At 39.4% G+C, this 72,089-nt stretch overlaps 3 long non-coding RNA genes across 3 annotated transcripts; 2 read left to right on the top strand and 1 right to left on the bottom strand.

Moving 5' to 3' along the window:
* Nucleotides 1-3,425: 3,425 nt before the first annotated feature.
* Nucleotides 3,426-3,881, top strand: LOC123258294. Its single transcript, XR_006508015.1, has 2 exons — nucleotides 3,426-3,741; nucleotides 3,805-3,881. It is a non-coding gene; the product is annotated as an uncharacterized LOC123258294 (long non-coding RNA).
* A 21,439-nt stretch (nucleotides 3,882-25,320) lies between these two features.
* On the bottom strand, nucleotides 25,321-25,474 carry LOC116655642. Its single transcript, XR_004310700.1, has 2 exons — nucleotides 25,415-25,474; nucleotides 25,321-25,355 (listed from the first exon to the last, which is right to left on the bottom strand). It is a non-coding gene; the product is annotated as an uncharacterized LOC116655642 (long non-coding RNA).
* A 240-nt stretch (nucleotides 25,475-25,714) lies between these two features.
* On the top strand, nucleotides 25,715-25,873 carry LOC116655637. The gene is made up of 2 exons (XR_004310696.1): nucleotides 25,715-25,779; nucleotides 25,839-25,873. It is a non-coding gene; the product is annotated as an uncharacterized LOC116655637 (long non-coding RNA).
* The last annotated feature ends 46,216 nt before the right edge of the window (nucleotides 25,874-72,089 follow it).

Raw genomic sequence — 72,089 nt, 5'->3', positions numbered from 1 at the left:
ATTCTGATAAATTCCCATTACCTAGAGTTGAGACATTTTAGATCAACTAGGTCGAGCAAAATACTTTTCTTGAGTCTTGACTCAATGTCTTGACTTAATGTCAGGATTCCATCAAATTGAACTTGAAAAAGGCTCAAGAGATATAACGTCCTTTTCAACGAGCAACGGCTCATATCGTTTCACGTGATTACCCTTTGGATTAAAAATAGCCCCTAATTCGTTTCAGAGAATGTTGACTATTGCGTTCTCTGGTCTAGAACCTTCTCAAGCATTCCTTTATATGGATGACTTAATAGTAATTGGCTGTTCCGAAAAGCTTAAGAACTTAACAGATGTTTTTGAGAAATGTAGGAAATACAACCTAAAGATACATCCAGAAAAATGTTCATTTTTTATGCATGAAGTGACTTTTCTAGGTCATAAATGCACTGGTAAAGGAATACATCCAGATGACAAGAAATACGATTTCATTATGAACTACCCAGTTCCGCACGACGCGGACAGTGCTAGACGTTTCGTAGCATTTTGTAACTATTATAGACGTTTTATAAAAAATTTCGCCGACTATTCACGGCACATAACAAGATTATGTAAAAAGAATGTTCCTTTTAAATGGACGGATGAGTGTGAAAATGCATTTCAATACTTAAAAACAAAACTTATGGAACCTACCTTGCTACAATATCCAGATTTCACTAAAGAATTCTGTATAATAAGAGATGCAAGTAAGCAAGCATGTGGAGCGGTTTTAACTATAAACCATAATGGTCTCCAACTTCCCATTGCATACGCATCAAGAGCATTTACAAAAGGTGAAAGTAACTATTGAAATTTGCGTATTCAAATATGAAAAAGTAACATAGACAGTTATGCTATATATTCACTTGAATGTAAGGATGTAGCAAGTGTATACACACTATTAATGTGTTCCTTGTTTCTCGCCTATTTGTTGATATCTTGTCCTCTTGACATTTTACTTCACTTCATTTCTGGCATTGAGAGCGTGTGGTTTATAAAATCTTTATTGTGTGTTTTATTTATTCATTGAGGATTTCTGGTTAATACTTAATTGTATTACTTATTTATTAACAAAACCAATAGGTTATGGGCCCAGACACAACTACAGTGAATAAGTAAAGCATACCTATATACATTTAATCAATTCGCGAGTTTTTTTTTCTGGAAACGCTTTGACAAATTAGCCGCAAATCACCACGTAGCGGCAGGACGGTGTTATAAGATAGTGCTACTGTTGAGAAACGTTATTGCTGTAAGAAGTTGCTGGAAATTGTGGCTGTGAAAATTGCTTTTGTGTGATAGAATCTTACAATGGATAAAGGGAAAAGAAATATCAAATGGTTTGACGGTGAGAAATATTCAATATGGAAGTTTAGAATGAGAGCGTTGCTGGAAGAGCATGATCTTCTGAAGGTTATAGATGAAACGCATGAAAAAGTGACTGATGAGATAAAAAAGGCAGAACAAAATGCAAAAGGTTTAATAATTGAATACCTAAGTGATGCATATCTATCTTTCACTAACAGTGAGAGCACTGCTAAGCAGATTTTTGCAAATTTAGATGCAATTTACGAGAGAAGAAGCTTGGCATCACAACTATCTCTGCGAAAAAAACTTTTAGCCATGGAGTTAAAAGGTGACACTTCACTCCTGAATCATTTTAATTCATTTGATGACCTCATTACCGAACCTTTCGCATCAGGAGCAAAATTAGATGATATGGATAAAATTTCCCATTTACTTCTAACTCTTCCACCCAGTTATGATGGTGTTATAACGGCAATAGAGACTCTATCAGAAGATAACTTGACATTGGCTTTTGTAAAAACACGACTTCTTGACCAAGAAATAAAGCTTCGGAATATTAGTAAGGATACGAGTACTAAAGTCTTGCAAGCAGTAGGTAACAAGGAGTTCAAAGATGCAAAATTTAACAATAATCCAATGCAAAAGTTTAAGAAAAAATTGTTCAAGCCAAGTTTCAAACCGAAACCAAAATGTTTTCATTGTGGTAAGCCAGGACATTTAAAGAAGGATTGTTTCTTTTTGAAAAGACAGCCAAATCAGAATTCTAACGTAAACAAAAGAAAGGAAGGGCAGGCTCAGATGGCAACAGCAGCAGCAACCCAACCAGAGCGTAGTTTTGCCTTCATGTTGAGAAATGCAACTTCCAATTCAAATACAAACGAGGCAGAGTTTATACTAGACTCAGGAGCATCAGACCACCTAATAAATGACACAGCATTGTTCTCCAAATATGACCATTTGCAATCAAATGTGCCCATCGAGATTGCCAAACGCGGAGAGTTTATCTACGCTACAGCCAAAGGAGTTGTCAATATTACCAGCTGCGGAAACCAAATCACCTTGCAAAACGTTTTGTATTGCAAGGATATTCCACACAACCTACTATCGGTAAAGAAAATGCAGGTATGACCATTGAATTTAATCCTGGAGGTGTACAAGTATCCAAGGATGGTAAATTGGTTTTTAATGGAATCCGTGAGTTCAATGTACCTATTATAAAATTTCAATTAAACAGTAAAGTAAGTAAGTAAAGCGTAGGAAAATTTTTAGAAATAAAGCGAAATAGTCTTTTTGAAGATACTAATATTTTAAGCAATATTGATTTAAATCATGAATTATGCGAGGCTTGTATAAATGGCAAGCAATCTAGATTAAAGTTTCAAAAATTTAAAAATAAGGAAAATATTACACGACCTTTGTTTGTTGTCCATTCCGATGTTTGTGGCCCAATAACACCCACTACCATTGATAATAAGAACTACTATGTAGTTTTTATTGATCAGTATACACATTACTGTGTAACTTATTTAATAACTTATAAGTCGGATGTGTTTTTCTGTTTCAAGGACTTGGTAGCGAAGAGCGAGGCTCACTTCAATTTAAAAATTGTGAATTTGTATATCGATAATGGAAGGGAATATCTTTCTGGTGAAATGCGTGATTTCTGTGTTGAAAAAGGCATCAGCTATCATTTAACGGTTCCTCATACTCCAGAGTTGAATGGTGTATCAGAACGGATGATACGAACTATCACCGAAAAGGCTCGATCTATGATCAATGGTGCTCAACTTAATAAACATTTTTGGGGTGAGGCTGTTTTAACATCAACCTATTTAATTAACAGATCCCCAAGTAGAGCATTGCAAAAGATAAATAAAACACCATTTGAGATGTGGCATAACAAAAAGCCAATGTTAAAGTATCTGAAGATTTTTGGTTCGACGGTATATGCATTGAATAAAGTAAAAAAAAGAAAGTTTGACGAAAGGTCAATTAAAGCTATACTTGTTGGATATGAACCAAATGGTTATAAATTATGGAATGAGGAATCGAGGAAATTTATGATAGCAAGAGATGTTGTGAGGGAATTATGGAATGAGGAATCGAGGAAATTTATGATAGCAAGAGATGTTGTGGTGGATGAAATAAACATGCTAAAATCGAGAGTTTTACATGGAAAAGTTTCGGATGTTCAAAGTAATACTGTTGAACAAAATAATGAATCTTTAACTAAAGAGAATGAAGAGTTGGTTTTTCCTTTGGTGGAAAATAATGAATCTGTTGATTCTGAGTTAAATGAGCAACTCAATGAAAATTCCACATATCTTGAGAATGCCGATCCAGTCGTTGAAACTGGTGATAAATTAAAAGAAAATAAAAAGGAAGAAGAAATCAGACGCAGTGAAATAATTAAAGGTAAACCCAATTTATCATATCGATTTTTAGAAAGATGTCTTATGAATACTCAAACATGCTTAGATGATGTTCCTAATACCTTTGAAGAGATTAAGTTTCGTGAGGACAGATCTTTCTGGGAAAATGCTATACAGGATGAACTTAGATCTCATTTTCAAAATAATACTTGGACCTTAGTGCATAAGCCAGATAATAAAAACATAGTTGATTGCAAATGGGTATTTAGTATTAAAAAAGATGAGTTTGGGAACTTAGAAAAGTACAAAGCTAGACATGTAGCGCGGGGTTTCACTCAAGAATATAGGACTGATTACGATGAGACATTTGCACCAGTTGCACGAATTTCCAGTTTTAGATTTTTGTTGGCACTTTCAAATCAACATGATTTAATGGTTCATCATATGGATGTAAAAACCGCTTTTTTAAATGGAACTCTAAAGGATGAAATCTACATGAATGTTCCAAAAGGCCTGAATCATTCTTATGAGAAGAAAGTGTGTAAGCTTAATAAAGCTATATATGGCCTTAAGCAAGCTGCTAGATGTTGGTTCGAAGTCTTTGAAAGTGTATTGAAGGATGTTGGATTTCAAAACTTAAGAGTTGATAGGTGTATTTATATTTTGGATAAGGGAGATATTTCGAAAAATATATACACAGCTGGCCAAAATAATAAGTACACAGATATGGTGTTCATTTGTTTCGATATAACTCGATTTTTATGCAATGCACACCCGCCAATTTTTTTTATATTGAAGGGTTCCAGTGTAATACAATTTCTAAAACAATAATGACAGAGGGGAGCCCTGGGTATTCAATACTAAGCTCAATTTTCTGCTGGGAGCCCGATTTTGGTCTGGCCAAAATAATAAGTACATCTGAGAATATGATAAATTTTAAAGGATTAAAGCTAAAAGTCTTCGGGAAATCTCTAAACGCCTTGGGCGGTCAGTATGTTTTGTCCAGAACGCCCTTAAATTCAAGGCTCAAACCGAAACTAGAGGTCGGAAGAAGAAATCCTCTCAAACGACGGGTACCCGGATCATAAAACTTGCAAAAAAGTATCCCTTCATGTCTTCAAAGTCTATTGCTGCTGATATAGACCAAGAAATATCGTCTAGATCAGTTCGTCGTAGACTAACTAATGCTGGCTTACAAGGACGCATAGCCAGAAAAATTCCTCTCCTTCGAGGGAATAATTTAAAGATGAGGAAACAGTTAGCCCAAAATCATTTGGCATGATCTGGATTAGAGGGTTCCAAAAAGTGGAATAATGTCCTATGGAGCGACGAAACAAAAATAAATCTATTTGGTAACGACTCCAGAAAGAATGTACGACTTGTTTCGTCGACCCAAAGGCATAGAATTCGACGCCCGGTACTCGAAATAGACCGTTAAACACGGAAGCGGAAACATTATGATTTGGGACTGTTTTTCTTGGCATGGAGTCGTCCCGATTTACGGATTACCGATACTATGACCCAATTTGGATATAAAACTATATTGTCTGACATAATGCTGAGGAAGACCTGCCCTTGAGATGGGTCTTTCTACAGGACAACGACCCAAAACAAACATCAAAGCTGGTCAAGGCTTGGTTCACCGAAAACAAGGTGGACATTATGAAGTAGCCAAGTCAAACTGCAGACTTAAACCCAATAGAAAACCTATGGGGAGAGCTTAATCGTCGGATTGACACAAACACATTTCAAAATACAGAAGAATTGCAGCAAAGACAAGGTACGAGAGTCCTTTGGAGACGTGCCGTAAATTAAATGACCAGCATGCCGAAACGGATAACAAAAGTTATACAAAATAAGGGGGGATATACTGGGTATTAGCATAAGATTACTATAAAAAGAAAAAAATTGGGAAAATGTTATTTATTTTTAAGTTAGAGCCTTTGAAGAATTGCTGTACTTATTTTTTTGACCAACCCTTTTTTATGTTTTTTAGGTTCAATCGACAATAAATTCTACAGATTTCGTGAAATATTCTTATGTTAAGTATTTTTATAAGCAGTAGTGTATATCCTGTTATATGTAGATGATATAGTAATTGCAACAAGTAAATCAGATACAATGTCAAAATTTAAATCTTATCTTCATGATAAGTTTCAAATGACCGACTTACGGGAAATTAGACACTTTATTGGCATAAAAATTGACAGATCTGATGGAGAGATTTGTTTTAGCCAATCAGCATATATTAAAAGAGTATTGAGAAAATTTAATATGGAAGATTGTAATTCAGTTAGTACTCCCCTCCCAAGTAAGTTGGACTATACGGCTCTGCAATCGGAAGAACTATGTGATGCACCATGTAGAAATTTGGTTGGTTGTTTGATGTACATAATGTTATGTACACGGCCTGACTTAAGTACTTCAATAAGTATTCTATGCAGGTATACAAACAACAACAATAAGGAACTATGGCAATGCCTTAAGAGAGTTCTTAGATATCTGAAGGGAACTAATCTCAAGCTAAGATTCAAGAAAGAAACTAATTTTAATAGTATTCTTACAGGATATGTAGATTCCGATTGGGCTGGAAATGAAACTGACAGAAGAAGTACCACTGGGTATTTATTTAAAATGTTTGAATGTTGTTTGATTTCATGGAGTACCATGAAGCAAAAGTCAGTTGCTGCTTCATCTACTGAAGCTGAATACATGGCCTTGTTTGAAGGTGTAAGAGAAGCTCTTTGGCTTAAATCACTAATAAATGAGATTAGTCTAAAATTAAATGGTCCTATAGAGATTTTTTAAGACAACCAGGGTTGTATAAGTATTGCAAATAATCCTACTTGCCATAAGAGAACAAAGCAAATAATTAATTAATTAATTAATAAAGCAATTAATTTCAAACTTATGGAACTTATTTTGTTATCTAAAACTTATGTTACTTATGTTAATATTTTTTTTTGGTCTAGTTGGGTTTTTACTGGGTTTCCCCAACTCTTGCAGCAAATGCTGGACCTAATTTATCCCCAGAATTAAATGAAAATATGAAGTTTTGAAAGAAATGAAGATACTAATTAAAATTAAAGCACAAACTCATGTCAAGAATCGTAGTGATAATCAATGTAACTTTTGAGGCGGCGTATTGAAATTTGCGTATTCAAATATGCAAAAGTAACATAGACAGTTATGCTATATATTCACTTGAATGTAAGGATGTAGCAAGTGTATACACACTATTAATGTGTTCCTTGTTTCTCGCCTATTTGTTCATATCTTGTCCTCTTGACATTTTACTTCACTTCATTTCTGGCATTGAGAGCGTGTGGTTTATAAAATCTTTATTGTGTGTTTTATTTATTCATTGAGGATTTCTGGTTAATACTTAATTGTATTACTTATTTATTAACAAAACCAATAGTAACAAATGTACTACTGAGCAGGAATTAGCTGCAATTCATTGTTACATTTCAGACCATATATATATGGAAAACATTTCTTAATAAAAAGAGACCACAGACCTTTAATATACCTCTTCTCAATGATCAATCCCAGTTCTAAACTGACACGTATGAGGCTCGAACTAGAAGAATACGATTTTACAGTCGAATATTTAAAGGGAAAAGATAATTATGTAGCTGATGCTTTATCAAGGATAACCATCAAAGATCTACAAAATATAACTAGAAATTTATTGAAAGTCACTACCAGATATCAAAGTAGACAAAAATTCCGCGCGGAAAATCAAAAACAGAATTTCCTATGCAATCTTTAAATAAAGCTTCTAAGCCCAACCTATACGACGTCTTAAACAATGATGAAGTACGTAAAGTAGTGACCTTGCAGATAAAAAATTCGTTATGTTTATTTAAACAAGGCAGAAAAATTACTGCAAGATATGATGTTAGCGATTTATATACTAATGGAGTTATTGACTTAGATCAATTTTTCCAAAGGCTTGAAATGCAAGCCGGTATACATAAAATCAGCCAACTCAAAGTGGCACCGTGGGAAAATATCTTTGAACATACTTCAATAGATAATTTTAAATTAATGGGCAATAAAATCTTGAAAACATTAATAGTAGCGCTACTCAACCCGGTGACCCAAATAACGAATTTAAAAGAAAAAGAAGCAATTTTGTCTACATTTCATGATGATCCAATTCAAGGAGGTCATACTGGCATATCAAAAACTTTGGCCAAAGTAAAAAGACACTATTACTGGAAAGGCATGTCTAAAGATATAACTGAGTACGTAAGAAAATGTCAAAAATGCCAGAAAGCCAAAATAACTAAACACGTAAAGACTCCTTTAATAATTACAGACACACCAATAAACGCTTTCGACAGAGTAATAGTGGACACCATTGGTCCATTGCCAAAATCAGAAAATGGCAATGAGTATGCAGTCACTTTAATATGTGATTTAACTAAGTATTTAGTTGCAATACCTGTTCCAAATAAAAATGCTAATACTGTCGCTAAAGCTATATTTGAATCTTTTATCCTGAAGTACGGTCCAATGAAGACGTTCATTACGGACATGGGAACAGAATATAAGAATTCAATTATAGACGATTTATGCAAATATTTAAAGATTGAAAATATTATACCACAGCACACCACCACCAGACAGTTGGAACAATAGAAAGAAGTCGTAGAACTTTCAATGAGTACATACGATCTTACATATCGGTTGATAAAACTGATTGGGACGTATGGCTTCAATATTTTGTCTTTTGTTTCAACACGACCCCCTCTATGGCACACACTTATTGTCCATATGAGCTAGTATTCGGTAAAACAAGTAATTTACCGAAACATTTTAATAGCATAGATAGTATAGAAGCACTATATAATATAGATGACTATGCTAAGGAAAGTAGGTATAGATTAGAAGTAGCCTATAAAAGAGCTAGAGTTATGTTAGAAGAAAACAAGAATAGAAATAAAATACTATATGATCACAAAGTAAGGGATATAGATATATCAGTAGGTGATCAAGTTTTATTAAAAAACGAGACAGGTCACAATCCTAAATATACAGGTCCGTATATAGTAACGGAAATAGGAGATAGAGACAACATTATAATAACAAATAATAAACATAGGAAACATTATGAACATAGTTCATAAGGATAGATTAAAAATCTTTATTTCATAAATTGTACTTAGTATGGCCATACAAAGACACACATATATAAATAAATAAATAAATAAACATATTTTTTTAATAATTTCATTTTCTTTATGTCTGATAAGATAAAAAAAAAGAATGTATTAATTAGAAATTTTTATTATAAAAATAACTTCATTATATTACGTTATTTTTCAATAGGAGGGAGATGTAGTATGCACATATATTGAATACCCACTGTACCGAAAATACTTAAAGGGTATACACTGTAACACTTTGTTGCAGTGTTTACATATTTCAAAATCCCGGTCATAACACCTAAGTGGCCGAAATATGATCCGATTGTTATGGCTTAGCCCACCCACGGGAAATGCTAGTGTCGTCATAATTGCAACGAACGCCCTCGCGCCTACACTTGAGAGCGCATAGCAATATACATAAGTATATAGATACGTAGCCGTCTCTCTGCCGCTGCCTGCGAGCAGCGCAGCTATGAGACTTAGCCTTAGTTAGACTTAAAGAATATTGTAAATATCAGAGACCTTTCGGTCGTTGGAGCGGCACCATTGCTGCTCCAATAAAATAAACTCCAAACATATTTCAATACAAAATAAAACCAAAAATATTTCAATGCAAAATAAAACCAAACGTATTTCAGGATATATAATCGAAAAAATTTATGTTTCAAATCTAATAGGACACCCAGAATGCAAACCCGATTGCTTAAATGACATTAGTTTACATTTCGACCCATTAAGCTTTGTCAATCACCAATTTTAAAAGACAAATCAGACTGAAATCTAGATTGGGCTCTGGTGAATTTATATTTAAGGAAAAGCTTAATGCCATCAGCGTACATAAGCACCAATGAGCTAGTTAAGGCAAGTGGAAAGTCGTAAATAATTTTTACCAAAGTTTACCAAGAAAAATTAAGCAAACAGGTGCGAAAAAATTGTATACGAATAATCTTCTTTTGTGTAGTGTAGGTTCAGTTTTTTTAAACAGCGTATACATACGTCAACTGCTAATTGGAATAGGGTTCATACATTTTTTTTAGGCCTTCTATGAAATTTTATTTTCATAAAAATCGGCCAACTGGCCTATTGCTGCCATATAGCCGGCAAGAAATTTATTTAAATATGAAATATTCATGAGAATCGGCCAACTGTACCCTATATTTGCGATACCAAACGAAATCTGATATATGCATATCTTACAATAAATAGTGTCAACGAACTCTGTTTCCATTCATAGTTAGTTTTCCTTTCTTGTTTACCATACAAAAATTGTCTATGGTTCACAGGAAATGGACCCGAAAAACAAAACAATCCACCCCCGGCTAATCAGAATCAACCGAATCAAACCGTGGTGGAAACCAACAACATATTCAACAGCAGCAGCGTGAAAACAGAAACCGTGGCCAAAGTTCAGGTGGCCCTGGTGGCCCCAATGACACCATGGAAGAACTGGGCGAAGGTGGCAGTGGTGCCCGTGGCGAAGAAGACTTCTTAATAACTCAAAGATTGAGAAGCATTGCTGGACCTACCTTAGACCATTTCCTACTCGCAAAATAAGTTGTTGTTAGTATAAGTTAGTGTAAGAAAACAATAATTCATTCGAATAATGACACTGAACTGGATAAGACACATCCTTTTCAATTGTACAGCAGAAGCTGTGCCGAGAAAATTTATCATGGGATAAAAGCCTTCCTTAATCCCTTCTCTCCGAGTGGTTGCAATTCTGTTCCAGTTTTGACCAAACTCAGCGAATTAAGTTTCCTCGTTTAGTCATTCCCTGCCAAGAAAGGTTGGAGGTCCACGGATTCTGCGACGCTAGCGTGGATGCGTATGGAGCTTGCGTATATGTATTTCAGGGTCAAAGAGTCGAGTGCCACCCATTAAAACTCAGACAAAACCGAAGCTGGAACTATCTGGAGCTGAGTTATTCGGATGACTGATGGCTGAAGTTGTTGATCTTGGAACATATAAAGGAGATTATTGTTGCTGGTGTGACTCCTCGGTTGCCCTATCCTGGATTCATGATGAACCTGCTCGATTTAACGTGTTTGTTTCTAATCGCGTCTCTTCCTTACAGAAGCTCACCAAGACAATGAAATGGCGTTATGTTCCTACTGCTTTTAACCCAGCCGATCTATTATCAAGAGGTTCTCTTCCCACTGAGCTATTAAACTCCCTCCTTAACACTTTAACTGAAGTCAAGTGTTTCTGTATTTATTGCAACAAAGTGCTAAAATATTAGGTTCATATTTATTGAACAGTGATCATTGACTATAACCAACTGCATACACTACAAACATTCTTCGGCTCTGGAAATTCTTTGATGGCCTTTACCTTCTTTGGGTCGGTGGTTGTGCCACTTTTTGTGACAATAAACCCTAGAATGACTACACTTTTCTTGAAGGAGATAGACTTTTGTAGCGATAGTTTTATGTTAGCGTCGGAGCGGTTTAGATCCCAGTCTACATGCATCACAGGAGCGTACTCGTCTTCGGGGAAAATTCGAATTTCGTCAATATAGACGTAGCAGAATTGCCAACTGCTCCCGCAGGAAGTCGTCAATAAATTTTGTAAAATGAATCCAGACAATCCAAATTTATCCAAACATTTGTCAAACTTTGGGAGAAATTTACGTAAACGTTTAACATTCTCTTTTCATTCACTAAATTTGAGATAAAGCGGAATGAAGCAGGAAGCGAGATTTACAAGGACTAACGAGCGCCTCAGGCGCTGTATAAAGAGGGCTGGAGCGAATCAGGTCTTCCAGGGAATCTGGAAGTGTTGAGTGAAAGACCCCGCGGGTGAGTCTGACATTCAAGCGGGAAAGTTTCCTTGAAGGAATTAAGGAGTATAGGATGAAGGGCCCCCCGTGGATATGTCCGAAAGTCTCAGCGCGGAATTTAGAGCTAGTGCGCAAGGATCTGTGATCCGTAGCCCAAGGACCCCCTGCGGCTGTACGCGAGTCATAACGCAAGGATGAATCTTCATTGAGCAAGTGGGCAGAGTGAATCGGTTCGTTACTCACTATCACTATTGTTAGTTAGTAAAATATAAGCAACGTCCGTTCTACGATTTTTATTTTAATTAATTAAGGTTTCCTTCAAAAACGCGTAACTTTACAACCAATGCACCCACTTTCACATGCTATACTTCGATAGAAGTGTTTTTCAAATATCTTATTCACTTTCTTTAAGATCAAGATTCTAAATCGAAAGAAAAAAAATATACTGAAACGAAATTTTGGCTCCAACGAATCTACTCATATTTCAGGTGGGATACATAACGAAACTTTTAATACATCGTTCATATCTAAGAAAAGTCGCTTACTAAAGATATAGTCCGATAAGTAGAGCTACCGATGGTACTGGTTAGGAAGCAAAGGTGCATATTTCATAGCATTGTTATTTTAATTTGGCTTGCCTATGCTGGAAGCAGCATTCGAATATGATTTTGATCTACCCATATGACAGAGCCCATATGACAGAAGGAACGAGAGCAATGGGACTGGGCATCCTGCTGTAGAGCTACCAGCTTTTTTCTAGCGGCCGAATAAAAACAATTTTAAGTTCCGGTTTATAATTTATTGAGAGTTAATTCCGCGCAATAAAAAAGAAAACGAGCTTTGGCGCAGAAAGTCTTCCAAAGCTCCTACAAGCTTATGCGCTACAAATGACAACAAAGTGCATGCGAAACTGGGAGACAGACAATCGGCTTATCTGGGGGCTGCCCAACGTTCTCCACCCCATTGAAGGGTGGGCCTTCTATAACAATTTCGGGAGGGCAGCAGATACATCTTGTAATGGATTATTCCACTGGTTAATTATTATTTCAAAAAAGTTAATCTTATTGCTCCAAGGTCTGTCAGTATAAAAGTAAGTGTTAAAATTTGTAAATAGCGGCCAAATAAATAGGCGATTTTACGGTTCAATGTTTCAATGTTTTATTTTGGAGTTAAATTTTTCAATTATTTTGGAGTTGGTGCGGGGGAACGCACAAAATTGCAAGATGAGCTAGTTTGCAGCAGCTCAACAAAAAGAGCTCCCGAAAGCGCATGCGCTACAAATCCCAGTAAAACGCATGCGAACGGAGAAGAAACAAACTTCTGATAAACACGCCGCTGCTCCTCCGTATAAATTATTTTAAATAGCTTCGCCTTTGGCTGCTTGGCTCAACACCCTCCCCCCGTTAAAGGCTGGATCTTCAACAGAATCCTTGAGAGGCAGCAGACACAACCTGGCCCCGCACTCTTAGTCTTTCCAACCGCTGTCTTAAGTATGGCTACACGGTTCCCTCCGTCACGCCCAGGAACCAGCTCCAGTATCATCCTTCACCAGGACTATGTCACCTACAGAAATTCCAGGCCCAGGGGTGCGCCATTTGGAACGCTGCTGCAACAGCGTAAGATACTCCTCCTTCCAACGAGCCAAGAAAACTTTCTGCAAGAAGGAGGCTCTCTGCCACCAATCCAGACGGTTGAAGTTTAGGGCAGTAAGGTCCGGTTCGATGAACGTTGAGGGCGGGCCGCCATTTAGAAAATGAGCTGGATTAAGCACATCTAGGTCCACAGGATTTTCTGAAATCGACAGAAGAGATCTAGAAATAATGATTGAGGCTACGCGGCATAACAAAAGTCCTCAATTCCTCAAAGCCAAGAATTTCCGGACCTACTGCCCGATATAGGTGGTGTTTCGCCGTCTATGCTGCTGCTTCTCACAGATCGCCACAATGGGGAGAGCGTGGAGCAATACTTGGAATCCTTCAACTCTCTCGGTCGGAAGATCAGCCATGATATGCTCCAGTAGACGAGACATAGCGCGAAAAAAACGCATGCATTTGTTCGAAACCGTTGGTCTTCCTCCCCCCAATAGTAGTATTGAGAGTACGGATTGAGAACGGAGAGGGCCAGTATTGAGAACGGATTTTCGCAATTAGTGCCCGATTGCCAGAGTGCATGTTCACCTCATGAAAGTGAGTCACTATAGCCGAAGCGACGGGATGGCCTCTTGAGGGCCGAACCAATCTGCGCCAATTTTAGTAAGCTTGTATCTTCCTTAAACTTAATTCTTTGAGTTTGGTCAAAACTGGAACAGAATTGCAACCACTCGGAGAGAAGGAAGGCTTTCATCCCATTACAAATTTTCTTGGCACAGAGTCTGCAATAGGATCTTTGCCCTGGTGACTACAGGACCTACCAAGCCCATCGGGTCATAAAGCCGAGCGGCGGAAGATAGTATAGATCTCCTGGTTGATTTGGCGGTGGGCTTCTGTTGAAGAGCTTCAAAGGAAAACAGCAGAAGGTCAGCAGAAGGATCCCATGCTAATCTATGAGTCTTTGAGAACGGACTGCCATCGTCATATTTTAAGTTTGACTCTTTGTCGCCTTCGGGTACGCCTTTCAAAACCTCAGGGATGTTGGAGCGCCATTTCCTTAATTGAAAATGACCCGTGTTCAACAGAATCGATGTCTGAGCTATTATCTCAATCGTTTCAGTCTTCGTTGGGGCACTAGATATGAGGTATTCCACATAAAAGTCCTGCAGGACAACACGAAAGCCAACGGGAAAACCGACACCTTTATCCTTAGCCAGCTGGTGCATTGAGACGCTGGTGTCGGAAAAGGTGTCGAGCTTAAAAACCTTCACGTCATCATGAATAGAATCTCTCCAGAGGATGCACTGCAGCAAACTAGCATCCGGAAAGACGGTACATCTTGCAAATGTCTCCAGTCAAAGCTACAAGGTGAGACCGAAACCGAAGCAAGTTATGGAAAAGCTTAGGTTAAATCACGGGGCCGGACATCAGGACATCATTGAGGGAATAACCAGAGGATGTAACCGGCGAACCGTCAAACACAACTCGCCGACAAGCTGCTTTAAATCGAAGCAGGGCTCGCAACGAGCAAAATAATTCACAAATTTTTTTTTTATTCCTATTACTCCGCTTGGGAGCTTAGGGCATCCACAAGTGTATTCCACCGGACCCTATTCTGCGCTGTTCTCTTTTGCCAAGTCCCCAGGTGATGTATTACTGCGAGTTCGCGTATTGTAGATCGGCGCCAGGTCACCTTTTGGGGCGTCCCACTCTTCTTCTTTCTTGCGGGTTCCACTCCAGGGTTCTAATCCTAACTATGCCCATCTCCTTATTGAAACTGCGCAATTCTGGAAGGCTCCATTAGGGTCCTCACATTCCATTGTCCAATCCGTGTCCGTTGCGAAAAGCGGCGGGTCGTCATCGGGCTGGGGGTGTGGGTGTTTTTTCTGATCTTGTGTTTGTTTCTGTAATCGTTATTGTTCAGTCGATCCGATGATTAGCGAGTGCAACCTATCTCAGAAGTGGGCTTGCCACCTAACGACATCTGGGAATGCCGGTTTTTCGGGTCTCATGCACATAATTATAAATAGCGAGAATCCAACGAGAGCTTTTCGCTACTCACATCATATGCGCGAGCGCCGAAAAACTTGCAGGGCCATGCACTTGACACGAGTGGGGCTCGAACCCACGACCTCACGCTTAGCGAGCTAGTACACTAACCACTACGCTATGAGGCCCCCACCCCAATTCACAAATAGGGGTGCAGAATTCTCAGCACATCGCCAATGTTCGCGCCAATAACCCAGAATCGGGAGGAAAGTCGGGCACAGGATGCCATAGCGCGTGCCCATAGGAGACGCAGCGAAAGGGTTCGAAACCTTGAGCGGATTCGGGATGCTGAGGCACGCGCGACTCGCCGGGAGGAACCCGAGGAGCGCCAACGAGAGCAGGATCAAAACACTGCTGATCATGCCGCTCGGAGGACCATTCCCGACCATCGAATTCCCGAACGTATTCGGGATAGGGATGCGCGCGCGACCCACCGAGAGGAACCCGAGGAGCGACGACGAGAGCAGGTGCAAGACACTGCTGACCATGCCGCTCGGAGGACCATTCCGGACCATCGAATTCCCGAACGGATTCGGCATAGGGAGGCGCGCGCGACCCGCCGAGAGGACCTGGAGGAGCGGCGACGAGAGCAGGTGCAAAACACTGCTGACCATGCCGCTCGGAGGATCATTTCGGACCATCGAATTCCCAAACGGATTCAGGATATGGAGGCGCGCGCGACCCGCCGAGAGGACCTCGAGGAGGGACGACGAGAGCAGGTGAAAAACACTGCTGACCATGTCGGTTGGAGGACCATTCCGGACCATCAAGGAATGGTCCTCCGAGGGTTCCGCCGAGAGGAACCCGAGGAGCGACGACGAGAGCAGGTGCAAGACACTGTTGACCATGCCGCTCGGAGGACCATTCCGGACCATCGAATTCCCGAACGGATTCGGGATATCGAGGAGCGCGCGACCCGCCGAGAGGAACCCGAGGAGCGATGACGAGAGCAGGTGCAAAACTCGATTCGATCTTCGGCGAGGGATCTTTATTACATGAACATAAAGGAAGAACCAACGGAAATTTGTGTCTGCTGTGGAGAAACGTGGTTCCGTTCACAGGTAAGTGTGAACATCCTTGTGATACATCCTTGCTATCTCCTCAAAATTTCCTCTCCTAAACGTTGGCAACGCTTTCTATTTGTCGAGAAAATTTCCCAGTCCGTCCGGCAAATATAATTTTTGCAACACCGGCCGTTGTTCCGTCTCTTTAGGCAAACTCCCATCACTCTGCCTTTCGAATGGTTTCGACTTTCCCGAAATCCCCGAGTGCTTAAATGGACTAACCCTGCCTCGAAGAGCGCCTGGTTTCACCGAGAATCCCTTTCATGAGGATTATTTCTCTCGGCTATGAAAGGCAATGCGGTATCCGAGGCGCTGTGGTGAACGTTCCAATTTCAGTTCCTGACATTGTGACTGCGCTTCCGTGCTCTTTCGACTCTACTCATGTCATCCAAGTCCATTTAAAAAGGAGGCTAGAATACGCTCACAATTTCATGACTGAAACTATTCGACCCGCTCGGGTCCTTGAAGCTGTACGCTACTTAGTGAATACCGATTTCACTTAACGAGTCATGGCTAGCACAACTTCAAGGAAGTCATGAAATTCCTTTTATTGCGGATGAATCTGATCGCGAAGCGGTAGAGCAACTTCTTCAGCAGCAGCACCAATCCCAAAATGCTGTACAGCTCGAGGAAAATTTAATTCCCGGAGGCCATGAAACATTATTGGACAATAATGATATTGAAATTCAACGCATTGCATTGGCACCGGGAGAAGGCCATCGCCCAACAAGCTTAACGCTTGACGAACTTTCATTTCCAAATATTTCTTGCGGAGAAATATTTAAAGGAAATACAACCTATGCAAAAAAAGCCAGATCCCAAATCCGTTTTTACGACCGTCGTTGCGCTGTGGTTCCTAAAGTTTTATATATGTATAAATTTTATAAATTGCAGCGTATATAAAATTCAATTTCCATTGCTTTACGCAAAAAATCCGGAGCAGTTACCGCTGGCAATCTGCGAGATGAGTCTTTTGTACATAGACTTGTGCAACATGATGATGGCTACCACATCCTCAAAGGCTTACGGTCTGCACCAGGTCATTGGGAGGCTGAGAAAAAGAAAGTAATCGCCATAATTCGACAATTCGGGTTGCCAACATTCTTTATCACTCTTTCCGCTGCTGAAACTAAGTGGAATGAACTTGTAGTTAACCTCTTCTTCTATTGGACAAAAGGGTTATAAGCGAGAAAGAAGCGGCAGCTCTTTCCAGCTCCGAAAAGGCTCGGTTAATCCGATACGATCCAGTGACGTGCTCTCGGTACTTCGATTACAGGTTGTGACAATTAATGAAATTGTTCAAAACCGATATATTTGGGGAATTCAATCTTTCCCATTTTTATTGGAGAATCGAATTTCAGCACAGAGGATCTCCGCATTCTCATGGCATGTACTGGCTTGCTGGTGCTCCTAAGCTCGACGACACCGAAAATACCGAGCAAGTAATAAACTTTATCGATAGGTTTATTAACACAAATGGAGACGATCCTGAACTACAAGAAGTATTTCAGTATCAACGTCACAAGCACAGTTCATCTTGCTTAAGAGAGTTACGCGGTCAGGAGTTTTGACGATTCAATATGCCACACCCTCCTATGCCCGAAACGCTAGTTTTGCATCCGATAGAAGAAAACGATGTAAATGTTGAAGAACATAAAACTTTGTACAAAAAAATTAAGGAAACTTTAAGAACCATTCCTAATGAAGACGCAGCTTTATTTAATAATTTTGAATATTTTCTGTCCCACCTTGATACTAATTTTGAAGCCTACAAATTAGCCATACGTTTCAGCTTGAAAAAGCCACAAATTTTTCTTCGCAGACAATTTTCCGACCGACTGCTCAATGCTTATAATAGAGATATTCTAGGCTTACACAGAGCTAATATTGATATTCAATTTATCCTAGATGCCTAAGCCTGTTGTAGTTATATCATTAACTATATAAACAAATGAAACAGAGGCGTTTCGTAGTTGCTCCGTGAAGCCATGGCAGAAATAAGCCATGGGAATATATCTATTAAAAGGAAATTGCAGCACCTAGGGAACAAGTTTATTATGTATATATGCATATGTCGGAGGCAAGTGAAGGTACAATTTTTATAAACACTTGCCATCCAGACAAACGAGTTCGATTGGCTCGCTCAAATGAAGAATTAGAGCGACTACCAAACAACTCGGTGGATATTTTTGAGCGTAATATTCTTGACCGATATGTGCAAAGGCATGAGCAGCTGGAAGGAATTTGTTTAGCAGATTTTGCAGCTTGGTATAGATTCCATAAGCGCAATACACGATCTGCCGCTAATCATGGTGATGACTATGATGAAGCAAATGATTTGGAGGTTGATGTTGAAGACGAAGTTGCTGAGCAAAACTATTCACTGATGGACGGGTCTGGTTACGTTAAGAAACGTAAGCATCCCCTGATTCTTAGATGGGTTCGCTTTAGCATTAACTCTTCACCATCGGATTATTTCCGAGAGCATTTAATGCTCTTCTATCCTTGGCGAAATGAAGAAGCTGAACTTCTTTCCAACGTCGTTGAAAACACATTTAGAACTAATCATGAATCTATTAGGATCATGAAAAGAAACTATGATGTGTTTGATGATATGGAGTTCTTGAAGATTTGCAAGAGGATAGGTGGGATAATAATCCCAATTTGGAAGAACCTGCCTCCCAATTTTTAGACAAAGAATTTAGAGCTTTAGCAGTGCCAAATATAGAGCGGAACGTAAATATTCTTCAGGATGACAATGCAACAAATAATCCTGAAGAAGATGGCGAACTTCAATTAATTAGACTCCCCCCGTTAGTTTCCAATGATGACCTTTGCTCGCTAACTCGGTCCCTCAACTACAAACAAAGACAATATTATGCACATGTAATGCATAATGTTGTTTGTAAAAATATATTTTACGAATATGTTGGTGGAGGGGCCGGTGTAGGGAAAAGCAGACTGATTTCAATCATATATCAGTCTGTGACTTGGCGAGCCAATAAGCTTCCTGGTGCTACGGATTCGGCAAAAGTTCTATTATGTGCTCCAACTGGAAAAGCTGCTTTTGAGATTGGAGGATTAACTCTTCATTCAGTGTTTTCTCTACCAATTAATCAGGCCTCAGGTCCTTTAAGACCTTTAAGCAATGATAGTTTAAATACAATTCATTGCAAATTGATAGATCTCCAATTAAATATAATTGATGAAATTTCCATGGTTGGCTCAAAAATGCTTTCATTTTTGGATCAACGGCTTCGTCAAATTTTCCGATGCCCAGACTTATGTTTTGGGGGAAAATCAATTATAGTTTTTGGAGACCTAAAGCAGCTTTCCCATGTTGGAGACAGTTGGATATTTTCGGAGAGGACGAATAATCCTTATAGCGTTATAGCAGGAAATAGCTTATGGAGCAACTTTAAGTATTTTGAGCTGAAATAATGCGCCAAAGAGGCGATCATGCATTTGCACAAGCCTTAAATAATTTATCTGAGGCTTGTATGACAATTGAAGACATAGAGCTCCTAAAACAAAGAGTTGTTTCACCCAGCGAAGTTCCAGATGATGGCCATTCATTTATTTTCTTCTAACGAAGAAGTAAACCATTTCAATTCCATTAAATTAGCGCAAATTGGAAAGGAAGAGTTGGTTTCCACTGCAGTTGATACAGTGAAAACTGCGAACATATCTGCACGAAATAGAGAAAATACGTTAAGATATGCTCAAAATATGAAAACCTATGAAACTCAGGTTTTACCATATGTTCTTCATCTCAAAACAACTGCTAAATATATGGTTACCGTTAATATTGACACAAATGACGGACTTGTAAATGGAGCAACTGGTCAGCTAAAACAAATTGACCATTGCGTAGTTAATGGATCAAATTTAATAACGCGACTTTGGATTAATTTTTTCGAGCCCATAGTTGGTGCAATCGCCAGATCAAAAGTTCGAAATAGTCCAGATCCCGAATGGACTCCTATAGTAAAAGTCTCTCGAGTTTTTCAGTGTGGAAGATCAGAGCATGCTTCTGTTGACAGAAAACAATTCCCAATTGTTCCTGCTGAGGCTATTACCATCCATAAAGGCCAAGGAGCAACATATAGCAAAGTCGCGGTGCATCTTAATGGAGGCATTAAACCAGCTTCGCTATATGTTGGATGGAGTAGAGCTACTAGCGCATCGGGACTTTTCCTTCTAGGCGACTTGGTTCCTCCAACAAGATTTGGAGCTCCAAATGTCCAACCCGGACTTCAAAATATAAGAGAGGAAAAGCTCTATTTAAACAAAATTGTTTTATATATTTTTTTCACTTTTTTTAAGTGAACTAAAAATTTAATCTCCAATGATTTTTTTTCGTTGCGTTGATGTTCTGACATATATATATCTCATATGCGGTATATCAAAGTTGAGCAAGTTATTATATCCTCTCTCTCATATCCATATTGACTTTCAAATCCTTACTTAATCCAATACTTAATCCAATACTTAAGAAACTTGCTTTACGACTACTTGACCCAAAACGATAACATTCCAAGAAAGCTTTGCGGAAATTAAAGGGAGAACGTGGGTGGATTCTAAGTTCATTAAGATGGAGCGGTAAAGGGAAAAAGAACGCCAGAACATGCCGCTTCGGAATGCTGGGACCAGCATGACAGTGCTTGTTTGTTTCATTTGTTTGTAGCCGGTCATCCTTGCACACAATTAAGACATCGATTTACATGTTTTACATCTACAGGCCTGTAGATGTAAGAGTCAGTCTGAGCCCGTCAAAAAGAGAAGGCTCCGGGGGTGCCAATAAAAGCCCTCCGATCAGGAAATGGCCAGGTGTATGTGGACGTGAGTTTAAAAAAAGATTTGATCTGTGTGAGAAGCGTGAACAATTCTTGGTAGTGGTTTTAAGTAGGTAGTGGAGCGATTCAGATGAGTCTTGCGTACCTTTACTCTAGCCTCCCACAGCCACCTTATATTAAGGCTGTTAGGGGGATTGAAGTGCCATTAGATTTAAGTGATGCTTTTTTGGTAAATCGGGTTTTTCTCTGATTGAGTCACCGTCTGATTCGTATAATCTCAGAGACATCCAAAAAATGGTAAGAGAGCGCTCAGGGCATTGTGGCTGGATAACGATTTTTTTTCCTTGATTTGGCTGATATCTGGAAGCAAGGCTACTTTCTGCACCATCCTTACAATTTGGAGGAGAGCCTCTCGTAATTCTATATATAATTTCAATTTAATTTCATCAAAATATAATTTCTTTGCGGGTGGCGTCAGTTATCTGCGAATGTTAGCCATATCGAATAGCAGATTGTTATATGAAGAGTAAGGTGATAAGTGAGTTGTCAACTGAGCAAACATGTGATGCGAGTTAATGGGTTGTCTTCTTTGTCTTCTTAGGCCAACAATATTCGACTTCTCAGAACCAATTTGGACCAAACCACCAGATGCTGAATATCTGTTGAGGCGTGAGGTACCATCGGCAAGGTTTTTCTCCAAAGGTACATGGGTTGATTGGGCCCTGGTTCTTTGTTCCAAAATCTTGCAAATTCGGTTGGAGACGAAAGTCTTTCAATGTGTCGAGTTCCCTTTAGTCCAGTAGAAGATGATGGATGCTGTTGCCAAGCAGCCAAAGGCGAAGCTATTTAAAATAATTTATATATTCTAGTACCAGTTCTTTTTTTGGTTTTTTCTCCCCTGTTCTCATTCGCTTTACTGGTATTTGTACCGCATGCACTTTTGGGAGCTTTGCAGAGCTGCTGCACACTAGCTCATCTTGCATTTGTGTGCGTTCCCCGCCTAGCCTCTTACCAACGAAATGATAAACAACTGCATTGTTCTGAGTTGGCATTGCTAAGCTTTCATTTTCTTTTGGCACTGATTTGAGCGGCTGCGAGTTTGTTGGTTAGATTGAACCCTCAAATAAAAACATTCAAAATTGATTGAAATTGAACCGTGAAATCGTCTGTTTATTTTAGCCGCTATTAAAAAACATTAATAGCGTAACAGATGCATCAGTCCAGAAATAAACGGACATGGGGATGTCGTACCCAATCGGGTAGCCAATATTGCTCCAGAGAGTTCGATTCGAGGAATTGTTATTGGCTTAGTGGGTGTGACTCGACTAAGTCACTTCAAAAGGGCTGTGCTCACTCTCCCGGATTGATGTTGTATTCGGTGATAAGCACTGGCCGCATATGCTTGCAAAGAATTGTCACAGAAGACGTGTAGTTAACGTTTCTGGCCGAGCCATAGAGGAATTTTGAGATTCTCAATGTTTGGTAAGTGATGTGGGAATTCTTTACATCGAGATTGTAGAGTTGAATGAGAAAGGACCGTCTTAATCGATAGCACATTGATTCTTATCGGGGTATCGGACCGCCACTGGCAGATGTACTTTAGAATAGCCCTTGGCAACAGTAATGACAGGAACTATAAAACCAAAGGGATGGTAGAGGCGAGCGATTTTGGTGGATATTTGGTGGATATCTGCGGCAAACACGTAACGAAGCTTCAGTAGTGGTGACTTCACAAAGTTTAACGTCAAAATATTCTTTGATGTGGGCACGAATCGGAAATAAACGGAAGCACAGGTGATTGCAGTGATCAGGCTGGAGTTGATGTGGGGTACTTGAAGTCCAGGGCTGGTTCTCCTCAAGTACAGATCGTATGGTGGTTCGGCTGATTCCTTATCGTCCGGTCCTACTTGGGGTCCGTTTCACGGGAGCAACACTCGAAGTAGACTGGTATGCCGCGGGTTCTACTTGAAAGCCGTTTACACAGGAGCCACTCGCAGTAGGTTGGATGACGCGGGTCTACTCGTGGGCCGTTTCACGGGAACAACACTCGAAGTAGACTGGTATGCCGCGGGTTCTACTTGTGGTCCATTTACACAGGATCACTCGAAGTAGATTGATTTTAAGGGCCGTGGTTCAGACACTGAGTAACGAGACGATTCACTCTGATTTCGCAACTATCTTTATTTCAGAAGAACAACTCTTATATAAGTCTAAGAAAGGTCAATGTTATGGACGTGCTAAAACTAATGTTAATGCCAGGGTCACCCACCTCTGAGCATTTCGCATTTCGGCTTAGCTGGCTGGTTTTTGCTTTCTTCGGTCAGTCGGTCATTCTTCCCGCTGATAATGCTGGTGGTGACGGCCATCGTAATCGAAGGATGAATTCTAGAGACGCCCGTCTACTCGAAGCAATCCAAACTGATCCAAAAAGGGGGGATACGAAGCTAGCGAACTGGAGGAGGCAACCATTCCCTTTGTCTGCAACGTCCTTATTTCATCACCAAAATGAGCATGCTGAACTGCCCACAAAAGCATGTGAGTCCCCGTCTTGAGATAATGAACGTTTATATCATGAACGGTAAATACGCAAACACTCGCTGAAGAGCTGGAAAGGAGTTAACGTATTTGCATGTCGCCACGAGGTCTGTATATGGCGACCTTACCAATAAAATTGAAGGGCGAAGCTCTAAAGCTGGCTTCTCGATTACTATCGTCGCAGGCCAGTGCTCCTGTGTCTTTAAAAGATAGGGCGGCCCTGACACCATAAACTGAACCCGATCAACTCAGTAGGAAGGAAAATCCATGAATCTCCACGAGTGCTCCAGACGTAATCGCCAGCCGAGGAAATTCTGCACATTGAATGTGAAAGGAGCTCAGCCAGATCTCCTGCCACTCGGTGGAAAAAACATGAGGTAAGCTTTCATCCCAAGAAAGATGCTCTAGGCACAGCTTCTGCAAGAATATTTTTGCCTTAGTAACAACTGGACCAACAAGGCCCAGAGGATCGTATAACCTCGCTATTGATGATAGGACAGAACGTTGAGACCGCTTCGAAGTGGACTGAAAACCAGATAACGAAAGCAGCATCTGATCAGTGGAAGGATCCCAAGCCAATCCCTACGTTTTCGTGAAGTTGGTGCCGTCATCAAAAGTTAGATAAGACCAATTCGGTTTCCCCCTGCATCCCATGTAGTACTAGGCGTTTGTTCTAGTAGGACTCTGGTCCTTTATTGGCCCCTTTCTTGCTCCCTTTTGATGATGCCAATTACCCATGCCGCGTAATGTGTCTCTTCCTAAATCCTTTAGAATTGGAGGTGACTTTAACCCCCTGAATTTCCTTGTTTACACTCTGTCCTTGCACTCTGTGCTCTTCAGTTGTGAGTTGACAAACTTGGGCTTCGCCATGAGTGGGGAACTATGTAATCTTCCAGATTTTACTACTTGCTCAATCAAACTTTGTTCCGATACGATTTCACCGATACCCTTTAGTTGCTCGTTAGCTTCCGGTGTCCAAGCCGCCGTAATACCGACGACTTGTTCTGCCTTGATATTAGGAGCTGATTCCGTTCGCACTGGCCCCATCACAATCCATCCAAGCGCGGTATTTTTTAGTAGTGGCTGTCCTTCTCCCAAATATGCCTGTTTTGGCCTCATAAGTTGGGAGATGATTTCGGCGCCCAACAACAGATCACGATTCTGGGGCTGCGTAAATTCAGGAAAAAATTTTGAAATCGGTCAATATCTTCTGTTCGCGCATCGCACTTAAAGTTTCGAAAAATTTTCGAAAATACCGAATTTTCAAAACTTCTTAAAAGTACGATTTAGTCGCAATTTTCCAAAGTTTTACTTATTATTATATTTATTTTGAATCATTTAAAAGGTTTTTTCGCAATTAGGTAAATCCATAGTGGTTTTAAGAATTTAAAATAAATAAGTTTTTAGTACAAATTTCATGCATTACGATTGTTTTTCACGCTCAGCTTTCCCCAGGATCAACGACGAGGACGTAGTGAAAAATCTGATCCCATTTTTTTTATTGCTATTTTTTTATTTGTTTTTAATGATTTTTTTTTATTTTTTTTTATGATTTATATATTTTTTTTATTTTTTTTAGATTTTTTAAAATTTTTTTGTTGTTTTTTTTTTTAATTTTCTTTTTGTTTTTCGATTTTGTTTTATTTTTCTGTTGTATACTGGGACTTGTTCTCAAATTTAGGCAAACTGCAACGAGAATATAAAGTTGAGCGTATGTAACCATCCCTATTGTGATAACCACATACCTTCTTCGACGCTTCAGTAACAAGCTTAACAGTTCGCTCTACTGCTTGAGTGTGGCATGGCATCGTGTGGCATCGGGTTGCAAAGAATTTTAAAAGCCAGAGAGAAGACTCCTACTGCGGAGACTTCGGTGCGCTCGTTCCTTTTGCCAAAACTAAACTTTAATGCCACTAAGTACTATGAAATGATCGACTGGTCTTCTACAGTAGTATCACCTCCTCCAGTACTTAGGAATGTGTCAAATGCAGTTTTGGTATCTTCCATTCATAACCAACTATCAATCGGTCAAAGCAACATGCTAAGCTTTCCATGCCACACTCAAGCAGTAGAGCGAACTGTTAAGTTTGTTACTGAAGCGTCGAAGAAGGTATGTGGTTATCACAATAGGGATGGTTACATACGCTCATCTTTATATTCTCGTTGCAGTTTGCCTAAATTTGAGAACAAGTCCCAGTATACAACAGAAAAATAAAACAAAATCGAAAAACAAAAAGAAAATTAAAAAAAAAACAACAAAAAAAATTTTAAAAAATCAAAAAAAAATATATAAATCATTAAAAAAATAAAAAAAAAATCATTAAAAACAAATAAAAAAATAGCAATAAAAAAAATGGGATCAGATTTTTCACTACGTCCTCGTCGTTGATCCTGGGGAAAGCTGAGCGTGAAAAACAATCGTAATGCATGAAATTTGTACTAAAAACTTATTTATTTTAAATTCTTAAAATCACTATGGATTTACCTAATTACGAAAAAACCTTTTAAATGATTCAAAATAAATATAATAATAAGTAAAACTTTGGAAAATTGCGACTAAATCGTACTTTTAAGAAGTTTTGAAAATTCGGTATTTTCGAAAATTTTTCGAAACTTTAAGTGCGATGCGCGAACAGAAGATATTGACCGATTTCAAAATTTTTTTTTGCAAAATGCTTGTAGTATTCCGTAGCAAGTTTTCCGCACTATTAGAATTCGATTTGAACAACTTGTTGGAATTCGACCCACCCCACTATTTGTGTATTCATACTTGGACATATACATATAATTAAATATCTTCTTCAAAAATAGTTTGAAAAAAAAATATATTTTTATTTGAGTTCCGTTTTTGATACAGTGTGATTTTTAAAACTGCTTAGAATTTTTGGAGTTTCAGAACTAACTTAACTTTGGGGCTCTAAGTCCCTTTTATAGCTACCCTTGCTGAAGCTTTTTGCAGATCAAAGCTCGAAAGAAGCTTTTCTCTCAGAGAGGCTTTGTTTTCTGAAGGAAATCGATTGAGTCGGAACCTATTACTTGAGGTGTCAGTTGACGTGGAAGACTTTGGGTCTCAATTAATCGAGGTGACAAGAAAATGTGAAATTTCCTGTGAAGTGGATGCCCATTTAAGAATGGTTTGAGCTGTTTAGTTTTATTTCACTTAAAAGGAGTGAGAAAGATTTGAGTCGGGATTCTGTTTACCAAAATATTGTTTTGGTTTTCAATCTGAAGTGGCTCTTAGAAATTGGAAATCTTAAATGAGACTGTTTTCAGCCGAATTGAAAAATTAAATGTTTATGTTTTTACAAAAATTGGAATGATGCAATTTGCAGCTGGATTACGAATTTCAATACAAAAGGCTTCAGCTTCGGTTTACAAAATTGGTTTACAAAATTTACTGATATACACTTAAAGAAATTTTGTTGATATGTTACTTCCCCATCCTTAAGAATTTAGCCTGTCCTCAGGCGGTTAGTTTGGGGTATAACTGTAGGTCATGTTCTTTATTCTCTGAACTTATAGTTTCTTCTTCGGGAGTTATAACCTTTTGTTTTTTATAATTGATTATTATCCTTTTTGGGATGTTCTTAAATTTATAAATCAAATATATGATTATAATAATAATTATTACTACTAGTAGTATTAGTAAAATTGTTTGAGTTTTTAAATATTGTTTTGAGTGGTTTTGGAATATTTCTTTGGCTACGATATACGATAAAGGTTCGAGTTTAGTTATGTTGTTGTTTACATAAATAGTTCGGGTGTAATCAAGCATAGTATTTGTTATTATTACATCTTCTATTTGTATAGAACAGTTGAATACTTTTATTATATTGTTTCCTTCTGCTATTAGATCTTTATTTATACAATTCTGATTTAACAAAGTTTTTGGTAAATTCCATGTTATTATAATGTTGGGTTCAATATAATTTAATTCGAAGTTCTTGTACATTTTTGTATATCTACATTCTGTATTTGTTTGTCTTAAGAGACCTATTATACATTTATTATTTACTATTTCTTTTGTTTTTACTTTAAAGACTTGCTGATTTTTTATGTAATATTTATCATGCAATGTTTCGGTTATTATATTCTGATTCTGATCCGGATACGGTAAAATTTTGTAAATGGGGGTTTTAATAATAGTACGAGGAATATGAGAAATTATCAATATTTCGTTAGTATTAACTTGTAACCAAGTAGATGTTTTAATATTTAACAATTTTTCTGAATTAATATGTTTAAGCGGGTCATGTTTTAGGAGCTTTGGGTTGAATATGCCTAATCTTGTAAATTGCATTCCTAATTCAATGTCTTCTATGTATTCTGAAAATTCTTGTAAATTGAAAATAAGGATTGCTAACCTTTGGTTTTCATTTTGGTTTTCATTTAAACGATTTACTGTTTCTATTCCTTTATTAATTGCATCAATAACTTTATTTAATTCGTTGATCTGTATACTATTTTCGGACAAGTTATCAATTTTTGATTCTAATTCTTCCCTATCTTGTTGATCCAATGTGCCAAATAAATATTTATAAAAGGTACCTACAAAATTTGCAAGTCCTCTTTTGTTTGAGCAATTTTTATTCCATTCATTTCTCTATTTAATTTTTCTTTTAGATATTGAATTTGATCCAAATGTTCAAATTCTCGTGTTTGTTCCATTAGATTTTTATAAGTTTGTTCAGTTTTAGTTAAATTGACTGTGAGACAATGATATTCATAATTAGTGGGCAGATCTATGTTACCTGTTTGGAAAATTGAGTATCCATTTTTTGCTTGAATTGGATTGATATCTATGTTCTGACACATGGCGTGATATATAAGACATAATAAAGTTATTATATAAAAGATAATTTTATTAAGCTGGGTTGTCTTCCGGTGGAAATCTGGAATTATTATATTTGCTGGTATTAATTTTCTTTTTCTTTTTAAATTTCGATTTATAGTGTGTGATTTCTCTACCTCTATTTTTTTCTACATAATGTTTTTCGTCAGTTTGTGTAATTTGGCCTGTCTTCCTAAAAGGATTTGTTGTTTTAGATTTTATAAGTGGAGCTTGTCTATACCTAGTATCAATATCGAATGTATGACGATTTTTATTAAGCTTGTTTATTTTCTTTATTTTATTCACTTGAATATTATAACTTGCACATAAATGCAGAGTCTTTGTCGGCTTTAATTTCTTTTGGTTTACCCATTACATTAAATATCATGAGTAATGCCCTTTTTGCTTCTAACCAATCCCTACTGTTGACATTTATTAAAGCAGCATATTTGGAATAAATATCAATGCAAGATAAGAATTGTTTATTATCGATCATGTAAAAATCTATAACATATTTTTCTCTGGGGTTAAAGGTTTCTGGGGTTAATTCAAATGTAAGTTTTGTATCTCTGTGTTCTGTTTTAGCAAGGTTACAAATTTCACACTCATTTATAATATTCTGAATTAATCTCTGATAATCGGGAAAATAATATTTTTCTTTAAAAAGGCTTGTTTGTTTTTCTATTCCTGGATGTAATAATTCTACGTGAGCTTTAAGGACAATTTCCTTGAATTCGGCGAATGTTTGGACATCTGTTAATATTGTACTAGTTTTCATAACTTTGGTTAAGTTGTTTGAGCTGATGATTTCTATATAAGCATTTTGAAATATTATGAAGTCCATTTCACAAGGAAAATAAATAACACTTTTTTTAGAGCACAAATATTCTTTAATTAATTCTTTTGCATATTCATGGGTCATTTCTTTATAAATTATTTTAAGGTTGGTTTTATGAAAGTATTGGCTCAATTTGACTTCATTTGAGTTTCCTCTATGAAATTCAATTTGTCTACTGTAATAGTTTAAAGGTCTTTCGGTTATTTCTATATAATTCTGATTGTCTTCATGTGCACTATGAACTGTTGCTATTGTGGGTAATGACTCGGTATTATCCGGTGTTTCTCCTAAAAAATTTTCTTCTAGCTTCACTCTTGACAGAGCATCAGCTACCTGGTTTTCCTTTCCCGGCAAATATTTAATAGTGAAGACAAACTCGTTTAATTTTATTCTCCATCTTTGTAGTTTCATGTTTGGTTCTTTTATATTATGAAGCCAAACTAATGGTCTATGATCGCTAAGGATTTCGAATTTTCTACCAAAGAGATAAGACCTAAAATATTTAGTGGCCCAGACTATAGCCAGAAGCTCTTTTTCTATTGCTGAATAATTAATTTCATGTTCATTAAGAGTTCTACTTGCATAACAAATAGGTTTATGATTTTGCGATAATACTGCGCCTATGGCGACATTGCTAGCATCTGTTGTTAAGGAAAATAATTTTTCAAAGTTAGGGTAAATTAAAATTGGGTCTGATGTAATAAGAAGTTTTAATTTCTCAAATGCTTCTAAATATTCTTTATTGGTTGAATTTATAGTGGAACCTTTCTTTAAGTTTACAGTCATAGGTTTTGCAATTTTAGCAAAATCAGGTATGAATTTTTATAAAATCCACAGAGACCTAAAAATGATTTTATTTCTTTTTGGGTTTTTGGTATTGGAAATTTTTGTATTGCCTCAATTTTTTGGGGGTTTGGCTTTATTCCTTCTGTTGTTATTATATGTCCAAGGAATTCAGTTTCCTTTTTCATAAACTCACATTTGTCAAGTTGAAGTTTAAGATTAGCTTCTCGAAGTTTTGAAAACACCTTTTTTATGGACAATATGTGTTCTTCTAATGAAGTAGAAAATATAATTATGTCATCCATGTAAACAAGGCAATGCTGGTATATTAAATCTTCTAATAAATTGTTCAAGCAACGTTGGAAAGTTGCAGGCGCATTTTTCAGACCAAATGGCATTCGTGTGTATTCGTAATGTCCATTTTTAGTAGAAAAAGCTGTTTTTGAAATAGAATTTTCATCCATTTGAATTTGATGGAAACCCTTGGCAAGGTCAATTGTTGTAAAATATTGACACTTTCCAAGTTTGTCAAGTATTTCATCCATAACTGGTATCGGATACTTATCATCAATAGTTATTTCATTTAGACTTCGATAGTCTATTACTATTCGAAATTTCTTTTTACCTGATGCATCTTCTTTCTTTGGGACTATCCATATTGGAGAACAATAAGGGGATTTCGATTTACGTATTATTCCCTGATTCATCATTTCTTTAATTTGGACTTCTACTTCTTGATCATAAGCTTGGGGGTATTTATAAGGTTTTTTGTAAATAGGATCTTCATGTTTGGTTTGGATTGAATGTTTTATAGCACTGGTAAAGGTCAAATTTTCACCTTCCCTGTACTGGATATCCCTAAATTCAAATAAAATGTTATTTAATTTAGTTCTTTCTTCTTTATTAAGATGATTTATTCGAAATTTATTATTTTCTTCTAAGTCATTATTAATTGCAAAATTAAAAGATATATCCTCAGATGAAGGTGGACTGAGATAATCTTCCAATGTTTCAATTTCGGAATTCTTGAAATCTTCGTGGTTATATATCATGGAAAAAACAAATCCGCTCAAAGTGACTGTTTCCTGTTTATAATTAATAATTGCTTCACATGCTTCTAAATACTCTCTTCCTATCAATATGTCATATTTTTGCGAAAAATTGTGAACCCAAAATGGTTGATCGATCGGACAAAGTTTACTTGATTTAAAATTTACGGACTTATTTAATTTAATTACACCATTAATTGTGTGTACTTCTAACGTTTTTAATGTTTGTGGGAAATTAAAATAATTTTCTTTTATTAGGTTTATTGAACTTCCTGTATCTATTACACATTTAAATGCGCGATTGTTAATAGTTATTCTGATGTAAGGATTTCTATTTCTTCTATTGGATCCGAGGCTATTTGATGAAAATTTTCGATTTCCATTCTAGATTGATCGCTTGAATATTCACGCTGTCTTTTCACTGGTTTGTTAGAATTATAACCTTGTAAAGAAGATGTTGGCTGTTGATAATTCATAGGATTCTGAGCTCTACCGTGATTTAAATTTTGCTGCAATTCCTGTTGAAATTGTTGTTGATTGAAATTATTTGGTTGTCTATAGTTACTTTGCTGATTATAATTTTGTTGATTATTATTATTATAAAAGGAATTATTTCTTTGGAAATTATTATTTCTTTGATAATTTCTCCTATCTTGTCCGTTTTGTTTTGAATTATGTTGTGATTTAACTTTATCAGAACCAGAATCATAACAACCTTCTTGTTGTGCTACTTGTTTAAGTTTACTGACTGTAGTTATATCGTGCCTTGCTAATGTCATGAATAACCTGTCAGGAAGTTTTCTCATTATTACATCTTTTACAGTATTATTCATGGCATTATTATAAATCATTGTATTTAAATTGTTATTTTCTAACGACAATTTGTTTGTTATGACAAATATTTTATATTCTAGATCCTCGACGAACTTACGAATGCTTCCATTGAAAGGGGTATTGTAGAGTCGTCTTAGTAATTCCTCGCATGGGGTTTGGGTTTTATACTCATCGATGAGAGCAATCCTTAGATCGGGCCAATTGGTTGCTGCTGATATCTGTGACACTCGCTGGGCATCTCCTGATAATTGCATCTCGATTGCACTGAAGAATACAGCTGTTTGACGCGGATCAGTTGATGGATACAAATTTAAAATGTATTTGATCCGTCTGATGAATGCACTTAATTCCCTGGTGCTTCCATTAAAATTGGGAACTTGCCTAATCTGGCTTAAAGCCTGATTAAGGTGTAGCTCGGAGAGTAACTGGACTTGTGCTACTGGTTCGGCCATTGTAATATTCGTATTTCTTATTTGTTTCGGTAGCGGTCACACTATGAAAGCGGGCTACTAATTTATTTTAAGTTTTTGTGTTTTGTATATTTTCGGTAGCAGTCACACTTCGAAAAGTGGGCTACAAATTGAAACTAACACGTAAGTTCTTTTGCGGATGTGAATAGCGATTAACACTCGCGGTTAGTATTAAGGCTGCAGTTGCATTAGCACAAAATACTTCAACGATGTTCTATGATCTCGATTGATCACTGGTCACTTTTACACATCCTACCGGCTGCGCCAATTAAATATCTTCTTCAAAAATAGTTTGAAAAAAATATATTTTTATTTGAGTTCCGTTTTTGATACAGTGTGATTTTTAAAACTGCTTAGAATTTTTGGAGTTTCAAATCTAACTTAACTTTGGGGCTCTAAGTCCCTTTTATAGCTACCCTTGCTGAAGCTTTTTGCAGATCAAAGCTCGAAAGAAGCTTTTCTCTCAGAGAGGCTTTGTTTTCTGAAGGAAATCGATTGAGTCGGAACCTATTACTTGAGGTGTCAGTTGACGTGGAAGACTTTGGGTCTCAATTAATCGAGGTGACAAGAAAATGTGAAATTTCCTGTGAAGTGGATGCCCATTTAAGAATGGTTTGAGCTGTTTAGTTTTATTTCACTTAAAAGGAGTGAGAAAGATTTGAGTCGGGATTCTGTTTACCAAAATATTGTTTTGGTTTTCAATCTGAAGTGGCTCTTAGAAATTGGAAATCTTAAATGAGACTGTTTTCAGCCGAATTGAAAAATTAAATGTTTATGTTTTTACAAAAATTGGAATGATGCAATTTGCAGCTGGATTACGAATTTCAATACAAAAGGCTTCAGCTTCGGTTTACAAAATTGGTTTACAAAATTTACTGATATACACTTAAAGAAATTTTGTTGATATGTTACTATATATATATTTTGTTTCAATTTTTCTTTATTTTAGTTCCTTGTCGGTACTTTATTATATTATATTTTTTTTATTATTTAGATCATTAATATTTTTTATTTGTGTGCTTTGTTCTCTTTTTTTTTTAAATTTTGTCCAAGTTGTTTGCTTGGCTCATATATTTTTTTTTCAAACATTTATTAAGAAGTTTGTATAATTTATAAAAGCAATTGGCACACATTATTTTGCGCGGTTCCCACTGCATACGTACAGCCCACCTCCCGTCCAACCGACCGAGGGACGCTGCCGCGTAACGTACGGCTCGAATCGCGGGAATAGATCCGAGATAGATAAGCGAGAATTAGGAGAAAGATATTACGAGGAAGAGTGTTGCGTAGATAAGGCGGTTAATATAAGCGATTTAAGATTGTTAGTAGAGCAAAGTGATAAGATGTGGTAGAGACCATTGTAGTCCGAACATAATACCCTGAACGGATCGTGTTGGGCATATGTCGAATTACAATGGCTAAGGAGTAGAGGACGGAAGTTTCTAGTCCTTCTACTAGGAACGTTAAAATTTAAGCGTGTTAGTAAATGCTGACTGTCTACATTACCATATATAAGATTATATAGAAACATGACACCCAGCATCGTTCTACGATTTGTTAATGTTGGTAAGTTGATTAGTAAAAGTCTACTATGATAAGAGGGGAGGTAAAGATTTGCATCCCAATTAAGTCCCCTAAGAGCAAAAGAAAGGAAGTTTTTTTGTACAGATTCAATGTGATCTTGGTGTACTCCATATTGAGGACTCCAGACACACGATCCATACTCAAGAATCGGACGGACCAGTGATGTATATAACGTTTTAGTTATGTACGGGTCATTAAATTCTTTTGACCATCTTTTAATAAAACCAAGCACACCCATAGCTTTATTAACCATGGTAGATACATGGTCGGTAAATTTAAGTTTCAAATCTAATAGGACACCTAGATCGTTAACCTGAGTTAATCGTTCTAAGGCGTTCCCATAGAGAAAGTACATAGCCTGGTGAGGACTAGATCGGTAAAAAGACATAAGTTTACATTTCGATCCATTAAGCTTTAGGTTATTTGCTAAACACCAATTTTGAAGTTTATCCAAATCGGATTGAAGTCTATACTGGGCGCTAGTGAATTTATACTGAAGGCATAGCTTAACGTCATCAGCGTACATAAGTACAAGTGAATTAGTTAAGGCAAGGGGCAAGTCGTTAATAAACAGAGTAAAAAGTAGGGGTCCAAGATGGCTTCCTTGGGGCACCCCCGATGTGGCGCGGACTACACGCGAGGTAACATCTTTAAAGAAAACACGTTGGGTTCTCCCTGATAAGTAGCTCGAAATCCACATAAGAAGATCAGTTGGGAATCCCAAAAGACTGAGTTTACTTATAAGAAGCGAATGGTTAACAGAGTCAAATGCTTTACTGAAGTCAGTGTATATGACGTCTGTTTGTAAGCCATTCCGGAAGCCATCCGTGATAAAAGATGTTAGCTCCAATAAGTTGGTAGTGGTGGAGCGGCGCTTCATGAAGCCATGCTGGCACGGAGTTATTATTGAACTACATAGGTGTTGCAAATGTGGAGTGATAAGTTTTTCAAAAAGCTTTGGAATTGCTGACAATTTAGAGATGCCTCTATAATTAGCAGCGTCGGATTTTTCCCTTTTTTATGCAGCGGAATAATGAAGGATTTCTTCCACATAAGGGGAAAGATCGAAGTTTCCAGCGATAGATTAAAGAGTTTAACAAGCGGTTTGCACAGTGCCTCGGCGCAGTACTTCAGAACACAGCCTGGTACTCCATCAGGGCCTGGCGAATACACGGGCTTAACCTTAAGAAGATCCGATAACACACCACTTTGATCGAAAGAATTCAATTATTAAAAGCATAATATTTACAAATTCCAAATTAATGTTATTTGGCTCAACTTTATTTATTACGTTAGCAGTGGAATCCACTGAATTAACGTCAACATTATTTCAGGCATGTGCAATTGCATGCCGCGATTCTTCGCTCAGAAACGAAAAGTATTCTGCTCGTACAACCTGAAATCTATCATCGGTGTGTCCATCATTTTTTATGGTTGTGGACACTTCCCGTCCTTCGTTGCGGTTGCACAGAAAGTCTTCCATATCATCTAATCGTCCTTCATAACTTCGTTTAAATTATGTTAATCGAAGGTCTTCTCCTTCGTTTCCTCGTGATGATTGTGCCTTTATCGAGATTTTCGCCTGTTTTTCGGGGCCTTTGGGACGGGCCCTGATGCGATTCCATCGGAAAATATGCCTTCATACTTTTTTACAAGTTCTTTTAGCTATTTGGCTTTTGTGAAATACTCATTTTCCGGACTTAGTGCTAGCTCGTGGAGCTTGGCATCATTCCTTTTAAACTGGGTCCATGAGTGAGTGAGCTGTTTGAGTCTTTCTTCGAAATATCCTTCCTTGAGCTTTAGCTCATCAAGGAGCATTTGGATTACGGGGTCCCACGGTCTGATCCCACGGTTGCGATGTATCTTCCATTTGGTTTTTTTTTTTGTTGATGAGTTGTGTACAGGTTTTGATCCTATCGAAAATAATCCGTTGAGCGTTATGCGGCCACTATGTCGAATTTGCACTAGCGGGGAAAACCGTAGATCCCGAAGTCGTACTCAAAGAATGTATGAAATGTGACTAAATTATCTGGATTCTGCAAGGGACTGCTCAGGTTGACCAGGTGCTTGCTGTGATCAGGCTGGAGTGGCTGGGGTACTTGAAGTCCTGGGCTGGTTCTCCTCAAGTACAGATGGTATGGTGGTTCGGCTGATTCCTTATCGGCCGGTCCTAGTCCGATTCACGGGAGCAACACTCGAAGTAGGTAGGGTAACGCGGAGTCTACTTGTGGTCCGTTTCACGGGAGCAACAACGAAGTGGACTGGTGTGCCGCGGGTTCTACTTTTGGTCCAGGAGCCACTCGATGATGAAAGTTCTACTGGTGGTCCGTTTACACTGAAGCCGCGCGAAGTAGATAGCTTTTATAGAGAGTTCTAACTTGTGAACCGTTTTATACAGGATCACTCGAAGTAGGTTGGTTTTAAGTGCCGTAGTTCAAACACTGAGTAACGAGACGATTCACTCTGATTTCGCAACTATCTTTATTTCAGAAGAACCATTCTTATATAAGATGATAATTATACATAATTAATTCTAAGAAAGATTTAAGATTCTTTTGTTAAATTTACCAAATTTAAGGCTGTGATAAATCTTCAAAGATTTAGTTTTTGGCAACCTTCGCGAAATCTAGCCGGCCATAATTAATTTAAATTCTACACTGGCATAACTTAGGTTATCAGCATTGTTTTGACATATAGTACTTGATATATTCGTTGATTTTGTTTCTTACGAATGTTTTTATAATAATTCTTTATACTAATCAAATTTCTACTCATCAAGAATTTTACTTTTATGTATGTAGAAATTTTATTCTTATGATTAGCGCACTGCTACCCAAATGGCTGATTAATCTAATAGTCAATAACAATTTAATAATAAAACTACTTCTAAGCGATGCTTAGGGCAAGAAGTGATTACATGAATGGAAATTAAATGTGGTTGATGGAATTATTATGTCAAGATCCGGTCTGGAACCTTTTTAGTCTTCTCCTGACTCTAGTTCTTGTATCGGCGCTGCTAATAGCAGCGGTGCCAAGTCTTTTGGCTAGGCTGTTGGGGTGATCGTTCAGACGTTGCATATATTTTTGAGAAAGTTTTTGCAGCTTGTCTCCGATTTTGGGCACGTTGAGATCACCTTCAATGTCTCTTATTCGGATGAACCACGGAGCTCCAGAGATCCTTGTATGGGTTTTTAGTTTTAGCAGCGATACCATAACTCTGTAGCCCGTAGAAAAGGCTTGGTGCTAAAATTGATTTATAAATTTGGATCTACATCCTAGCGTAAGCTTATTGCTTGGTGCAAGTAGCCAAGCCATCCGAGCCATTTTGTTTTTGAAAGAATTTTGAATACAAGTTATATGTCTGCCAGAAGTAAGTTTTTTATCTAGAGTGTTTATATTTATATTTATACTCAGGAAAAGCTCTTATTGGACTTCCGTTGAGATTGACTCCAGGACAGGTACTTCTACAATTGGTGAATGTTACATCAGCACATTTGTCCGCATTTATTCGGATGTTCCAGTTCATGGCCCATTGGTGAAACGCATCCAGATATTCTTGTAAAGCAAATGTGGCAGTCAAGATACTGGTACTTTTGGTTAGGGCAGCAGTGTCATCCGCATATGTCGCAATTAAAAAATCTTGTTCGTTCACTTCCGTAATTGGAGTTTGGTTCGAAGTATATATGGAATATAAAAAAGGGCCAAGGACGCAGAGATCGGTTTGATGGACGACATATATCCATCTACAGATACATGGAAAGTGCGATCTTCCAGAAAGCTTTTTACAAGCTGAAACATTTGTGGTGTAAAAAGACTTTTGGCTTTATACAGGAGCCCAGGGTGCCCCACTCTGTCAAAAGAAAGAACTGCATACTCATCCTCTCTTATGCTTCTAAACCAAAGTTGATAACCCTGTGTAGTTGCTCAGGAGTTCCATGTTGAAGACGAAAGCCGACCTGGGATTCCGGAATCGCACTGGTGACATTCCCGTCAGAAAGCAATCTATTCAGGATCAGTCTTTCCATGATTTTTCCCAGAGATGGTAGTAGGCTAATGGGCCTTTATGAGTCTACGTCAGCTAGCGACATTCCTGGTTTTGGCTTGAAACGAAGTTCTAGGTTGTTAGCAAACACTTCAGCCTTTTCTAGGCTCGTATGGCACCAATCACCCGAGGGATTTCTAATGGCTGATTTTAGAGTCGGCTGAGTTTTGTACCATTTTCTGATACGCCACAATGAGTAGTTAGAACTAGCGTCTGTGTCTAGGTTTTACGTTCTTGTAAATTCTCTTCTGACTCTTCGCTTTAGATTAAGGAGCGCACCAATTCTATGTGGTAGGAGAAGATGTCTAGAAATATCTGAGGTTCGGTGATTGCTGGGTGCAGCTATCTCAGCAGCCTGGTTTATAATGCGCACGAAAGTGCTGATGGCATTGTCAATGTCAGAAGGTTCCTGGATTTGTATGTTTATCTCGCCCAGCTGCTCTAGGTGGGCTTTGAAGGAGTTTATATTAGCACCTCTGGCAAGGAGTCGTGAGCGCTGCGGATTTATCACAGGTGTAGAATAGAGTGTACTTGTAGCCTGTCCATAGCGTATGCATTGATTATGAAGAAATCGAGCGCTGACGGTGTTAACAGAGAGTTATATGAGTAAAGAGAGAGAGTAAAGAGAGTTCACCCGTGGCAAGTACGACCATTTGCAATGGCTTCTTGCAACTGCTTACACCTTCTACAGGCTCGTGAGTGTTCCCACCATGCATGTTTAGCGCTATAATCACCGCCAGCAATGAACTTGCCTCCAAATCCGGTCAGCAAGGATTCAGATTGTATCCATGTTTCCGTTGGAGGTAGGTATATCGCCACTACTGTGACATTCCCATCCGAAGTCTGTAATTGTACTCTCGCTATCTGTCTGTCATTGCTAGAGGCAGGGGGAAGGGGATAGTGACTTAGGGAATCCTTTATAATGACTGGAGATCCACCCCTGATGTTGCCACTGGGGTGATAAGCATGGTTGATGAGGTAGCCTGGCAGGTAGATGCGCTGACCAGCACGCATGTGAGTTTCTGTGGCAAGCATTATGTCTATGTTATGAATGCTGAGGAATAATCGAAGCTCTTCTGAAACTCTGACTAACCCACGAGCGTTCCACAATCCGATATTTATTGTTTGTTGAATCATTTCGGCAAACGCGCAATGAGAACCTGAACCAGCTCTCTGAAAGCTTTGTTGGACTCTGCATTTTCCTGCATCAGCTTAAATAGAGTGTCCAGTTTGGAATTGATGTCACGAATGGCATTATCTATTACTGTGAATTTATAACTGAGCCTAGGTTCGGAAGAAGAGCTTGCGTCACTCTGCAAGGTTGAGCTAGTCCTTGGTTGCATATCCTTGGGTCGAGCTATATCACCATATGATATATTTGTTCGTAGGGCTTCAGAAGGTATAAATCCACGAAGATCATTGGTTATCGGGAGTCTAGGCATTGGTGTAAGTTTTTTAAATTTATCTATTCTGACTGGGCAGCTATTATCAGTTGAGACATGGTTACCGCCACAGTTTATACATAAGTATGTATCGCTTACACAGCGTAAGGATCCAGTAGCATGAGGGCGACTACATTTACCACTTTTTAGAGTACCCAAAAATTTGGCATCTTTGGCATTGAAGTAAATCCTTTCTACGAGAAGCACGTTCAACAGTGACTCTGTATCTCCCAAGTTGACAAAAAAAATGTTTCCTAGTTTTAAAATTTATTATAGCTTCGTTATCATCTTCATTAACCGAAATTTTCTTCCAATCAGACCTTATGGCATATGTCACTAAAACGACGGCTCAGCCCTCGCGAGCCTCCTCACCCTACCAATTGCCTCTGTGGGCATGCAATCCAAGCATGAATTTGTTATTTTTATTTTTTTTTTTCTCGGGTTTTATACATAGCTACAGCTCCACATGAGCAATCCCTTCCGACGCTATAGAAGCGTTAGACAATTTTCCAGTGATTCTGAGTCAGAGTCCGAAAGACCGGCCAGATCTTCCACCCCAAAAAGCGCAAACGCTAGAGCACTCATACATGCCAAAATGGCTTTCAGCATGGGACAAATGGCAGCCACTATACAGGCGGCCGAACAACATGCCGTCCAAGAAGCCAGTATGGAGAGCCAACGTAGGGAAAATGAACTTCACCTGGCTATACAGCGGCTGACCGAACAGGTGAACGCTGTACAAATCGCTCCCGCGCAAGCGGAAGCTCCCAAAATCTAAGCGTATGAACCCATAGAAATTAGGGACACCGTAAAATGTGACGATCCCCTAGATGCCGTCAAGTGCCTGCCCGAATTTACGGGAGCGCAGGAAGCATACCTGGCGACAAGAGGCGGTAGCTGCATATTATATCTTTAGGAACTACGTAAATAGCTCTCGCCATTATCAGGCCATTTATCTCGGGACAAAAATCCGTACTACGCCAAGCAATACAAGGCACAAGCTCTGCCCCACACAGCGGAGGCACCCCTGAACCCATGGACATTGATCCATCACTTTCCAGGATGCTCAAGCCCTCTCTAGCCCCGGCACACCAAAACAGGAAGCCGGCAGAGTCCGATCGATCGGGCCCACACAAAAGGCAGAGGGTTAACCACGTCGTGCAGGGCGCAGGTGAATCCGGGGTGAAATATACCGCCGCAGCTTCAGACGCGGCTCAAGAAATTAACGACGACGCCATTAAGAAATATGATTCGGACGTCATTAATTTTTTAGGGTAAAGGCTCTACTACCCGTCATCAGACAAAGAGTAGCGAGGCTAGAAATGAAGCTTCTAATAGACACAGTTGATTAGGAGCCCATTTATGCCAGACCCTACCCGTACCCGATGGGGGCAGCCGATTTCGTCAATGGCGAAATTCAAGACCTCCTAAAAAACGGCATAATCCAGAAGTTGAGATCCCCCTACAATAACCCAATATGGGTAGTAGACAAAAAGGGCACCGACGAATCTGGCAACCGTAAAATGCGGCTGGTATTAGACTTTCGAAAGTTAAATGAGAGGACAATACCGGATCGCTACCCCATGCCTAGGGAATTGATACTAGGGAATTTAGGCAAGGCCAAATACTTCACAACGCTCGATTCAAAGTCTGGCTACCACCAAATTACACTGGCGGAACGTGACCGTAAAAAAATTTGGGAGGAATTCGCGTTTGTGAAACATTCAGCGAATCTCTCGAAGTATAGGCGCGGCTTAGAAGAAACTAACGGGATATCCAACATGTTCCGTCAGTCTCACATGCAGAAACTCTTGATTGTTGATGTCACCCATCTGCGCGACCGGCTCGACTCATTGAGCATCCATCATAGGGTAGCAAGAAGCTTAGACTTCCTAGGGACCGCGTTGAAAGTAGTGGCGGGAACGCCGGACGCGGAAGACTTCAAGAAAATTAAATTTATAGAATTCGAATTAACAACAAGGTACAAATTCAAATTGATAAAATTTCCGCTACCGTCAACCAACTTCTGAGGTCAGCTAAAAAGTCCCAAAATTGATACAGCGCACCTATTCGAGATACTTTTAACTCGAAATAGGATGATAACAATGGAGCTGCAGGGTTTAATACTGGCAGTAGCACTTGCCAAAGTTAATGTCGTTAGCCCTAGCATCTTAGATCATGCAGACCTGGAAGGTGTGTGGATGGAAGAGCCCACCGAGACCTCGATTAGGGATGTTTTGTCCGTATCGTCCGTTAAGATTTTACAATCCAATAACATCTTACACTTTATTATTAGGTTTCCAAAGATTAAGTCGGCCTGCAACAAGATCATCGTTTTCCCGGTGTCACATCACGACACCATACTCAGGCTGGAGGACAATGTTATTGCTAAATGCGACGGCAATATCAACACAGTAGAAAACTGCTCTTTGACAGCAGGGGCTACATTTTGTCGGCTGGCGCAAAGAAGATCATGCGCTCAAGAGCTCCACGCTGGAGGCACAGCAACGATTTACACCCCATCGCCTATGTTGATGAGGGGATTGTAATTATAAATGATAGCTCAGCTCGAGAGTGTGTGGATAATGGCAACTGTGCCCATATAAGGGCACATATCTCGTCACCTTTGAAGAAAGTGCCACCGAAGGAAACCCGATTGGTCAATCATGACACAGCCCAGAAGAGGGCTCCAGGAGTGGCCAGCTCGCCTTCCCTGAACGTCACTATGGAACGCAACGTTTTCAGTCTTCCTTACCTTCACCAGCTGAGTGAACGTAACCTGGAACACATCAAGGAGTTCGGGGAGAAGATCAACCATCATCAAATATATCAGATGGTGTTCATAGCGGGAGCAATATGCTGCGCTTTGATTTCCATCGGCTTGGCCTATCGGCGGGTCACTCAGGCCCGCAGAACCGCGGCCCAACTAAAGGAGATGATCGCCCAAATAGGGTCGGCCGAGGGCGGCCTCATTCTTGAAGGGGAGTAGTTAACTGGAGTAGTTAACTAGGAGCTCGCTCTGGCCAAACTGCTGACACAACGTCTGGCCGGATGCTCGTGCATAGCCGGCGAACACTCCATATTTGCATGGCCGCTATGCAATACATTTTTTGTTAGCTTTAAGTTTCAGTTTATACTTGAGTCTCACACAATAAAGAACTCCTACACATAACTCCGGCACAAGCCGTAAAATTCAATTCACTTGTAAGATTGGTTCCTCAGCCTCAAGGGCGGTAACAACGGAGTTAGTAACTCCCAACTTAACTTTCAGCGAGAAGGAAGAACCCTAGGCAACCGCCAGGGAACCGCTCTACTGAAGACATACAACTATCCTTACCCCTTAATTTAATTAATTTATATTCTGGAAATACCAAATTTGGAAGTACGAATGTAGTATTTTGAGGAGCCAATGCTATGATCAAAAGCAGTTTCCAATAAGACCGGATCGCTTACGTTCGGAACGCAGATAGCAGGGGTTTTGCTAGGTTTTGCAGAATGGTCATCTCCTTCAAGGGCACTTGTATCCCCATTGATAGAATCAACATCCTCCAGATCCTGTTCCATTTGATCTGCTTTAGCAGACAGAATCGCGACTCGATTGTTACCCAATGCCTTTGCAAAGAAAGAATCAGCCGTCTTGTTGAGCGGGGTTGAGGTCTGCAATTTAGCATTGCGGATCGGGCGTGGTGCGACAGCAGGTAAAGATGACTGAGTCACGTCTTTGCGTTTTCGGCTGCCAGTTCGTCCAGGAGTTTGAAACAGACATTTTGAATTGCTTGTTTTATTTACCAACGAAGGTAGTACATTTGCCAGCGGAGACGTAGTTGAACGTATGCTGCTGCCTGCCCAAATATGTAGAAGTATTGCCCAAAATTGTATTGGCGTTTGTAATGGTGCAGGTTACACTGCTAATTGTCACCATTTAGCTGATGGTCCGTGTTTGTTCAGGCATACCTGTAAGGTAGGCAGATAGATCAGAGTGCCGGTCGTGGATTTGGGATCTTATTTCTACAGGGTCTGCGCCAGATATTTGTCTCTTCTTCTCAAATTTATCTCATGTTTCTAGGCAGAGGGCGAGCAGATGACTCTTCCATTATACCAATAGTTTTCAGTTTAGAACCAAAAGTCTTCAGGATAATTTGTGAACGACCTCCCACTTACGCAATACGTAGAGCGAGGGGTAAAACCAACACTCCTTTAGTCTTACTTATCGTTGTTGGACTACTCGCCAATAGCAGCCACCGCTTTGCAGCGACCAAAAGTAGACTTCGTGTGCAAGATGTACACACGAGTGGTAATGAGGTCTCAGCTGGATTATTTGAGATAATTGTTCAATATAACAACAAAATAAAATTGTTTTCTTCCACAAGAAAAAATTGCACAATTATTAGGTTAGAGTGACCAGGACCCAAAACACAGTATATATAAAACACAAAAAATAATAAAATAAAATAAAAGAGTTGCTGGCAATGGTAGTGGTGTGAATCGAAAAAAAAAAACCATAAACAAAAAGGGAAACCACTTAATGTCCGCGTCGCGAAACAACAATTTTATTTAGCAACTGGCAACTTTCAGGATTTATTCAGCAAATTTAGTAACTGAAAGGAATCATCGTACCAAGAAAGTTCCAGCAGGATTAAAGGATCCGAAATCAGAACCGCAGGTATTTGTGCCAAAAATTGAAAGTAAGAGAAAACAAAAATTAAAATCCGTCTTGAGCTGAAATGTTTCACCCTCTTTTCAATTCTTGGCGCATAGGTACTTCCAAAACAGTCGAGTTAAAGTGAATAATAAAATATTGCCAACATAAATGAACAATTGCCTGTGAACAAAATTAAAACCCATAAATTATAGCGCAAGAAAAGCTCACTTGCGGTCTCTCGTGAATTCGCCCCGCTTCGCCGCAATAGATAAGCTAGGCTTAAGTTCTTTTGGTAAAAATATAATCGAATTTATAAAGTTGAACCGAGCGTATTTTTCGTAGTTGCTATATTTAAATTTACAGCCACCTTTTTGTCTTTCGGTTTTTCGCGACTAGATAAACTAATCTAAGTTAACATTTTGGCGACCCCGGGTGGACTGTAGTTAATATAATTTAAAAAAAAGCAACAAAAACAGTGACAGTGACACAATATACATATATAAACAATATATAACATACATATATTCAAAAAAAAAAAAAAGAGTTGCCCGCGACGGTTCCACCGAATTTATAGATTCGACGTGATTGCCCGAGCCCAGAAATAACACGGAATGCTTCGTTTCAATCAAATCCCCTTTATTATCTTTTCTTTACAAAGAATAAGAAAATCTCACCGGCCGTTTGGCTAAGCCGACCGACCGCTCGCCCTCCCGTCGATCCCCGATCCCAGCTCCGGGTTGGTGCCAATACACACGCCCTCCCAAAGCTTGCGCCCGGCAGGTCGTGTGGTCTGGTTGCGGGGCCGCTGCTTGTCCGTCGTCGCCGCTCCCTCGTCGTCGTTGCTCCTCTGACGCTGATGCTCCCTCGTCGACGCTGCTCCTCTGACGCTGATGCTCCCTCGACGATGCTGCTGCTTCCTCGTTGTCGCCGTCGCTCCCTCGTCGTCGCCTCTGCTGTTGCTGCTCTTCCTTTATGGGTGCCGTGGACCTTCTGAATCTTTGGCTCGCTGCACTTGCCCTCTCGCCGTGGCCGGCACCTAATCCGTTTTAACAGGCCGAGTGGCTCACCTCCCAGGCATACGCCGGGCAGGATATGCTCCTCGCTGCTTAGCGGCCGGATCAGGGCACGAAGGGCCTACCTACCGCACAGGACACGCCCCCGGTCGCGTTCGCCACTCGCCTCCAAACACCTGCGTGCCTACGCCCCGCAGGATCTATCGTAGGCCAGAGGTTTGGGCGTCGCGTCTCCAAACACTCCAGGTGATACGCTGTGCATACGCTCCAGCGCCTGGATCAGGATTCTCTTAACTTTCCCGGGGTGTTCCTGCGTGGTTTTACTGTTGGGCTTGAGTTCCCGAGCTGGCTATCCCTCGCGTTACAGGATCACACCTGGATCGAACGGTCAGGAGCAGGCAAGGCGTACGCCAGGCTGATCCATCGTCGCCGCTACTACACCAGGATACCTGTAGTGTCCGGGAATAACTCCACCCGACTCGTTTACCCTTGGGCCTCAGTTTGCCGCGGCTCCTTGATCCTTTCCCCTTACTCCTTGCTTGTCTCGCGTACTGCCGCCGGACTTACCCACAGGGGGTCCTTAAGCTATTAATCGAAGATCCTTGCTCACTAGCTTAAAAGCCCGCACTTAATTCTGTCGGACTTACCCACGGGGGGTCCTTCAGCCTGTACTCCTAATTCCTCAAAGGAAACTTTCCTACTTGAATGTCAAACTTACCCACGGGGGGTCTTTCACTCAGCTCTTCCAGCTTCCCTAGAAGACTCGGTCCTGATTTGCTCCAGGGGCCCTCCTTATAAGTGCCAGAGGTGCCTCCCATTGCCCTGCTTGGGCCTCCGATCCGCATTGTTTTTGTGCCGGTCATCGGACTTCGTCCAGATACCCCGCGATCCCCCCCTGGTCATTCCAAATGAATTTCTGTGTTTTGTGCCTTTTCTAAACACAGCTGCGCAGTCGCCGGCCGCTTCGTTCCCTGCCGTCCCCGCTGTTTCCTATGACCTTCAAGCGCGGCCGCGGAGGCCCGGCCGGGACCGTTTCGTTCCACGGTGATTCCTCTTTCGCCTTCTTCCGTGCGCTCCGCCGTGCCGGCTCCCCCGCCCCCGCTGCTGCCACCGCATGCCGTCTGCCCTTGATGCCTTTCTCTTCTTCCGTATTTCTAAACACTGCCGCGCCGGCCCATCCGACGCTGCAGTGCTGACTTGCTTGTTCCCCCCCCCCCCCGCTGCTGCACCTCTTGCCACCTGTCTTGGCGTGTGGGAGATCTAATCTCCTACACTTCCCCCCTTCTTCGGGAACGACAGAAGCTTCGTGGTTCCAGCTGTTTGTTGTTTTTTTCTTTTGTTTTTTTTTTTTTCCTTGCGTGTGGATACCCTTATCCACCTCCCCCCTTCTTCCCCCTGTTGTGTATATATATATTTATACCCTTGCAGAGGGTATTATAATTTTGGTCAAAAGTGTGCAACGCAGTGAAGGAGACATCTCCGACCCTATAAAGTATATATATTCTTGATCAGGATCACCTCCTGAGTCGATATGAGCATGTCCGTCTATCCGTCTGTCTGTTTCTACGCAAACTAGTCTCTCAGTTTTAAAGCTATCGAGTTGAAACTTTGCACACACCCTTCTTTCCTTTGCAGGCAGTATATAAGTCGGAACGGCCGGGATCGGTCGACTATATCCTATAGCTGCCATATAACTGATTGATCGGAAATGCCATAACTTTGGTGTTTTTTAAGTTAGAGGGTTGGGACTTTCCACACATGTTATGTTTGACCAAAATATCTTATGTACAAAATTTCATAAGGATCGGCCAATTATATCCTATAGCTGCCATATAACTGATTGATCGGAAATGCTATAACTTCGTTGTTTTTCAAGTTAGAAGGATGGAACTTTCTGTGCATTCTAATTTGGGCCAACTTATACGATCTGCTAAATGTCATCAGGATCGGCCGTCTATATCCTATAGCTGTCATATAACTGATTGATCGGAAATGCTATAACTTCGTTGTTTTTCAAGTTAGAAGGATGGGAGTTTCAATGGATTCCTCTTTTGGCAAAATAATTCGATTTGCCAAGTTTCATAAGGATCGGCCAACTATATACGATCCGCTTTATATCTAATATATATATATATATTATATATTATATATATATTATATATATATATAATATAAGATGCGTGGCGCCACCTAGCGGACTGCGACTCAACTGCAAGGGTATATAAACTTCGGCTCCGCCCGAAGTTAGCTTTCCTTTCTTGTTTTTTTTTTGTATATTTTTTCATAATTATTTTTTTTTGTTTTTTGTTTACCTTTTTTTTATATTTCTTTTCTAATATATATTGTTTTCATTATTTTTTTTTTTCTTGCATTTTTCCTTTTCATTTTTTTTCCTTTTTTATTTTATATATTGTTTGTTTTGTTTTTTTTTTGTTGTTTGTTTTTAAATTTTTTTTCTTCATTTTTTCCCTCTTTTTTAATATTTTTTCTTATTTTATATATTTTTAATATATATGTATATATATATTTGGTTTTTTGTTTTTTTTCTCTCGTGTTTCTGTGGTTTATGCCTGCGCCGACTCCTGCGCTTGGGCTTTCAGCTCACTCAGGTGGGCCCTCTTTTCTCCAGCAGTTCTTCCACATTTTCATTGATTTCCCCCTGTATTTTGGGGTTCTTTGGGTAATATCTTTGTTTAATTGGGATGTCGTCCTTCATCGTGATTTTATGCGGGGTTATGTTTGAACAACCCTTCTGATTTGTGAACGCCGCCAGCTCTTCTTCGATGAACTTTTTGTCCCGCTCGCGCTCCCATTCCTCCGAGGGTCCAGCTATGGCTATGGACAGCCTATCCTCCAGGTATCCGCTCCATCTTTCTCTCCTCGGGATCGTGACTTGGTGGCCTGCGCAGTTGATTGTTGTGCCGAAATCTGCGAGGAAATCGCATCCAAGCACCGCGCTGTCTCCCATGCCTGGCAACACTAACATATTCAAATCCTTTTTCATGTTGCGAAAGCTTACTGTTGTTAAGAGTACCATTTGAGTCTCTATGTGGCTCCCGTTGGCCAACTTTACTAGTCTCCTTGTTGCTTTCCGTTCTCCGGCGATTCCCGGGTTCTTTGCTAGCTCATCTGAGATGAAGCTAGCCGTTGCCCCGGTGTCCACCATGGCCCTCACTTCTGCTCCTCCGACCTTGATGACTGCCGCTAATTGCTGATCGTCTCCGGGTAATCCTCCAACTAGTTCTGAGAGGCAGCACCTCGCGAACTCCGCATTCCTCTCTACGGCTGAGATCGCTGCACGTTTCCCGCTCTTTGGCAGCATTCTTTTCTACATGTCCCTGTCTAGGCGTCGCTGCCCACTGCATGTTCGCCTGGCTACTTTGGCTTGCTGCTCATCGTTGATTCGGCTGCTATTGCCTTGGGCCTGTCCATTGCTGGCTCGGCTGCTGTTGCTGTGGCAATTGGCGATGTTCCTCCGGCTGCCATCTATGCCCCCACCCCTGTCCTGGATGGCTCTGTTGCTCCGGTGGTTTATGGTGCGGTTCCTCTTTTGGCCATCTTCTGTCTACCGCTGAGGTTTGTCTATTGAAGACCTCCTCTTCCAGAGTCAGCTCCTCGAATTCCTCGGCTAGACCCATGACCTCCTCGAGTGATGCACATGCGTATGGTCTCATGAACATTTTCATACGCGGCTTGCAGTTCTCCACTAGCCTATCAATGACCTCTTTTGTGGACTTTCCTAACGGCTTCATTAGCGCCTGAAATACTAAAGTGCAGCCAAAAATTATTTTATTTATTACAGATAAAATAAAGGTGCATATGTATTTGGTATACATACAAATAGATGCAGCGATAATATTCTCGTTTTCGTTTCTCACCGTTATCCGCTGCTGTATGTATGTTTAACGGAACGCCATCATCAATTAATTATTCAATTTAAACTTTTTTTTGTTAAATTTAATAAATTATTTATTAATCTTATTTAAATAAGATTAATTAATTATTTTCGTTTTCGCATTTTCTTGATATCAAAATTAAAATTTATTGAATTCAATTCAACAACAAGAAAAATCTTTTAATAAAATTTATTTAACAAATATTTAAATAAAATATTTAATATTATTAAAGCTAAAAGCATTCGCCGGTTGGAGAAACGTTTGGAAGATGGATCACTTCCTCTAAATAAAAATGAGCTAGAGTGCAGGCTTCAGGTTTTAGATGAGGCAATTTCTAAAGCAAATGAGTTGCAAGTCCAGATCGAGCAAATAGATGAATTGGATGATTTCGGAGCCGATTTGGAAGAATTAGGAATAACTACCAAGGAAAGGATTATGTCCTAATGTAATGCCTTTAATTCAGCTGAAGACTCCCGTCCAGCTACTGCAATTTCTGCAGCCCCAACTCGAGCTGTACTTCCCAGTTTGGCATTGCCAAAATTGCCAAAAGTTTTTTCGAGACATTAGTTGACAAAGATGTAAACATTCCTGTTATTGAGAAATTTAATCACTTAATTTCGTGCCTCTCTGACTAAGCCTTAGGAACTATCAAGGCATTCCAAGTCACCGAGAGTAATTACAACAAAGCTATCGCTAGTCTAAAAAGACTATATGATAACGAATGTCTCATCTTTGCAAACCAAATACGTCAACTGTTCAGCCTTCCGAAAATTTCCCAGCCGTCTGCTTCGTCGTTAAGGGGTCTCATCGACACTGTGTCATCAATTTATGGATCACTATTATCCATAGGATATGATACTAAAATTGCAAACTCAATGATTATCCATTTAGTTTTGAGTAGAGTGGATCCAGTGACCAAGCAAAAATGGGAAAGGTCACTGGATTATGAGGAATTGCCGCTGTGGTCCGATTTCGAAAAAATACGTAGATACCAGCATCTGTCCGCTGAAGAGACTGGCAACCCAAAACAAGAAAAAACTGGGTTCAGCAAGCAACTGAATAGAACTTCGATCGCTCGCCTTGCTGTAATGCAAAGGTTTGAGTTTGTTAAGTCAGCCTCCCTATGTTTGAAGTGTCTGCGAAAAGATCACACAAATCGACCAGGTGTCAAATCTGTGCAAGATCGCACCAAAAACTTCTGCACCGATTTACAGTGACTGAAAATAACTTAGCGTTATTACCACCCACACAAAATCCTCCTCCAGCGTTAACGAATGATGGCCCTTCTACTTCACATGCTTTGCATGCGTCGCCTGTAGAAAGGGTTTTGTTAGCAACGTCGATCGAAAGCGTTCGAACAAAAAATGGTGAGCACATCTTGGCCCGAGCATTACTTGACTCAGGGTCACAAATGAATTTTATTACAGAAGATCTTGCTCAACGCTTACATATCCGTAGGGAGGAATCGTGCATCAACTTGCTTGGAATTGGTCAATCTAATTCACAAGTAAAGAAAAAGATACACACCGTGGTGAAGTCAAAAGTCAATGGTAGCGAGCTTCCGTTCGACTTTTGTGTTTTGAAAACAATTTCAGGCTATCACCCTGACCAGTCAGTGAACGTGTAAGATTGGACCCTACCAAAGAACTTGCCATTAGCAGACCCATATTTTTACAAACCTCAGCGGATAGATATGGTAAATAATGTTTCGCGCGGTTCCCACTGCATACGTACAGCCCACCTCCCGTCCAACCGACCGAGGGACGCTGCCGCATAACGTACGGCTCGAATCGCGGGGATAGATCCGAGAACGTTTAGGAGAAGAGTAGGGGTAAGATATTACGAGGAAGGGTGTTGCATAGATAAGGCGTTTAGTATAAAGGATTTAAGATTGTTAGTGGAGCAAAGTGGCAAGGTGTGGTAGAGACCATTGTAGTCCGAACATAATACCCTGAACGGATCGTGTTGGGCATATGTCGAATTACAATGGCTAAGGAGTAGAGGACGGAAGTTTCTAGTCCTTCTACTAGGAACGTTAAAATTTAAGCGTGTTAGTAAATGCTGACTGTCTACATTACCATATATAAGATTATATAGAAACATAACACCCAGCATCGTTCTACGATTTGTTAATGATGGTAAGTTGATTAATAAAAGTCTACTATGATAAGTGGGAAGGTGAAGATTTGCATCCCAATTAAGTCCCCTAAGGGCGAAAATCAGGAAGTTTTTTTGTACAGATTCAATGTGATCTCGGTGTACTCCATATTGAGGACTCCAGACACACGATCCATACTCAAGAATCGGATGAACCAATGATGTATATAACGTTTTTGTTATGTACGGGTCATTAAATTCTTTTGACCATCTTTTAATAAAGCCAAGCACACCCATAGCTTTATTAACCATGGTAGATACATGGTCGGTAAATTTAAGTTTCAAATCTAATAGGACACCTAGATCGTTAACCTGAGTTAATCGTTCTAAGGCGTTCCCATAGAGAAAGTACATAGCCTGGTGAGGACTAGATCGGTAAAAAGACATAAGTTTACATTTCGATCCATTAAGCTTTAGGTTATTTGCTAAACACCAATTTTGAAGTTTATCCAAATCGGATTGAAGTCTATACTGGGCGCTAGTGAATTTATACTGAAGGCATAGCTTAACGTCATCAGCGTACATAAGTACAAGTGAATTAGTTAAGGCAAGGGGCAAGTTGTTAATAAACAGAGTAAAAAGTAGGGGTCCAAGATGGCTTCCTTGGGGCACCCCCGATGTGGCGCGGACTACACGCGAGGTAACATCTTTAAAGAAAACACGTTGGGTTCTCCCTGATAAGTAGCTCGAAATCCACATAAGAAGATCAGTTGGGAATCCCAAAAGACTGAGTTTACTTATAAGAAGCGAATGGTTAACAGAGTCAAATGCTTTACTGAAGTCAGTGTATATGACGTCTGTTTGTAAGCCATTCCGGAAGCCATCCGTGATAAAAGATGTTAGCTCCAATAAGTTGGTAGTGGTGGAGCGGCGCTTCATGAAGCCATGCTGGCACGGAGTTATTATTGAACTACATAGGTGTTGCAAATGTGGAGTGATAAGTTTTTCAAAAAGCTTCGGAATTGCTGACAATTTAGAAATGCCCCTATAATTGGCAGCGTCGGATTTTTTCCCTTTTTTATGAAGAGGAATAATGTAAGATTCCTTCCACATAAGGGGAAAGATCGAAGTCTCCAGCGAAAGATTAAAGAGTTTAAGGAGCGGTTTGCACAGAGCCTCGGCGCAGTTCTTCAGAACACAGCCTGGTACTCCATCGGGGCCTGGCGAATACACGGGCTTGACTTTAAGAAGACCCAATAACACACCACTTTGATCAAAAGAAGGGCAAAATATAAGGTTGGCTGATTGGATATTATAAGTGTAAGGCTGACCTGTACTGGTGCTAGGTGAGTATGTTGTTTGAAAAAACTGTGCAAAGAGATCGGCCATTGCCTGATCAGTGTTCGCATATGAGTTCTCAAACATAAGCATAGGAGGAGAAGATACATGTTTGCGCTTAGTGTTTACAAAGTTATAAAACTGCTTCGGATCCTGAGTAAACTGAATCCGGCAGCGGCGTATATAACTCCTATAACATTCAGCGTTATGCACGGTGAAATTGGACCGAGCTACTAAGGTGGCCAAATAAAGCAAGGTCCCAACCATCCCATCCTTCAAAAAACTCTCCTTGGGTGGATAGTATCGGGAAAATATCTGGCAAATTCCTCAACTCCTCAACAGCCGGTCTTTAGTCTGAAATGCCAAGAAGAAATATTAGAGTCAATAGACAAAAACTTGAAAAAATTCTGGTCGTTGGAAGAAGTTGCATCTTTTAAAAAGATGTTGTCGTCAGAACAAGAGCTATGTGAGGAACATTATCGGAAGACTACAAGAATACTGCCCTCAGGTCGATTTGAAGTTAAACTTCCATTTAAGTCGGATCCAAGCGTTTTGGGCAACTCATTCGAGATAGCCAAACGCCGATTTCTGTCGCTCGAGAGAAGATTATCTCGAGATCCGAACTTAAAGAAAATGTATTTGGAATGTATGGAAGAATACGAATCTCTAGGCCATATGTCCCCTGCAAGCAATGACGTTCTTGCTTCTCCACACTACGTTATTCCCCACCAGTGTGTCTTACGGCCTCAAAGTACAACGACGAAACTCCGAGTTGTTTTTGATGCGTCCTGCAAGACATCCACACAGAAGTGTTTAAATGAGTTGTTGATGGTGGGTCCAACAATTCAGGAAGAGCTTTACTCAAATCTTCTTAGATTTCGGCTAAACAAATTTGCTCTGGTAGCCGACCAAAAAAAGAGATGTATCGGTTGATTGAATCCGCGAAAAATACATTCCCTCGAGCTGCTAAATTTATTGGGTCTGACTTTTACGTCGACGATATGTTAACGGGTGCTGGCGTGGAGGAGCTAAAGACAATTAAGTCTGAAGTAACTCAGGTTCTTCAAAACGATGGGTTTGAATTGAGTAAGTGGTTTTCAAACTCGCCTGAAGTTACTGCATCCGAGAGCACGGTTAAGCCAATATCATTTTCGGACTCTGAGCTGACAAAAACACTAGGAATCGTTTGGGTTCCTAAAGATGCCGTGTTTAAATTCGAAATTGATATGTCAGTCATTGGTCAAAGGGCGACTAAGCGGAATATTCTTTCGGTGACATCAAAGCTTTTGGACCCCCTTGGCTTATTAAACCCGATCCTTATTAAAGGAAAGATCCTGTTGCAGGAACTTCGGCTTAATAAGCTAGATTGAGATGAGTCGATTCCACTTGAAAACCGCGTGGAACAAAATTCAGCTTGCCTTGTCGCAGTTAGAAGATATCTCAATACCGTTTGTGATGAGTGAGCCAACGTCACCAATTGAAATTCATGCCTTCTATGACGCATCGATGAGAGCCTATGGAGCCTGCGTCTATATCCGTTGCAAATCTGCAGAAGTCAGTAAAGTCCCATTATTGACTGCAAAGTCGAAAGTAGCGCCGCTCAATACAAAGACGCTCCCCCGTCTTGAGTTATGCGCCGCTCACCTTCTCGCGGACCGCTGTCGCAAAATAAAACCTCTTATCAAAGCACCGATCGAACGAAATGTATATTGGTCAGATTCTGAAGTTTGTCTTCATTGGATTCGTTCCCATCCATCGTCGTTGACTACGTTCGTATCAAATAGAGTTTCTGAGATTCAAGAGTGGTCAGAGGAAAGCACGTGGCGGCATGTACCAACTAAATAGAACCCGGCAGATATTGTGTCAAGAGGTGGAGACGTAACGGAAACGATAGAATCAATCTGCTTCAGAGGTCCATCGTTTTTAACGGAGCCGGAAGATAAGAGGCCAACGAGCCCCCTGTTTGATCCGTCACCAGAGATCTTGCAAATGGAAGCAAAGAAGAATGCAGTCTGCAACGGACTGACTGCAATGGTCTCTACCTCATATTTATTGGAAGTGATTGAAGGATTTTCCTCTCACTTAAAACTGCTGCGAGTGTTCGTTTACATGGTCCGCTTTATAAAGAAGTGTAAAAAATTAGTAGTTACTTCTGATAATGTACCTTCACCTGTCGAATATCAAGAAGCTTTTAATAAAATTGTCCAGATAGTCCAAGAGCACGAGTAGCTGATGCTCCTATTTCGTACGATGCCAAGTTTCCAGTATTGTTGACGAAGCGCTCTTAATTTGTTCAGAGCTACGTCCGATACTTGCATGAGTCGAATTTTCATGTGGGTCCACGAGCACTGGTGAGTCTCTTGCGACAGCTCGTTTGGATAGTAAACGCGCAGGAAGTCTGCAGTCAGATAGTGCGGTCACCCTAGCAGCGGGAGCAGGAGGTCGCCAGGAAGGGCGATCTGGTCCTGGTCGCCGAGGGCAACCAGCCGCCCCAACAGGAGATCACCGCCAGGGTCGTCGTGACTCACGCCGGCGCGGACGGAAGGGTAAGGGTCGCCGACGTCAGAACTAGTGCAGGAGCATGTTTTAGGAGAGCAGTCTTCAGGAGAGCAGTCCACAAGCTGGCGAGGTTGCCAGTGGTTGAAGCCTGATGGAGGCCTTCAACGGGGCCGGTGTAGAATTAATGTAGAAGATTAAGCTTGAATTTTATTGAAGTCTATTGGTAAAAATATAATCGAATTTATAAAGTTGAACCGAGTGCACGTATTTTTCGTAATTGTTATATTTAAATTTACAGCTTTTTGTTTTTCGGTTTTTCGCGACGAGATAAGCTAATCTCAGTTAACAATCCCCATACCTCTTGTTCTTGTTGTTGTAAATATTTGCCAAATAAATGGTTAAAGTGCAGCCAAAAATTTTTGTATATATTTTGTGCATAAATTATTTGGTGTACATAGAAATAGATGCAGCGGTATACTTATCGTTTTCGCTTTCCACCGTTATCCACTGTTGTATGTATGCAAATTAAATTGTTCCGAAGTTTACTTTTTTAAAAAAATAATTTTTATTTTATTTCTTCACGTCTACTTAAATCGACTTATTGCTAAACCCACTTTTTACTCCAGAATTATATTTTTATTCAAGCTTGGTTGAATCCCGACTTAAGACTCTTTTCGCTATCAATATCGATTTACCATCAAACCTCGGCTTAAGAGAGAGACCTCAAAAAGGGCTATTTGTAAATATAAACATTTGTCCTAAGAGACATTAAGAGAAACGGACAATTGGCTGACGCAATGATTGACTCACTGGTAAAAACTGATAAGATCGGAAGATATATCAAATTCGGACTGGCGGCGATTTGTTTATCATTCTGGCTCAGACCGTGGAAAAGTTTTAGAAATATGTTTACAGTTAGAGCTGGATGTTTAGTCTGGGATAATTACTTGGTGGTTCTCAGACACGAGAACCGCTTCCCACAGTTATCCGCTGTTGTATGTATGCAAATTAAATTGTACCGAAGTTTACTTTTTAAAAAAAAAAATTTTTAAACCCACTTTTTACTCAAGAATTTTATTTTTATTCAAACTTGGTTGAATCCCGACTTAAGACTCTATTCGCTATCAATATCGATTTACAATCAAAACTCGGCTTAAGAGAGAGACCTCAAAAAGGGATTGTTCAGTTACCGAGCGTTTTCGGGAGCTATATTATTTGTTCTAAAATATTGGATTTAGTAAAAACAAGCACAGTTCAATTTCAAACAATTTATTTAAAATGTTTTGGCTTTATGCAAAGTGATATTTGTATAGATGTGACTGCGAGGGGGTGAAGACCGAATTAGAATACAAACGCGGGAGCGCGGCTCAACGCTTGGAGCGATCGAGAGAGCCCGGGAGAGAGCGAGACAAACGCTAGTGCATGACGGCAGATGCAGGTGGCCGATTGAATGCATGAGAGCGGGCGATGCGAACATAAGTATAAAAGAAAGTGACGTAACGAACACAATAAAATATTGCCGGCCAAACTTCTTTCAGGCGGCTGCTTGACCCGACATACTCCCCCCGTGGGAAGATGAGCTTTCAACAAGTTCATGAAGGGGCAGCAGGTACCATTTGTTGATTGCCCGCCTTGAAGCTCCGGATGCCGTCCGGCAGCGCACCCCTGAGCTCAGCTGCCCTGAGGACCTTACTATCGTCAGGGCCTCCGCCTCCACAAACAATCCAACCAAGCCGAGTTTTTTGGATGGAGGGCAAACCAGGAGACAGATGAATTTGCCCCACACAAAGCAGTTCGTAAAATAGTCCAGCTCCAATTAGCAAATCAACTGGCTGAGGCTGTTGAAAATGAGGATCCGCTAGCTCTACATTGTTGGGAATTTTCCAAGAGCTTACGTCCAATGCAAAATTGGGCTGAAGGTCCGTGACGTTGGAGCCGGAGCGCTTCCTAACCAGAATATTGGCAGTGGCTAGCAACACCACATCACCAAACCGATCCTTAGCGACGAGAGAATTGACGGCGGCGGACGCTGAACCAGAAACAGCGTCGCTGAATGTGGGAACCGCAGGAGAGGGGTTTTGGTCTGGAGCTGACGAATTGCTCCAAAATGCAGCAGATTATGATGCCTGCGTCCACACGCACGGCAGCTTGACGCATTGCAATGCCGAGATAGGTGCCCAGATCCAAGGCACTTCGGCATAAATAGAATCGCCTAACTTCGCCTAAACGATCCTCAGGCGACAAGCTTAAAAACCTTGGATAGGAGTTTCTCACGTGAGAATGGCCATCACAGATCATGCATGCGGAAGAGTTTGTGATCACAAATGCAGAGTTACCTGGATAAAAGGTTCTACGTCGTCCTACCGCAAAGTTTGGTGCATGTGATGTCGTCGGCAAATCCATGCTCTCCAAAGTCCGGCATCTTTGCTCAAGAAAACTGGCGATGGACTCCAACGTTGGAATGGAACCCAAGGAATCCGAGTCAGCTTGCATTTCCTTCCACTTAGACTACGTGGCATCATCAACCTTCTGCAACAGCACTTGTCGTGCCCATGCTTGCCAGGGCTCGCATATGGGAATTAAATTTGTCCGAAAGCTCGCGAAGCCTCGTCGCCGATGCGGACTCTACGGCCCTCAGATTCATTATCTCATTAACATGAGCTTGAAAAATGAACGTGCGATTACTAGCAGCTCCAATGCGACGACATAATTTTTGTCCGTGAGCTCCAACGATCAAACAGTCTCCAAGACAGATTCACGAAGGCAGGACCGCAACCGTTGAAGCTTCTCGACCCGACTGATGAGTGGGTTTGTGTCCACCATGGTCGAGAACAGTGACCGAAATTCAAGCCACTCCGCATAACCTCCACTAAACGTGGGAAGTGGCAGTGGAGGCAAAGCCTGAAAGATTCTGCCAAACGATGTATCGAAATTGGTGACAGAAGATCCTCAAAAAGGACAGCCGAACTTTGACTCAGGAATTCTTTCCTTCCCGGAGAGGCACAATCGAAATACGGATTCAATTTTTGCAACAAAGAATTTATTTTGTTTTGTTTATTTGTTTATTGTCAGCTCATGACCCACTGTGCCACTTCTTTATAACGGTGTATGTAGCGGGGCAAACGGCGTATGTATGTATGTCAACAAATGCCAATATTTTTTGCACAAATCACAAGCCGAAAAATGTTTTTTAATTTGTTTATGTTTATATGTTTTAAGCCGGGCAGCTCAAATTTTCAACGGAAAATAAATTAACAACTTTTTTTCCTATGCACAATCACATCGGGGTTCACCAAATGTTCAGTTACCGAGCGTTTTCGGGAGCTATATTCAATGTTCTAAATATTGGCTTTAGTAAAAACAATCACAGTTCAATTTCATACAATTTATATAAAATATTTTGGCTTTATACAAAGTGATATATGTATAGATGCAACTGCAAGGGGGTGAAGACCGAATTAGAATACAAACGCGGGAGCGCGGCTCAACGCTTGATGCTGCGGAGCGATCGAGAGAGCCCGGGAGAGAGCGAGACAAACGCTAGAGCATGACGGCAGATGCAGGTGGCCGATCGAATGCACGAGAGCGGGCGATGCGAACATAAGTATAAAAGAAAGTGACGTCACGAACTCAATAAAATATCGCCGGCCAAACTTCTTTCCGGCGGCTGCTTATTTGTAAATCTAAACAATTGTCCTAAGAAACATTAAGGGAAACGGACAATTGGCTGACGCAATGATGTACTCACTGGTGAAAGTGATAGGATCGGAAGATATAGCCGATCTTAGCCGGTTCATTTGTTTACTTTTAGAAATATGTTTACAGTTAGAGCTGTAAATACTTTGATGAAATAAAAACTATTTCTTTAAACAATTTGGAATGAATTATTTGGTGTTTATTATTATTTTCAATTAGATCGTTAATTTTGTTTTCTTTTGTTACTACATCATCATGGTCCGGGTCATCATGGTATGAAATAATTTAGCATAAGAGTCATAAAGTGTTGTATAGAAAGAAGTCATGATTTCAACAACTTATTATTTCGGATGTTATTGATACTATGATCAGAAATAGTTGTAGTGCAAAAATCCCTGTGGACGGAAGTCCACAAGGTGACGACCTGCATGCCTTGGCGTGCGCGAGGAGACTCTATATATAGCCAAAGAATTAAAAATTTTCTGTAGGCAACCGATCTAACTGAATTATATACCAATCGAAAAGTAATGTTTCAATTGGATATTTAATTGTATTGTATTCAATCAGATAAGAAAAAATATTGAATATAACAGTTTTTTTTTGAGATGCAATATTAAAAAAAAAATTTACGTAAAAAAAATCAACCCATAATAAGGATTTTTCTGCTTGGAATCGAACCAACTCCCTTACGATTTACGAGTTTCCGCGCAAAATATTTAGAATGACAAGAAAATATTAGTGATTAATAACTAATATTGAATATGCGTAATTTCGAACTCTAGCAGCAGCAGAGGGCCGGCAGTATTACTTAGCCTACTTTGTTTTGACGTTCGAAGAGCAAACCTTATTGAATTGTTTTTGTTTTTCTATCGAAATTTGACACTATGGCCGGAATCGGCGGTGCCAGGAATTTCAGTACTGCTGGGTTCTTTCAACTTTTACTTTTTTTGTCTATCGGACGACTATATCCTATAGCTGCCATATAACTGATTGGTCGGAAATGCCATAACTTTGGTGTTTTTTAAGTGATGTTTTTCCACACATTTTATATTTGGTCAAAAGGATCGGATCATAAGGATCGGCCGACTATATCCTATATATGTCATATGTTTATGCTTTTTTAAGTTAGAAAGATCTCTCATAAGGATAGGCCTCTCATCTGTTATTTTGTTTAAACAATTTGGTTTCCCACAATTAAGAAACAATTTAGGATTTTAAAGAGAATTTTGGGCAAATTTTTAATTAAAAACAAGAAAGCAAAGCTAACTTCGGGCGGAGCCGAAGTTGATATACCCTTGCAGTTAAGGCAAGGGTTATGAAATTCGGCAAATCAGATTATTTTGTCCAAAATAGAATCTGTACCAAGTCCCATCTTTTTATCTTAAACACCAAAAATACCAAAGTTATGCCTATTCCTGTCGTTCTATGACAGCTATAGAATATAGTCGGCCGATCCTTATGAAATCTTGTACAAATATATTGGTCAAATATAACAAGTGTGGAAAGTCTCAACCTTAAGTCTGTAACTTAAAAAACACCAAAGTTATGGCATTTCCGATCAATCAGTTATATGGCAGCTATAGGATATAGTCGTCCGATTCCGGCCGATCCGACTTATGTACTACCTGAAAAGAAAAGAAGGATGTATGCAAAGTTTTGACTCGATAGCTTTAAAACTGAGAGACTAGTTTACGTAGAAACCGACAGACAGGCGGACAGACGGATTGATATCAGAAATTTTGGGTTTCGCATGCAGGTTCGTCACCGGTACTTTACTTCGTCAAGAGTTTTTTTTATATGATCTCAATTATCAAAAATTACCCACAACAATTCAAAGACGAACTGACTAATTTATGCACCCAGTTTAGTGACGTATTCGGACTTGAAACCGAATCAATCACTACCAACAATTTCTACAAGCAAAAGCTAAGATTGAAGGATGATGAACCAGTTTACATAAAGAATTATAGATGTCCACATAGTCAGAGAGATCAAGAGATATAACGACATTTTCAACGAGCAATGGCTCGTATAGTTTCACACGATTGCCTTTCGGTTTAAAAATAGCGCCTAATTCATTTCAGAGGATGATGACTATTGAATTCTCTGGATTAGAACCTTCACAAGCATTCCTTTATATGGATGACTTAACATTAAAACATATGCGAAAAACATATGCTTAAAAACTTAACTGATGTTTTTGAGAAATGTAGGGAATACAACCTTAAGTTACATCCTGAAAAATGCTAATTTTTCATGCATGAAGTCACCTTTTTAAAACATAAATGCACTGATAAAGGAATCTTGTCAGACGAAAAAAAATACGACGTCATTAAAAATTACCCAGTTCCTCATGATGCGGACAGCGCTGGAAGATTTGTTGCATTTTGCAATTACTATTGACGTTTTTTCAAAAATGTTGTCGACTATGCTCGTCACATAACAAGATTATGAAAAAAAGATGTTAAATAGTAAATCCGAATTTATTACAATCCCCAGATTTCAGCAAAGAATTTTTCATAATAACGGATGCAAGTAAGCAAGCTTGTGGAACGGTTTTAACTAAACTTCCAGTTGCTTATGCGTCAAGATCGCTTACTAAGGGTGAATTCATTGGGCAATAACATATTTCAGACCATATGTTTATGAAGTCACTTCACTGTCAAGACTGATCATAGACCTTTAATTTACCTGTTTTCAATTATTAATCTAAGCTCTAAGCTAACGCGCATGCGACTTGAGCTGGAAGAATATAATTTCACTGTGGAATATCTAAAGGGATGCGTTATCAAGAATAACCATCAAAGACCTACAAAATATAACTAAAGATATCAATAAAGTCACTACAATATATCAGAATAGACAGAAAATCCGCGCGGAAAATAAAGAAAAAGAATTGCCTACGCAATCTTTAGATTCAGCTCCTAGTCCCAACGTATATGAAGTCATAAACAATGACGAAGTACGTAAAGTAGTGACCTTGCATGTAAAAGATATGTTATGATTATTTAAACATGGCAGAAAAATTTCTGCAAGATTCGATGTTAGCGATTTATATACCAATGGAATTTTAGACTTAGGTCAAGTTTGACTTAGGTCAAACTGCAAGCCGGTATAAATAAAGTCTGCCAACTCAAGGTGGCACCGTGAGAAAATATCTTTGAATATACATCAATGGATAATTTCAAATTTATGGGCAATAAAATATTGAAAACATTGAGAGTAGCGATACTCAACCCGGTGACCATAATAAATAAACAAAAAGATAAAGATTCTGTCTAATTTCCATGACGATCCCATACAAGGAAGTCATACTGGTATTTCAAAAACTTTAGTAAAAATTAAAAGAAAGCTAGAGTAACTAAACATAGTAAGACCCCATTAGCCATAACAGACACACTATAAATGTTTTCGACAGAGTGATAGTGGACACTATTGGTCCGCTACCCAAATTAGAAAATGGTAACGAGTATGCAGTCATTTTAATATGTGACCCAGCTAAGTATTTAGTAGCCATACCTGTAACAAAAAAGAACGCTAATACTGTCGCTAAAGCTATATTTCAATCTTTTATTCTGAAGTACGGTCCAATGAAGACATTCATTACGGACATGGGAACAGAATACAAGAATTCAATTAGAGACAATTTGTGCAAGTATTTAAATATTAAAAATATTACGTGTACAGCACACCACCACCAGACAGTTGGAACAATAGAGAGAAGTCATAGAACTTTTAATGAATACATTTCGAACATAAGTATAAAAGAAAGTGACGTAACGAACACAATAAAATATTGCCGGCCAAACTTCTTTCAGGCGGCTGCTTGACCCGACATACTAGGAGACAGGAGACAGATGAATTTGCCCCACACAAAGCAGGTCGTAAAATAGTCCAGCTCCAATTAGCAAATCAACTGGCTGAGGCTGTTGAAAATGAGGATCCGCTAGCTCTACATTGTTGGGAATTTTCCAAGAGCTTACGTCCAATGCAAAATTGGGCTGAAGGTCCGTGACGTTGGAGCCGGAGCGCTTCCTAACCAGAATATTGGCAGTGGCTAGCAACACCACATCACCACACCGATCCTTAGCGACGAGAGAATTGACGGCGGCGGACGCTGAACCAGAAACAGCGTCGCTGAATGTGGGAACCGCAGGAGAGGGGTTTTGGTCTGGAGCTGACGAATTGCTCCAAAATGCAGCAGATTATGATGCCTGCGTCCACACGCACGGCAGCTTGACGCATTGCAATGCCGAGATAGGTGCCCAGATCCAAGGCACTTCGGCATAAATAGAATCGCCTAACTTCGCCTAAACGATCCTCAGGCGACAAGCTTAAAAACCTTGGATAGGAGTTTCTCACGTGAGAATGGCCATCACAGATCATGCATGCGGAAGAGTTTGTGATCACAAATGCAGAGTTACCTGGATAAAAGGTTCTACGTCGTCCTACCGCAAAGTTTGGTGCATGTGATGTCGTCGGCAAATCCATGCTCTCCAAAGTCCGGCATCTTTGCTCAAGAAAACTGGCGATGGACTCCAACGTTGGAATGGAACCCAAGGAATCCGAGTCAGCTTGCATTTCCTTCCACTTAGACTACGTGGCATCATCAACCTTCTGCAACAGCACTTGTCGTGCCCATGCTTGCCAGGGCTCGCATATGGGAATTAAATTTGTCCGAAAGCTCGCGAAGCCTCGTCGCCGATGCGGACTCTACGGCCCTCAGATTCATTATCTCATTAACATGAGCTTGAAAAATGAACGTGCGATTACTAGCAGCTCCAATGCGACGACATAATTTTTGTCCGTGAGCTCCAACGATCAAACAGTCTCCAAGACAGATTCACGAAGGCAGGACCGCAACCGTTGAAGCTTCTCGACCCGACTGATGAGTGGGTTTGTGTCCACCATGGTCGAGAACAGTGACCGAAATTCAAGCCACTCCGCATAACCTCCACTAAACGTGGGAAGTGGCAGTGGAGGCAAAGCCTGAAAGATTCTGCCAAACGATGTATCGAAATTGGTGACAGAAGATCCTCAAAAAGGACAGCCGAACTTTGACTCAGGAATTCTTTCCTTCCCGGAGAGGCACAATCGAAATACGGATTCAATTTTTGCAACAAAGAATTTATTTTGTTTTGTTTATTTGTTTATTGTCAGCTCATGACCCACTGTGCCACTTCTTTATAACGGTGTATGTAGCGGGGCAAACGGCGTATGTATGTATGTCAACAAATGCCAATATTTTTTGCACAAATCACAAGCCGAAAAATGTTTTTTAATTTGTTTATGTTTATATGTTTTAAGCCGGGCAGCTCAAATTTTCAACGGAAAATAAATTAACAACTTTTTTTCCTATGCACAATCACATCGGGGTTCACCAAATGTTCAGTTACCGAGCGTTTTCGGGAGCTATATTCAATGTTCTAAATATTGGCTTTAGTAAAAACAATCACAGTTCAATTTCATACAATTTATATAAAATATTTTGGCTTTATACAAAGTGATATATGTATAGATGCAACTGCAAGGGGGTGAAGACCGAATTAGAATACAAACGCGGGAGCGCGGCTCAACGCTTGATGCTGCGGAGCGATCGAGAGAGCCCGGGAGAGAGCGAGACAAACGCTAGAGCATGACGGCAGATGCAGGTGGCCGATCGAATGCACGAGAGCGGGCGATGCGAACATAAGTATAAAAGAAAGTGACGTCACGAACTCAATAAAATATCGCCGGCCAAACTTCTTTCCGGCGGCTGCTTATTTGTAAATCTAAACAATTGTCCTAAGAAACATTAAGGGAAACGGACAATTGGCTGACGCAATGATGTACTCACTGGTGAAAGTGATAGGATCGGAAGATATAGCCGATCTTAGCCGGTTCATTTGTTTACTTTTAGAAATATGTTTACAGTTAGAGCTGTAAATACTTTGATGAAATAAAAACTATTTCTTTAAACAATTTGGAATGAATTATTTGGTGTTTATTATTATTTTCAATTAGATCGTTAATTTTGTTTTCTTTTGTTACTACATCATCATGGTCCGGGTCATCATGGTATGAAATAATTTAGCATAAGAGTCATAAAGTGTTGTATAGAAAGAAGTCATGATTTCAACAACTTATTATTTCGGATGTAATTGATACTATGATCAGAAATAGTTGTAGTGCAAAAATCCCTGTGGACGGAAGTCCACAAGGTGACGACCTGCATGCCTTGGCGTGCGCGAGGAGACTCTATATATAGCCAAAGAATTAAAAATTTTCTGTAGGCAACCGATCTAACTGAATTATATACCAATCGAAAAGTAATGTTTCAATTGGATATTTAATTGTATTGTATTCAATCAGATAAGAAAAAATATTGAATATAACAGTTTTTTTTGAGATGCAATATTAAAAAAAAAATTTACGTAAAAAAAATCAACCCATAATAAGGATTTTTCTGCTTGGAATCGAACCAACTCCCTTACGATTTACGAGTTTCCGCGCAAAATATTTAGAATGACAAGAAAATATTAGTGATTAATAACTAATATTGAATATGCGTAATTTCGAACTCTAGCAGCAGCAGAGGGCCGGCAGGATTACTTAGCCTACTTTGTTTTGACGTTCGAAGAGCAAACCTTATTGAATTGTTTTTGTTTTTCTATCGAAATTTGACACTATGGCCGGAATCGGCGGTGCCAGGAATTTCAGTACTGCTGGGTTCTTTCAACTTTTACTTTTTTTGTCTATCGGACGACTATATCCTATAGCTGCCATATAACTGATTGGTCGGAAATGCCATAACTTTGGTGTTTTTTAAGTGATGTTTTTCCACACATTTTATATTTGGTCAAAAGGATCGGATCATAAGGATCGGCCGACTATATCCTATATATGTCATATGTTTATGCTTTTTTAAGTTAGAAAGATCTCTCGAAAGGATAGGCCTCCCATCTGTTAATTTGTTTAAACAATTTGGTTTCCCATAATTAAGAAACAATTTAGGATTTTAAAGAGAATTTTGGGCAAATTTTTAATTAAAAACAAGAAAGCAAAGCTAACTTCGGGCGGAGCCGAAGTTGATATTCCCTTGCAGTTAAGGCAAGGGTTATGAAATTCGGCAAATTGATATCAGAAATTTTGGGTTTCGCATGCAGGTTCGTCACCGGTACTTTACTTCGTCAAGAGTTTTTTTTATATGATCTCAATTATCAAAAATTACCCACAACAATTCAAAGACGAACTGACTAATTTATGCACCCAGTTTAGTGACGTATTCGGACTTGAAACCGAATCAATCACTACCAACAATTTCTACAAGCAAAAGCTAAGATTGAAGGATGATGAACCAGTTTACATAAAGAATTATAGATGTCCACATAGTCAGAGAGATCAAGAGATATAACGACATTTTCAACGAGCAATGGCTCGTATCGTTTCACACGATTGCCTTTCGGTTTAAAAATAGCGCCTAATTCATTTCAGAGGATGATGACTATTGAATTCTCTGGATTAGAACCTTCACAAGCATTCCTTTATATGGATGACTTAACATAAAAACATATGCGAAAAACATATGCTTAAAAACTTAACTGATGTTTTTGAGAAATGTAGGGAATACAACCTTAAGTTACATCCTGAAAAATGCTAATTTTTCATGCATGAAGTCACCTTTTTAAAACATAAATGCACTGATAAAGGAATCTTGTCAGACGAAAAAAAATACGACGTCATTAAGAATTACCCAGTTCCTCATGATGCGGACAGCGCTGGAAGATTTGTTGCATTTTGCAATTACTATTGACGTTTTTTCAAAAATGTTGTCGACTATGCTCGTCACATAACAAGATTATGAAAAAAAGATGTTAAATAGTAAATCCGAATTTATTACAATCCCCAGATTTCAGCAAAGAATTTTTCATAATAACGGATGCAAGTAAGCAAGCTTGTGGAACGGTTTTAACTAAACTTCCAGTTGCTTATGCGTCAAGATCGCTTACTAAGGGTGAATTCATTGGGCAATAACTTATTTCAGACCATATGTTTATGAAGTCACTTCACTGTCAAGACTGATCATAGACCTTTAATTTACCTGTTTTCAATTATTAATCTAAGCTCTAAGCTAACGCGCATGCGACTTGAGCTGGAAGAATATAATTTCACTGTGGAATATCTAAAGGGATGCGTTATCAAGAATAACCATCAAAGACCTACAAAATATAACTAAAGAAGAAAAAGAATTGCCTACGCAATCTTTAGATTCAGCTCCTAGTCCCAACGTATATGAAGTCATAAACAATGACGAAGTACGTAAAGTAGTGACCTTGCATGTAAAAGATATGTTATGATTATTTAAACATGGCAGAAAAATTTCTGCAAGATTCGATGTTAGCGATTTATATACCAATGGAATTTTAGACTTAGGTCAAGTTTGACTTAGGTCAAACTGCAAGCCGGTATAAATAAAGTCTGCCAACTCAAGGTGGCACCGTGAGAAAATATCTTTGAATATACATCAATGGATAATTTCAAATTTATGGGCAACAAAATATTGATAACATTGAGAGTAGCGATACTCAACCCGGTGACCATAATAAATAAACAAAAAGATAAAGATTCTGTCTAATTTCCATGACGATCCCATACAAGGAAGTCATACTGGTATTTCAAAAACTTTAGTAAAAATTAAAAGAAAGCTAGAGTAACTAAACATAGTAAGACCCCATTAGCCATAACAGACACACTATAAATGTTTTCGACAGAGTGATAGTGGACACTATTGGTCCGCTACCCAAATTAGAAAATGGTAACGAGTATGCAGTCATATTAATATGTGACCCAGCTAAGTATTTAGTAGCCATACCTGTAACAAACAAGAACGCTAATACTGTCGCTAAAGCTATATTTCAATCTTTTATTCTGAAGTACGGTCCAATGAAGACATTCATTACGGACATGGGAACAGAATACAAGAATTCAATTAGAGACAATTTGTGCAAGTATTTAAATATTAAAAATATTACGTGTACAGCACACCACCACCAGACAGTTGGAACAATAGAGAGAAGTCAAAGAACTTTTAATGAATACATACGATATTATATATCGGTTGATAAAACTGATTGGGACGTATGGATTTAATATTTTGTCTTTTGTTTCAACACGACCCCCTCTATGGCACATAATTATTGCCATATGAGCTAGTATTTGGTAAACCAAGTAATTTACCAATACAATCTAATAGCATAGATAGCATAGAAACAATATATAATATAGATGATTATGATAAAGAAAGTAAATACAGATTAGAAGTAGCATATAAAAGAGCTAGTATAATGATAGAAGAGCATAAGAATAAAAATAAGGTACTATATGATTATAAATATACGGGTCTGTATAAAGTAACGGAAATACGAGATAGAAATAATATTATAATAATTAACGACAAAAACAAAAAACAGACAGTTCATAAGGATAGACTAAAACATTTTATTTCATAACCACATTTAGTATGGCCATACATAAATAAACTATATATATATATATGTAGTAGGCCCAATAGTCCCTGTAGTCCAGTAGTCCAGTAGTTCCTTCCATTGTCACTTAATAAAATCGATGCGGCAGCACAGCAAGTTCCGCTTACGTTCGTTACCATCACTCGACTACCACATTTTCTCTCATCGATCATTTCTCTCACCCTTCTCTCTCTTAGCCTTCTCTCAAGTTGAGCCTCTGTCGTCATCTCTTTTCATCTATTTAAATTTTCGGTAACTCGTCAGCGGACCTCACTCACCAGCAGAGACTACCACCGTCTCTGCTGCTATGCCTTTCGCATGAATTCTATATTCCCCGAATTTAGAACTTCGCGACAACTCTGTTTGTCCTTGAATTCTACTGTTTCCCGACACGGCCTTCCTGACCTATCACACGTCCCTGTGTGTTGAGTTTTTAAATTGCTAAACAAGTCAAGAAAAACTCGGTTATGTTGATTTTTCATATTTGAAGCCTTAAACTTAATTTATTTATTGATTCTTTTCATCATTATTCTCTTACAACTACAAACTACATGAGTCGCATAGACAATTCCAACGTTTAACATAAACAAATAAGCAAAAACATGCACCAGGTCATCAAGACCTCCGCCATAACTCTGTTCGACCTTGCGAGACAGCTGCTATACTATGGTCAACATTTCCCTCCTTGGACTCAGATGCACATTCACTTGTGCCAACCGCAGGCTCTACCCCCTCTTGTGGTTCATCATTATTCAGCAATTCCCCTGTTAATTCGCTGAATAACTGTATACGTTCGCTTATTAACTAATGATTTTAATTCATATCGATCTCCATCTAATACTTTTACGACTTGAAATGGACCCTTGAACTTTGGATCAAGCTTTGTTTGATGACGCTCTTCAGTCTTCAAGAAAGAAAAATATGCCTGACTTAACAGCTTTAATGCAAATTTCTGAGTCTAGATTAAGAGTGTGATATAAGTGAACAAACTTTGTAAATGCATCTACCTGGACAATAACATGGTTTATGACAGACCACCTAAACGCCTTGGGAATCACTGGCAAAATCTTGCGGTACAAAAGCCCAGTCCTAATTTCGTAAGTTTTCATTACATCGGTCTCTACATCCTCACCATTTAATTAGTCCACGATTTGTATTATGCTATCATCTTGTTGCTGTTCGGCTATCAGCCAATTATTTGTTATTGCTGCTAGATCTACACGAGCCTCTGCTACTCTACGGAGGACAGAGGAAACTACAGGGATTGGATTGCGTGATAAAAAATCCACGTGTGCCATTTGGCACCCCTTACGATACTCAATGCTAAAATCAAAAGCCTGTAAATACCCCCACCAACGGTGTACTCTTGGGGTCAATTCAGCTTTCTTCTCAGTCGCTCTTAGTGAATTGCAATCGGTGTACACAATAAATTTTCTACCACGTAAATAATGTCTGAAATGTTTTACTGCATTGTAAACAGCTAAGGTTTCTAAATCATATGAGAGATATTCAGCTTCAGGTACTGTCGTGCTTTTGCTAAAATATTCTATTACTCTTCGTTTCCCATCTATCTTGTGTATTAGCATTGCTCCATACCCATCGGCACTGGCATCTGTATGCAATTCGATTTGGAGTTCAGGGTCAAAGATTGTCAGTACGGGGTCTGACGTCAGTATTTTGATAATATTTTGCCGGATCTGCTCATGCTTCTCTTTCCAATCAAGCGTTTTAAGTTTAGAGGTCAACTCATAGACCAGCTTCATCTGCTCTGAGAACCGCGGGACCAATTGGTGGTGGTGACAGAACTGTCAGTGCTTCTATCTTACTTGGATTTGGTTTAATTTCACCATCTTTAACATAAAATCTCAGGTACTCTATACCTGTGCGAAGAAAAGCGCACTTTTTTATGTTGAATGTAAAACCTGCCTCAGACAAAACTCTCAGCACAATGCTTAACCTTTCATATGGTTCCTCCTTTGTTTCTGCTCCAATCAGCACGTCGTCTATGTAGAATACTACGTTGGAATAGGCTATGTCACCCAGGGCTCGCTCCATGGCACGTTGAAAAATAGAAGAGTGATTTTTTAGCCCAAATGGCATCACTAGAAATTCATACTGGCCCTCTGGGGTAACGAATGATGTTCTTTTTATGGAATCAGGATGGATCGGTATTTGATAAAATTCGCTGGCCATGTCTAAAGTAGAAAAATATTTTCCGCTTCGCAAGCGATCTATCTGATCAGAAATCAATGGCAACGGGTACTTATCTCTGACTGTGTTTGAATTTAGCTCAAAATCAATACACAGTCTGTCGCTGCCATCTTTCTTTTTGACCAATAGCATTGGACTTCCAAAAGGCGAATTGCTTGGACGGATCACATTTGATTTCATCATTTGGTCTATTTTTTCCTTAACTAATATCTTTTCATCTACACTGAGCCGATAAGGGCGCCTTTGAACAGTTTTATTCTTATCTATCAAACGAATTTCTAATGCTCCTGTGGTTACACGTTTAGTTGGGATTCCATTTATAAAATTGTCAGAGTAATGTTTCAATATGTTTTTTAGTTTACATTTATCAATTTCACTTAATTCTATGTTGGTGTCAAGTACATTTTCAAAATTGGATGTCTCTTCATGTGTAGCATTAATAATCTTAGTTTTGTAAATATTAAGTTTTAAGTTTTTAAGTTTTTAACACAGGCCAACAGCAAAAAATCTCCACGCATAATTTCACCTGCTCTATAACCTTTAAGCTCCCCTGAACCGAAGTCCAGAAGAAATATAGGTTCTATCACCCACAGTTTCCGCGGTACACCTAAGAGAAGAAATCGACCAAATTTTACCATATATTGAATTATGTGGCCGTGTAATGGCGATGTCCATCATTGTTTCTAGTACATATCATTTTAGAGAAGTATGTGTACCAACTAAAATTAAAAAATGTTATCTAGCAGTTACCATATCTTTGGAATACTCATCCAAAGTTGAAATCTCGGATTTTCTACATTAAATTTTGGTCTTCTATGATTTTTCCCCAAACATTTTTCTATGGAAGATTTTTATTTTCTTATTGAAATCAGTAGATCATACCATGTTTTAATTTTGGATTCAAGGAAAAACTCAAAATAATTTTATGGAATTTCTTCTAAAGAAAAATGTTTGGGGAAAAATCATAGAAGACCAAAATGTAATGTAGAAAATCCGAGATTTCAACTTTGGATAAGTATTCCAAAGATATGGTAACTGCATTCGTGGTTTTTCTTGTACAAACTTGACGAAGATTCATCAATTTCGTTTTTACGCTTCTTGAAGGCGTAAGCCTGCAGCTGCCGCTGTAGTTCATTACGTGTCGTCACGCTGGTTGTAAAAACCCAACGCAGCTAATTATTGTCAATTTGTGTCATGTGGGCTAACGCTATTGACACCGCAATCTCTTCCAGCTCCGTAGATTTCCACTTGGATAGTAATAGCGTAACTATACGACTGCCATATTCAGCAAAGCTTTCTCCAGATCTGGGATATCCGTTTAAAACATTAATCAGTACGGCAGCCGTTGTCTCAATGCCCACGAATCGCTGGATGAACAGTTCCTTGAATTGGGTCCAGGTGATGCCAGCAAAGCATACCTGTGACAGCCATTGCGAAGCACTGCCTTCCAGCGCTTTGCTTAGCGCTATTATCTGCGAAGATTAAATAGACCGTAGTCCACCATGCTGTTGCATCCGTTCCCGCACCATCGGGATTAAATTTGGGCAGTGTCACATGCGTGGTCTTCCCATCTGACGCAGAAGCTCTTGGCGCCTGTATGGCCTTTATGATTTCCATGAGGTTTTTGTTTTGCTCCTCCAGCAGTGTCGTAT

This window comes from Drosophila ananassae, unplaced genomic scaffold, assembly GCF_017639315.1.
Source record: "Drosophila ananassae strain 14024-0371.13 unplaced genomic scaffold, ASM1763931v2 tig00000107, whole genome shotgun sequence".
NCBI lineage: Eukaryota > Metazoa > Arthropoda > Insecta > Diptera > Drosophilidae > Drosophila > Drosophila ananassae.
The sequence above is the reverse complement of the archived record's forward strand: the minus strand, read 5'-3'. Positions and strand labels throughout refer to the sequence as shown.